At 40.2% G+C, this 72,089-nt stretch overlaps 1 protein-coding gene across 3 annotated transcripts; it reads right to left on the reverse strand.

Annotated features, from left to right (window-relative positions):
* Positions 1-18,546: 18,546 nt before the first annotated feature.
* Positions 18,547-26,863, reverse strand: LOC102928890 (uncharacterized). Of its 3 annotated transcripts, none has more exons than XM_076562893.1 (3): positions 26,446-26,863; positions 25,429-26,047; positions 18,547-20,210 (listed from the first exon to the last, which is right to left on the reverse strand). In XM_076562893.1, coding segments are annotated over exons 1-3 (1,023 nt in total). In that variant the 5' UTR covers positions 26,849-26,863; the 3' UTR covers positions 18,547-20,209. The 3 variants fall into 3 exon arrangements, with proteins under 3 accessions (XP_076419008.1, XP_076419007.1, XP_076419009.1); XM_076562892.1 differs by lacking the exon at positions 18,547-20,210 and adding an exon at positions 24,758-24,838; XM_076562894.1 differs by lacking the exon at positions 18,547-20,210 and having other exon boundaries at positions 25,428-26,047.
* Between the last annotated feature and the right edge of the window lie 45,226 nt (positions 26,864-72,089).

The raw sequence follows: 72,089 nt of genomic DNA on the forward strand, positions 1-72,089 counted from the left end.
GATGTTTTAATTGTGGTAAACAAGGTCATTTGTAAAGGGACTGTAAACAGGGTGTTCCTAGAAACAGTGCTTATTCAAGGAACAATGGCAACAGAATGCCCCTCCCTTCTGGATTATGCAGAAGGTGTGGTAAAGGTACACATTGAACTAACAATGTAGATCAACAAGGGACAGACAAGGCAATCCTTTGCCTCTGCCATCGGGAAAAACACTGAGGGGCCTCATGCAGGCCCCAGTGGCAAATTCAGTTCAGACTTTTCCTGCCATTGTAGAAGAAAGCCTTCTCAGAGCAACTAAATAACCAAATGCCTATTGGAATAAACCAGGCTGCTGGGGTGATAGAACAGCTGAGGCAGAGAGAACAGAAAATTCAGGAGAAACCATAAGGCAAATTTTTTTTGCAAACTTCTATAAATGAACAAAGATCAAAATTAAAAATATGAATAAATGATGCTATCTTGGAAGTTTTGGTAGACACAGGTGCGGACATTACAATAATTGCACCAGAATTTTAGCACCCAAACTGACCTCTTCAGGAGGTAAATGTTCAGCTATTAGGGATTGGAACATTATCTCAAGTGAAACAGAGTGCAAGATGGCTCTTATGTTTAGGTCCAGAAGGACAGAGAGGAAAATTAAAGCCATATGTGGCTAATATAGGTATGAACTTATGGGGCCGTGATCTGTTACAACAATGGAATACTCAGATAAACATTCTTTCAACCTCAGAAACAAACCATAAACTAACACATGTTTCTGAGAGAAATATTAGGAGGTATTATTAGAAAGAGCAGTCACCGGCCATCCAGATTGTACAAGAACAGGGCACAACAACTGCTGATCTTTCAAAGACACCAGCAGCTCTATCTTTAGAGTGGTTAACAGACAAGCCTGTATGGGTTCATCAGTGGCCTTTAACAACAGAGAAACTGCAGGCTTTAGAAGAGCTGGTACAAGAGCAGTTAAATGCTCAGCATATTGAAGAATCAACCAGCCCTTGGAATTCTCCTGTATTTGTTATTAAAAAGAAATCTGGTAAATGGAGAATGGTAACAGACCTAAGAGCAATTAACAAAATAATTCAGCCAATGGGCTCTCTACCATCTGGAATTCCTTTGCCTACTCTGTTACCTAAAGGATAGCCTCTTGTCGTTATCAATTTAAAAGACCATTTCTTCTCAATATCCTTACAAGAAAAAGACAGAGAAAGATTTGCTTTACGGTACCTACTTATAATAATTCTCAGTCAAGAGATATCAACGGAAGGTTCTCCCACAGGGAATGTAAAATACCCCAACCCTGTGCCGATATTTTTGTAAGACAGCCGTTGGAAGTAATATGTAAACAATTTCCTAAATCTATAATTTATCATTACACGGATGATATTTTACTAGCTGATTCAAATGCAGATACTTTAGAAAGAATATCTGAAGAAGTAAAGAAAATTTTGTCTTGTTGGGGATTACAAATTGCTCCCAAAAAGATACAAAGAGGAGATTCTATTAATCATTTAGGATATAAAGTAGGTCTACAAAAAAATTAGACCCCAAAAGGTGCAAATTAGGAGAGATCGATTACAGACTCTTAATGATTTTCAAAGATTATTCAGAGACATTTCCCATCTATGAACTGTTGTTGGGGTGAAAAATGATGAACTGAGTAATTTGTTCAAAACCTTATAAGGTGACAAGGACTTAAATAGTCCAAGAGAATTATCAGCTGAAGCTGAGAGAGAATTGGCCTTGGTGGAAACGAAAGTACAGGAAGGACATGTGGATCATGTGGATCCAAAGCTGGTTTGCATTTTGGTTATTTTACCCTCTAAGCATTCTCCTACAGGAATTTTAATGCAGAGGGAAGATATTATATTGGAATGGATATTTCTACCAAATAAATAGAGTAAAAAATTAAAAACTTATGTGGAAAAGATCTCTGTATATCCATGATGGCCATAACTTCTATTTCTGTAAATAATGTCATGGGAGCTTTTTATTGGTATTACACTGACTCTATAAAGAGTTTTAGTTGGATAGTCATTTTCACAATATTAATTCTGCCAATCCATGAGCATATGAGGTCTATCTTTTAGTGTCTTCTTCAATTTCTTTCTTCAGAGATTTATAGTTTTCATTGTAGACATCTTTCATCTTCTTGGTTAGCTTTATTTCTGGACATTTTATTTGAGGCTATTGTGAATAAGAGTGTTTCCATACTCTCTCTTTCACTTAGGTTGGTTTTGGTATATAAAATGACTACTGACAGTTTTGTCAGTTGATTTTATATCTTCATACTTTATAAAAAGAACTGGTTAATTCTAGAAGTTGTCTTGTGGAGTTGTTGGGCTATCCTGTAGTGCTGGCTAGTTTTATGTCAAATTGACACAAGTTAGAGTCACTGGAGAGGAAGGAGCCTTCATTGAGAAATGCCTCCATAAGATTGGGCTGTAGGCAAGCCTGTAGAACAGTTTCCTAAATATTAATTGATGGGAGAAGGCCCAGCCCACTGTGGGTGGTGCCATCCCTGGGCAGGTGGTCCTAGATTCTATATGAAAGCATGCAGAACAAGCCACGGGGAGTAAGCCAGTAAGCAGCACCCTTCCATGGCCTCTCTATCAGCTCCTGCCTTCAAGTACTTGTTTGAGTTCCCATCCTGACTTCTTTGATGAAGAACTGTGATGTGGAAGCATAAGCAGAATAAACTCTTTCCTCTCCAAGCTGCTTTGGTCATGGTGTTTCATCACAGAAGTAGTAACCCTAACTAAGACACCTATGTATAATATATCATCTGTATGTAGGTGTAAGTTAACTGTTTTCCTATTTGTATCACTTTCATTTCTTTCTTTTGTCTTATTAATCTATAGGACTTCCAGCACTATATTAAAAAGGATTGGGGGTTAGTAGGCAGTCCTTTCTCACTCTTGATTTTAATGGTATTTCTTCAAGTTTTTTCATTTAACATGTTGGCTATGTACTTTGGAAATCAATAAGATGGTTTCTCAGAAAACTGGGTGCCAAATGTAGCCAGAAGTTTTTCTGTGCCCCGCCCAGTCCCACAGCCACTCGGACCCAAGTAAACACATAGAGGCTTATATTACTTACAAACTATATGGCCCAATGGCTCAGGCTTCTTGCTAGCTAGCTCTTACAGCTTAACTCAGCCTGTTTCTATTAATATATGCATTGCCATGTGGCTTCATGGCTTATTGGTACTTTCACATCTTGCTTCTCCTGGCAGCAGCTCACAGTGTCTCACCATTCTCCTTTCTTCTCCTCTCTCTTCAGTTCGAATGTAGCATTTAACCTTATTCTGCCTCACCAGTGGCCAAAAAGATTTATGTATCAAACAATCAGAGCAACACACATTCACAGCATACAGAAAGACAACCCACAGCACTTCCCCTTTTCTAACTCATCAAAAAGGAAGGTTTTAACTTTAACATAGTAAAATTACATATAATAGAATGGTTATCAAGCAAGAATTAGTTCCAATCTTCTCATATCTTAAATAGAATATATTAGTACTAGAGTTAGAATTTTCAAAATAGGACAGCTGTTGGAGTAATCTTGGTAATTTGACATGATGTTATTCTTGTTGGTTGTACTTCCATTTCTGTTTATGTTATTACCTTTTGTTTTTCCTGGACAATACTTGATAATCATTCTTATTGTGTATTTTTGCATTGTTTAGAACCTTCTTATTTAGACAAAAAGGGTAAATATAGTGGTATTTGCTCTACCCATGACCTTGGGCTATAGGGCCTGAAGGAGGCAATGCTTCCTGCCATTGTACCTAACCTCTTGAAAGGAAAGGGAGAAGGGTTACATGTCCCTTTTCTCTGCTGCCTGCCTGTGAGGTGGATTTGCTCCATGTCAGATCAGAGGATGACTTCAGCTGTCTACTCTATTCTGTATTCATGAGTGTATTTCCTCAATTTTTCTTAATAAATTTCCCTAATACTTCTTAAATAGACTCCTATGGATTTACAATTTTAAGCAGGAGCAGGGGCTGACTCTGACTCTTTTGCCTGCTTTTGAGACCCTTTTCATCATACCAGGTTGCCTAATCCAGCCATAATATGAAGGGACGTGCCAATTTTATTATAACTTGACATGTCATGTTTGGCTGATATCCCTGAGAGACCTGTGGGGGATCCTACTCCTACCTTTCCCAGGGTACTCTTGAGAAGAAAGGGATGAGAAACTTGTAGATAGAATGATATAGGTCTAGGCAATGAGAGGAAAGATAAATACACAGGATAGCTTCCAGAGAACCTGGGTCAATACACAATGGCCCAGAACTTTATTCAAAAGGGCTTTGTATAGCAATTCCAAGGGGAGGGGCAAAAGACCTCCCCCTTGCTAGATACAGCCAAGTGTAGAACCTTCTAAACACCTGGTACCCAGGCCTGTGGTCCAGTCCTCCTCTGATGCAGCCCTGCTGGGTAAAGCAAGCTCAGATCTCACTAGGAAACCTCTGTGGGCTCCCACATGTCCCTCTTCTTAATATTTTAAAACTCAAGTAGGGGTATGGAGTTTAATTTTATGCAGCTCTGAATCCACTAAGAGCTTAAAAGTAGTTGGAACCACAGCAATGTCTATAGCTGCCGCACCTCCCAGTAAAGGAGTAAAGGATGATAAAGATGGAATGTACTTTTTGAATGAGTCTAAGATGTCTATAGAAGTCTCAGCTGCACCAATCCTTTTTTAAATCAACAAACTCCTGATGCAACTGCATCAAACTTAAGACTCCCTTAGCTTCACCAAACTAACAGGTTAACATAATTCTAACATAAATATTACTATGCATAATTACAGTTCTCAAACTTACATCCAAAAGCAAACTCTTAATAGAACCATTAACACTTTAAAAACTTTAGCAAAAATACACTTTAAAGCAATCTCTTAATAGAACCATTTGGCATTTTTTGCTAACAAAATATAGGATAAACTTATGATGCATCTGCATCAAACTTAAATACTCCCTTAGCTTCACCAAACCATGGTGCATCAATATCAACAGGTTAACATAATAACTCTAACATAAATATTATTGTACACAACTATAACTCCTACAAACTTACATACAAAAGCAATACTCTCAATATAACCATCAACACTTTAAAAACTTTAACAAACATCCAAAAGCAATTTCTTAATAGAGTTATATAAACATAGGGTACATTAATACAATTTAACATTAGTCTACTCAAATAACAAGAAAAAATTAAAGAGACTGAGGAATATTAACTCTCCCCTTTCTTTATAATTTAACTGCATCTTGAACCTGAGTAGAAAAAAAACCAAACTTCTCCATTTAAACAGTTCCGTTTTTAACACAAAACCAGTTTTATAAGCAGTTCCATTTTTACATAAACAGTTCCACAAAACAGTTCCATTTTTAACACAAAACAGTTTGTATATAGAGTCTATATGTATAAGTAAAGTCAAAATTGTTCCATTGCAATTGAATCACTCCTGTCCATCTCATTTCTGAAGTCCAAAGAATTCAAAAACAGTTCTGGTACCAGTTCTAAAGTTTTAGAAAGCTTTCTGATATCAATCTTAAAGTTTCAAATACGAAGAAACCCACAACCAAAAACATTTTGCAGTTAACAATTCTAGTTCAGACAAGCGTCTCTGAAACTTTCATTCTGAGCCACAGAGGCACTTTTTTAGCTTTCCCTATGCAAAAACTGCTCCAGGGCAAAAGCTATTAGCTCGCTGGGGCAGAGTCCTTTCAAAAGAAACTTTTTTTAATAGCCAGCAAACAGAAACTGCTTGGCTTTAGCTGCTACCTCTGTGCAGGTTTATAGAATCCCAGTCTTGAGACCTGAGGCTTTCAATTGCCTCACACCACACAGCTGTAAGAGGCCACCCCTGTTATGAGCCACTGCTCCCAGCATCCGGTCAGGGAGGAAATCTAGCAGCTATGAGCTGCAGCTTCCTTGAGTCCCATTACCTGCTTAACCTGTGGCCCTGTGCTCAGCACCCTGTGTCCCAGAAACCTCTGTGTGCCGCTCTGCTTGTATGACTGAATATAGTACTAGGGAAACTCCATGGTTCCGGCCACACCCTGCCGATGAGAGCTCTGACTGATCTAGGTTCCAGCGTCTCTGCAGGTCAGCCTGGAACATGGTTCTGTGTCACCTCAGCATTTCTCACTGCCATTCCATGTAGGGGGCACGTTTCAACTGCCTGTTCGGATGCTGCTCCTGCAGCATCTCTGCCAGGCTCTGGCCACTAGGGACTGTGGCTCCAGAAGACAGACCTGCTCTCCTGCTCTCCTGCACTCCCTGCTCCTCATCGTGGCTTTTTCACAGCAGAAAGCTCGCAGACCCTCACTGTTGATGCTGTCTCGGGTGTCTGCCACCTGTGCTGCACTGATGACCCATGGGTCTCAGCTGTTGATGCCTGCCTTCTCCTGCTTGCGCTGGCTCTGGCGCCTGCCATTGTTGGCAGCTTCTGGAGCTTCTGAAGCGGCTCAGACTGCCAAGCTCGCAGTGGCTGCTAGGTCCTGGACACTGCCCTGTGCACCCCAGGTTCCGTCCATGCTCAGGGGAAAAAACTACTCTATTCTAATTTTCTATTATACCTAAGTCTTCACAATATCCCTATACCTAAAGCTTATTCTACCCTAATATACCTAAGTCTACATTCTTCAAACTAAACTTATGACTTACTTTAGTAGAAAGAGTGAGACATAGAAACAGAGACCTAACTACTTACTTCCGCCTAACTTGAACTACTCTGCTTTATATTTAAAATTTTACTCCTGAAAAATAGAATACCACTGCCTCAACTTAATTCATTACTGGGTAGCCCCCCTGCTTCCATGGTGCCCTCTACTCTTCTTTCACCAAGCCCCTATGCTGTGGGGGTCCCTGAACCATATGGTGATGCCATCTGTGGGGGGTCCTACCCCCACCTTTCTCAAGGTACTCTTGAGGAGAGAGGGATGAGAAATTTGTAAATAGAATGATAGGCCTATCCAACGAGAGGAAAGACAGAAACACAGGATAGTTTCTGGAGGACCTGGGGCCCAGAACTTTATTCAAAAGGGCTTTTTTTTTTTCTTTTTTACAATGCCACAGGGCGAGGCAAAAGACTTCCCCCTTGCTGAATATAGCCAAGTGTAGACACTTCCAAACACCTGGTACCCAGGCCCTTGGTCCAGTCCTCCTCCTATGCAGCCCTGCTGTGTAAAGCAAGCTCAGATCTCACTAGGAAACCTCTGTGGGATCCCACAGAGGCCTGCCCTTTTCTGAAGAGAAAGGAGTGGATCTGGTGAATAGGGGATGATGTGAGGGGGCAGGGACTGTGGTCAGGATGTAATATATGACAGAAAAAAATGTTGGCTATGGATTTGTCATCAATAACCTTTAAAATGTTGAAATATGTTCCTTCCACACAAATTCTAAGGCTTTTATCATGAAGTTATGTTAGATTTTGTCAATGACCTTTTCTACATCTATTGAGATGATAATATGATTTTTCTTTAAGTCCATTTATGTGATTTATCACATTTATTGAATTATATGTGATGACTCTTCTCTCCATGGGTCATTCAGGATAAATCCAACCCAAGCATAGTTCTCTCCTTTTCTTTTGTATTTGCCTGGATTTAGTATTTAAGTGATGATGGTTTGCTAGAAGGAGTTAGGAAGTGCTCCTGTTTCTAATTTTTTAAATCATTTAAGAAGTAATTATTGTAGACCTTACTTAATGATCTAGTAGAATCCTGCTGTGTATCCATTTGGACCTGGGCTTATTGTAGTTGTAATGCTTTTCACTGTATCAATGTCCTTATTTGTTATAAATCTGTTTCAGCTGTTGATCTCTTCTTTTAACCATTATGGTATAGATAAATGAGGAAATTCATTCATTTTTAATGGCTTTCCAGCTTAACTGAGTACATGTTTTTAAAGTGTTCCCTTATCATTTTAAAAATTTTTTTTGGTGTGTGTCATAGTATTCCCCTTTGTCACATCTCTTTTTTTCTTTTGGTGAATTAAGTTAAGGGTCTGCCAATGTTGTGTATATTTACAAAGAAGGAGATCTTAGATTTATTGATTCTTTGTATTGTTTTGTGGTTATTGTTTCTACTTCATTAATTTGTACCCTGGATTTTTTTAATTTATTCCAGTCTATTGGATTTGGATTTGGCTTGCTCCTGTTTTTCCAGACATTTTGGGGTGAATCATTAAGTTGTTCATCTGTGTTCTTTCTTTTTTTAAAAATATAGGTATGCAGAGTTATAATTTCCTTCTTTGGACTGCTTTTAATGTGTCCCAAAAGTTTTGGTGTGTTGTGTTAATACTTTTTATTCATGTACAGGAATTTTGTATTTCTTCATTTCTCCTCTGACCCATCATCATTTAGTAGTGTGTTATTTAACATCCATGGGTTTCTGTAGTTGGTTGCTATTATTTGGCAACTGATTTCAAGCTCTATTGCATTAAGATCAGATAGGATACTTGGAATTATTTCAATTTTCTGAATTTGTTAAGATTTGGGGTTTTTTTTTGTACTATGATACACTGTATTTTAAAGAAGCTTCCATGAGCTGCTGAGTAAAATATATATTCTTTGGTACTTTGGTGGAATATTCTGTAGATATCAGTTAGATCCATTTGATGTATGATTTCGTTTAGTTCTGATATTTTTCTGTTTATTATTTTTTTTCCCTGTGATCTGTGCATTTGAGATAGTGGGATATTGAACTCACCTGTTATTACTGAGTTGGGGTTAATCTCTGCCCTGGAATCTAGTAGTATCCTTTTATATAAAATTGGTTGTATCAGTGTTTGGGGCACGTGTTTGGGATTGTAATGTTGTCTTCTTGGTTAATTGTTCCTTTGGTCCTTCTTTTGTTCTTCTTATTAACTTTGACTTGAAGTTTATTTTGTCAGAAATTAGCATAGTGACACCATCTTGCTTCCTGGTTCCATTTGGTCAAGATGTATTTTTCCATATTTTCACTCTAATATGGTGCCCATCTTTAAAGCTAAGATGAGTTTTCCATAAACAACACAAAGACGGACATTCATCTTTCCTGCATTTTTGGATCAAGAGTTGAGGCCGTTCTTATTTAAAGTTATTATTGAAATGTTTGTATTGATCACCGTCATTTTCCTGCTTTTTTCCTATTTGTGTTCATTGTCCTATTTTGTTTTCAGTAATTATAGCTTCATCCGTTTTCTTTCTGTAGCCTCTTGACCATGCTTACTCATCTTGTAAATCAAAAGTATTGTTTTCAATGTTCTCTGAAGGACTGGTTTAGCGGACAAGAATTCTTTTAGCTTGTTTATATAATGGAAAGGTCTTTTTTCTTTCTCCTTTCACTATGGCAAGTGTTCCTGGGTAAAGTAGTTTACATTGGCATCTTTGGTCTTTTAGAATTTGCCATTCATTATTCCAGTCTTCTGACTTTTCCAGATTCTACTGAAAAGTCAGCTGTTAATCTTGTGGGTTTGTCTTCACGTTACTGTGGCTTTTCTCTTCCAGCTCCTAATGACCTTTCCTTATTCTGTATATTTAGTGTTTTAACTATATTACTTGGAGGTTTCTTTTCTGGCACCATCTATTTGGTCTTTTGTGTGTTGGGAAAGTTTTCTTTTTATTTCTTATTAAACAATTATCTTGTTGATGATCTATGCCATTGATCTTTCCTCTGTGTCTATACTTCATAGATTTGGCCTTTTATAGTGTCCCAAAGTTCTTGAATATGTTTAGTTTTAAAAGATGTATCATAGTATGTGGTCAGTTCCTCTACTTTATTGTCCAGTCCTGATATTCCCTGTTCTAATTGATCAACTCTACTGGCAAGGCTTCCCTCTGAATTTACTAATTGAGATACTGAATTTTTTTCAATTCTGTATCCATTTCAGCCAGAGTTTTCTTCAGTAGTTCCCTTTATTTGGATTCACTTTTCAAATCCTGAACTGGACTTATCTGCTGTGTCCACACATGGCTCCAATAATGAACCTGACTCTAATGGTGAGAAAAATGAAGAAAAGATAGATAGATGGACACATGGACAGAAATGCTGGATTGGATGGTCTGGGCCCTCAGACAGAAAAACCACAGTACTCTGGGATTAGAAAGAATTGAACAAGAGACAGGATTGTTGCATATATCTGGAAAATGAATGGGAATTATTACATACAGATAAACAAGGAGGTGGGTTATTTCATACAGCTGGACTAAGGTGACATGTTCAGCTAATCAAAGTAGGAGCAGTATCTATAGGGAAGCTGTCTTCAGGATGTAAACATGTGGGGGCAGAAAAGAAAGCTGTGGTGGACATTTTCTGTACACTCTGTCAATTCCCATCCAGTCTCCCAAGGAGGGCTTTGCCATCCCTCTGAGCCTGAGGCTATTGGGGACCAGCACACATTCACTCAGTACTTATCTCAAAAATCTCTTTTAAAGTCCTAACACATAACTGTGTATCTCCAGAATCTGCTTGTTAACAGATAAATGCCTTTCTCTAGATTCTGCTTGTCTCAATGTGTTACACTCAGTGCTTAGAATTGTCCCCCTTTGTTCCTCTGTTTGTTCCTTTATCCTTTTTATCCACTTTTGTTTCTTCCTTTCTCTTTACATCTTTCCCCTTATTTCTTCATTTTACCTTTATAAATGTGCTTCTCTGGGCCTGGTTCCCTTGTCTGACCAATGAGAGTCCTCTGCCTGTAGCTAAAGTGCGTGTTCTAGTCCCTGTGCAGGCAGTATTTGCCACAGCCATTCAGGGCTCTAGGGCTCCAGGAACAGGCCTGACTGGGGCAGAGAGAGAAAAACCAGACAGATGAAAAGAAATGCTGGGATCAGGTGCTCTGGGCTCTCTGATGGAGAAAATGCAGCACCCCCAAAACATCATGTTTATTAATATAGAGTTGAACAGAGAGGTAGAGTTATTGCATACATCTGAACAAGGAAGTGGGGTTATTACATGCAAATAAAGGAAAGCTGTGCTATCTCTCTCAGCTTCAGAGGGGCGGGAGACTTTGTCAAAGACCCCATAGGTCTGAGGCCTTTCGGTCCTTGACATGACTATATCCATGTCAACAACACACATTCATTCATGGCTTTGCTGTTGTTTGTTTTTGCTCTTTTGGGGGCTGCCACCCAGATCCCAAATAAATCACTCACGGAGGCTTATTCTTAATTACAAATTAGCCTTAGCTTCTTTTGTTTCTAGTCAGCTTTTCTTAACTTATCACATCTACCTTTTGCCTCTGGGCTTTTCCCATTCTTTTACTTGTATAAATCTTACTCTTACTCCATGGCTTGCTGTGTAGCTGGGTGGATGGTTCCTGATGTCCTCCTCCTTCTCTGGCTACTTCTTTTTTCAATCTCTTCTCTCAGATTTCTCCTTCTATATATTCTCTCTGCCTGCCAGCCCCGCCTATCCTTTCTCCTGCCTTGCTATTGGCCATTCAGTTCTTTATTAGACCATCAGGTGTTTTAGACAGACACAGTAACACAGCTTCACAGAGTTAAACAAATGCAACATAAACAAAAGCAACACACCTTAAAATAACATTCTACTACATGGCTTTCTCTATTCTCCACATTCATCATTTTTATTCAGCAATATGTTTGTGCTGTCAGTAATTTCCATTACTTTATTCATATCCTCTTTAAGTTCATTCAGGTGTTTGTGTACTCTTTAAACTCCTTAAATTCTTTATGTTTATAATTTTTTAAATCATCTGTGCTGGAGAGATGGCCCAGTGGTTAAAATCAGTTGTTCTTGCAGAGGACACGGGTTCAATTCCCAGCACATATATGGCAGCTCCTAACCATCCATAATTCCAGTTCCAAGAGACACAACATCCTCTTCTTAACTCTGTAGGCCCCAGGTATGTATGTGATGCACAGGTACACATACAGACAAAACACTCATACACATAAAATAGAAATAAATAAATTGGAAAACTATTAAATCTGTGTCCTGGGGTTCATCTAGGTAATTCACATTGGAAAACATTTCTATTGAACTAGTGTAGTGGTCTTTGTGGTAGACATAATTTCCTGGCCTTTTATATTGTTTGTGTTTTTTCAATGGTCCTGGCCATGTAGGTTTATTTCATTGATTGTGTGCTGATATGAGATTTCAGCTTGCCTTTGAGAGTGAAAATCTGTTTCTGTTTCTGTTGTTGTCCAAACTTGGTTGATTTCAGATCAAGTAGGAAGAGTTTGTATGTCAGTCCTTCAGATATTATGTTGAATTTTGATCATAGAGAGGTTGTTTCCAACTCAGTAGTAAGGCAGGGAGGCACAACAATGCAGCTCCCAGCTGAGTGTGGGCATGGAGTGGCATGGAGCTGCATGGAAGGGGATACAGCTACCTAGCTGGGAGTAGAGTTGAAAGCTAACAAGGAGCAAGGGACCTGGTGTGGATTTATAGACAGAGTGTGCAAGTGGGACTCCTGGATGGGCTTGGGCACCAGGGGTGGTACCAGGCAATGGTATGTGGGTGCCACTTCCAGCTGGTCCTCTGCAGGGCAAAGACCTGAGTGAGAAGACGTGCTCTGGGTTTGGATGTGGGTGTCTCTTGCAGAGAGTGCAAGGGTGGGACCCCTTTCTGCTCTTAAATGTCAGTGTGACAGCATCTCTCACTGTAATGCAGGTTGGGTGCAAATTTAATCTCCTGCCTTGATTTCTGGAATACCTGAGTTACGGAAGTACATTGCCACACATGCTTTGATCCCTTCAGGTTTTGTTCCCATTGATTTTAGACACAATGAACCAATTTCTTTTTATAAAAAGACCTTACTCTGTCTGGCTTCTCAAACCTCAAATCTGTTCTTTCTTATCTCTGGAGCTCCATTTTGGTACTTCTGGTTCAGTCTTATTTCCTGTTTAGGTGCCAAATTACATGGCATTTCCTCTGAGAAGGATTAGTGCTATGAGATGAGCCTGCAGAGCTGAGTGAATCATCACAATCATAAAAAAAAATCCATTATGTTAGAATTTCTTCTTTTTTATACAAAAAGCTATACAAAAGGCTTAGTGAAGACAGAGGCCACATTTTATTTGCTCAACCCTTGTATATGTAGAGATAGTGTAATTCTTGACCCAGTGATTTGAGTGGTAAGGCTAGAGGCATTAGATAAAATCGAATGGCTTTCTACTTATGTGCCTAAAGCTTGCTAGAAAAACACAAAGAACTCACAATTTTCTATTTGAAACTCAATGGAGGCTCTTTCTTCACATATCAGTTGTGAGAATTAGATGAAGTTATTTGTAAAGAGAGTGTTCCTGAGAAAGGATTCCTCTAGGGTATATTAGATAATTTTTATTTTTTAAATATAAATTTCATTTATATATATATATATATATATATATATATATATATGATGTTATGGGATACATATAGATAACAAGATAGTTTATAGGAACAAGTTAAAATATCCACACACTCAGGTTTCCTCATTTAAAAAATGTGAGCAAAAGCAGCTGGCTTTCATTTTGTGGTAGAACAACAATAGTATTCTTCATATCTGGTACTCAGTTCTACCTCTCTTCCTTATTGAGAATGGTTCATTTTACTTAATCATGTTGAGCCTCTGTTTTCTCATCTGCATTTACCTAATGGGATCTTTTCTAGCAAACTACACCGACTTTGACGATAAAATAACTTATATGGAAGGAGAAATTCCAGTTGCTGTGATTTGATCAGTACGTGCTAGATTTGTGTATCAACATACTACACTATGTTCCATTAATGTGTAAAATTATTTCATGTTAAAAAAAATTACTTAGTGATTTCTAAAAACGTGCACCAGGTAATGGACCCACCTATTCAGAATGGCTTTTGAAGTCTTCCGTATTTTCTTTGTAGCACCCAAGAAGTAAAGCTTAAGTTTGAGCAGACAAAAGGGAACATTTTACTTTTAATCAATTCTGCCCTGAGCCCTCCTCTATCCCCTCAGCACTGATCTCAAATGAGTCCAAACTCCCAGAAATACTTGCATGCTTCTTTATATTGCTGTGTAGACCTGGTGAAGCAGTGTTTTAATAGTCTTCTTAGACAGAGGATGGAATTTTTGTTTACCATATTTACCATTTCAGAAATATGAGTAACACTGAATTCACCATACCATTTTGTCAGTCTTGCCCATGATCTTCATCCAAGAGCATGAGCTTTGAAGGTAAAACTAACTGGATTTCCATCCTCAACTCACAGTGTTAGCTTTTTGATTCATTTAATTGGTTTCAGGTGTACATTCTTTTCGGGGGCTATGAATCTGAGATAGCCTAGGTTCTAGAGAGATGAGTTTAGGGAGCAAGTTTCTCCACTTCATAGCCATGAGAACCACCATGCCTGTGATGTGAAACTTCGAACTCACCATTTTTGGTAGTGATGGATGTTAGAGGGATGTGGAAATTTTAAAATGTACTTTGCTTTTTTTTTTTTTTTTTGGTTTTTTGAGACATGGTTTCTCTGTGTAGTTTTGGTGCCTGTCCTGGATGTTGCTCCGTAGACCAGGCTGGCCTCAAACTCACAGAGATCAGTCTGGCTCTGCCTCCTGGGTGCTGGAATTAAAGGCATGTTCCACCACCACCCAGCTGTACTTTGCTTTTTAAAACAAGTTTTTTTTTTTTATTCACATAAAAATCATGAAGGCAGTACAGAGGTCCCTTGAACCTTATATCCAGTTTGCCCTATTAAAATCTTACATTGTAGTGATGTGTGGTGATATATTGTGTCTCTCAATATATTGTGTACCCTAATAAAACTTATCTGGGGTCAGAGAACAGAACAGCCACTAGATTAGACATAGAGGCCAGACAGTGGTGCCACACACTCTTAATCCTAGCTTTCTGGAGGCAGAGATCCATCTGGATCTCTGTGACTTCAAGGCCACACTGGAAACAGAGCCAGGCATGGTGGCACACACCTTTAATCCCAGCACTTGAGATCTCATGTCTTTGCTTGGGAAGGACACATGCCTTTAATCCCAGGAAGTGATGGCAGGAAGCAAAAAGGCATGTAAGGCATGAGGACCAGGAACTAGAGGCTTTTAAACTTTTAGGCATTTTAGCAGCAGTTCAGCTGAGATCCATTTGTGTGAGGACTCAGAGGCTTCCAGTCTGAGGAAACAGGATCAGCTGAGGAATTGGCGAGGTGAGGTTGGCTGTGGCTTGTTCTGTCTCTCTAGTCTTTCAGCCTTTCACCCCAATATCTGGCTCTAGGTTTTTTATTTAATAAGACTATTTAAGATTCATGTTTACAGACATGTTTATTATAATTAAAATTATATAATATATTGAAAAAAGTTTTTATTAATTAAAACATTTTTGAATTTAAATATATTTTAATCATATTCTTCCCCTCCCCCAAGTCCAGATCCTTTTTCCCTCCCTATCCATCCAACTTTTTAAGTGCTTTCTCAAAAAACAAACAAAAACCAAATACAATGAAACCCCCAGAATGAAGACAATAAAACCCTGCCCCAAAAGAAAAAAACAAACCAATAAACAAAACCCCATCAAACTATAACCAAATACAAGCACACAAGAACTGTGGAGTCCACTATATGTTGGTCCACTACCCCTGAGCATGAGGCCTGCCCTGGAGTGGCTGGTATACCTAGTTCACTCCATTGAAGAAAACTGATTTTCCCTCTCCCAGCAGGTAAAAGTGACAGTTCAGTTGTTAACCTTTACCCTAGTGGCTAGATTTTCATTCATTAATGCGTTCAGTTCATTCATTCATTTAAAAGATATAACAAAATAAAATATAATAAACTGAAACTGTCACAACAAAGCTGTACAGGACAAACCAACAGAAGGAATAGAGCCCAAGAAAAGGCATAAGAACCAGAGACTCACTCATTGCATCCTCAGGAGTCCCATGAAAACACTAAATTGGAAGCCATGATATATACACAGAAGACCTGGCCCAGACCTGTGCAGGCCTATGAAGGCCCTGTGTACTCTCCTTCAGTTGAAGAAATTTATTTTCAAGCCATTTGGACTCAGCTTGTATTACTAAACAAGTCCAGGGCTGGGTCTTGAAAGGGCCTGACTTATCCTTCTAGGATATTTTATATATGCTAAATGTAAATTATGTTATATGTTCTTTTTTTTTTAAAAAAAAAGTATTACATTCATTTACTCTCCCCCCTCGTGTGTGTGTGTGTGTGTGTGTGTGTGTGTGTGTGTGTGTGTGTGTCTGTCTGTCTGTCTGTCTGTCTGCATGCTTTTGCAAGTGCCATGGTTCATGTGTGGAGGTCAGAGGACAACTTGAAGTTCTCTACTTCCACTGTGTGGATTTGGGGCAATCAAAGTAAGGTTGCATGTTTGGTGGTAAATGTCTTCCTCTCTGAGCCATCTCACTAAGCTCCCTATGTTTTTTTATATTTCCTTCATATATTCTTGCCATCTTCAATAAAATCTTATTGAAAGTCCCAGAGTGGTTACTAATTACATAAGGGTTGAGGGCACATGATGGGTTAACAAGGCAAAAGGCAGAAAGCAGTGCTCCCTTCCCTTAGTCCAAAGTAGGAGGGATCCTTGTTTACCCTTTAGAAACAATGTCCAGAATCGCAACCACATTAGGGTGAGAGGCTACACAATGATGTCACAGATAGAGGAGGAGCTAGAGAAAACAGATAAGGCTATGTATGTGAGGCCTATTTGGGGACAACATGCTGCAATTACTTTACTTTGTCCTAGTTTCTTTTCCTGTCACCATGATAAAATAACCCAGCAAAAGCAATTCAAGGGAGAAAGGTTTTATTTCAGTTCTCAGTTCAAGGGTATAGTGTTGTAAAATATTATTGAACTGGGCAAAGATGTGTTACATTTGTTTATGCTGCAGAATAGTACTTTAACTGTGTGAAGGTGTGTGACTACTGTTTATCCTGCATTTGTTTAACGATGTAAGGATGTGTTGCATCTGTTTCACCTTGCCTGCTGAAGGCACCTGATTGGTCTAATAAAGAGCTGACCAGCCAATACCTAGATAGGAGAAAGGATAGGTGGAGCTGGCAGATAGAACACATAGGAGGAGAAGTCCAGGCTCAAAGAGAGAGAAGAATGAGAGAATGAGGGACACACCTCCAGCCAGCCAGAGAAGCAGTGAAAGTAAGTTATACAGAAGGAAGGTAATAAGCTCTGAGGCAAAAGGCAGATAAACAGGTTGATTTAAGTTAAAAGAGCTAGCCAGCAAAGAGCATAAGTTAGGCTGAGCATTCAAAATTTATAAGTCTCTGTGTCATGATTTGGGAGCTGGTCCTGCTGGCTCCAGTGAAAAAGCATGGAACAGTCTAGTCTCATCATAATGGGGAAGTCAAGGTAGCATGAGCTTGAAGCTGCTGGTTATGATGTGTGAAATCAAGAACCAGGCAGGAATGGATGTTTGCTGTTGCTCAGCTTTGGCCAATTGCATAGTCCAGAATTTCAATCAAGGAATGTTTCCACACACAGTGGGCAGGTCTTCCTACCTCAGTTGACCTAATCAATACAGATCCCCACAGACTTGACAAGAGGCCCAATTCCCATACAATTCTAAGCTGATGATTGACACTAGCTATCATGCCATCTCACTGACTACTTCAAGACCTGTGGCTTCAGAGCTTCGTGTGTGAAGATATTAAAACACTGACACACACACACACACACACACACACACACACACACACACACACACACAGCACAACTGACTTACTTTGTCTTGCACCAGGAATTTGTCAATAGTGTATCTAGAGTTCAGACCCAAGTTTTATGTTTTGTTTCCTGTATTTGTGCATGTCAGAAGCAACACAAATTTAATAGTGGCCCTTAGCAGCAGCCTAAAACTTTCTAAGGAAGAGCAATGTGTCAGTGTGGAATGTGATTAAAATAGAAACATCATGGACTTTTTGTAAATATTCTAGTGGAGATGTGTGTGTGTGTGTGTGTGTGTGTGTGTGTGTAATATATAATCATATAGTACATTAGATTATATGCAAAAATCAAGACTGAAACTTGCCTTTTTTAAAAGCTTGGTTATCTCTGGAAAGAGGGATTAGTGTGATTTTTTTAAACTCATTTTTCATTTTCAGAATTTTATGAAGATGAATTAAAATGTTATTTTCAAAGAGAATTATGGGACTGGAGAGATGGCTCAGCAGTTAAGAGCACTGGTGGTTCTTGCAAAGGACCTGATTTTGGTTCCCAGCGCCGAATTGGCAGCTCACAAAATATCCTTACCCCCAATTTGGGGGATCTGGTGAGCTCATGCAGTGCACATACATAGAAGCAAAACCCTCATATACATATACTTAAAAAAAAACAACGGAGACTGCACTTTAACTTACGTCCTGCTCACATACTGCATGCTGGGTGAACTAAGAGCCTTTTGCACATGTTAACTGGAGGTCTTCCAAGAACAAACTTCTTGGAAAGAAACTGGTAGTTAGCAACACATGTAGCTCAGGAAGAAGAGCCAGCTTTTTAGAATAAAGTTTTATCTTTCTGTGAATTATTATTCTGACCAGCCATCCATATTTAGACTCTGAAAGAGAGAGGTGGCCTACTAGCAAACTCTAAGGCATACATCTTTGCAATTTTTATTATGGAAAATTTCAAACATATACAAAAGTATAGAGAATAATGAATTCTCAAACATCTATCACACAGCTCCAACAATTATCAAATCAGAGCCAATCTTGTTTCATCTATATACAAACTTATACCACCCTGATTATATTGAAGCAAATAACAGTAGCATATCTTTCAATTTTCAGTACAGTTTTCTAAAAGATAAGCGCTTCTTTAGAAAGCAAAACCACAGTACATATCACGAATAGAAACTCCAGTAAATTATAAGATGTGGTTTTATTTCAAAGTCTGTAGGATATGGGGACACAATACATTTCACTGGTACCATGAGGAAGGGTGCTTACACTAAAGTGGAGTTCAAGCCTTTCCCAATATAATCGTTTATAGTGAAAAAGTAAAACACAACTGCCATATTCGTACCTCTTTGGAACCCTTGGAATGAGCTGAATAAGAGTATTGACATCACACACCTCGTGGCAAAACTCCGTAAAATTTCCTTGTCCTTATCATAAACTTATTCCTCTGGAAAGAGTTGACCCAAACTCCCTCATTTAAATTCTTCCCTTTGGGTTCCTCTTTTACAGTAGTCTTTCTCCCTGAAGCCTTTCTACGTCACACCAATTTAGCGCTCTCAGCCCTTTGCAATTTTACATGCAGAAAGCATGTGGTACTGAGAAGCTAGGCAAGGGAGGAGAACCACAGGCAACAGAAACAGCGAGAGAGGCAAAAGACACTTAGGCAACGAAATGGCACGATGAGCAGGTATTCTTCATGCTCACCATCAATATTACAGAATATTGAATCTTTAAAATAAAAAAAACAGCATTTTTCTGCAAGGAAATGTTGACATTTAAGAAATAGAGCATTGCAAAAAAATTAAATGTATTATTTGTATATTATTTTAAAATTTATTTTTATAAAAACTCACAATAATAGGTTTTCATTGTAGTGTCTTTACAATTACCTTTATAGCAAGTGATATTTTTGAATAAAATTTTAAGCAAATTAACAACAGTACAAAAACACTAAAGTTGTTACGTGAAGGACTAATTCTATAAAATGTTACCTTCAGTGATAGCATAATATTAAAACCGTACCAGCCATTGTATGATATGACATAAAATGAGTACTAATTCTTGTCCTGGAACATCTTCAACTGTCCTGAAATGTTTATGAAACACCTAATACACATGAGCCACACACATGGTGCTGAGACAGCAGATACTCTACTAGCACCAGATTGGGAGGGAAATGCTTTGCCACAAAGAGATTACAAAATATTAATTGAATCAAAGACCTCCAGTGATGCCAACCATATTTCAAGTAGTGTCTTGGATGCACAATATGCAGAGTAAGGAAAAATAGTCGTTGCTCTCAAAGGTAATAGTCTAATGAAGAAGGCAGACACATCAGAAAAGCACAACAAAAGGCTATAGGTGCTGAATTAAGTCCGCTCACATACAATAGTACAACAACCAGAGCAAACAATGTTGGTAAAATAGACAGAGGAGTGTTCCAAGATGTAGAAGGAAAACCAGATGGGCGGTCTTCCTGGGAACCTTAAAAGTGCTCCGGTGAACTTGACAATACCACTGAATACTGGATTCACATCAATGATTTTATTTCAGTGTAATCTGGAACATGGTTTCTGTTCATCTGGAAAAAGAAACAAACATACATTTTGCAGGTGTATATTTACAATTCTTCCAAGCAGCACAGTTATTAAGAACATATTAGGGGCACCAATCACTCGGCATTTAGAAAGCCCATGCAGGCTCTAAGGCAAATGCAATGTGAACCTAGATCAGCAGTTGAGGGAATTATAGGTACACGTGTACACACATGCACACACATTCCCATTCTATCTCTCAAAAAAAATTGTGAAACCAGTGATACCAAAGGGGAACTGGAAATTAAGATGCAAAAAAAAAATCATGAATTCTACCTTGTAAAACAGTCTAGACTTACAGGAGTAATTCAAATTGGTCAAGTCCAACAAACTGTTAACCACTACACAGAAGTGTGTCTCTTAATTCAGTTAAAAGACCATCTCATTGGAGATGTTTACAACAGTATCTATTTGTATCATCTACAATGACAGATTTAGGATGATTTGGTAATTTGGGTGAAAGTACAGTGTAAGAACTGCAATTAGGTCTAACTTCCAAGTCCTGGTGTAGTTTCTATCCCCTCCCGTTCTCTCCTAAAAACCTCTTGTGGCCATACTGACCTCTCATAGTTCTGTTTGCTCAGAACTGTTTAACTATGTTACATACAGTGTCATATCAAGAGAGGGCTACCAGGAAAATAGTAAGCCTGAAGGTAAAAGTTCTGCTCAGGGACAATTTTCATCTACATCCCGTAAGGCATTCTTAGAGAAATGAAACCATACTGTTCAATGAAAAACCTTATTAATCATCTCAAATGAATCTATACAGAATAATAAAGCAAATGGCTTATACAAGTCAATTTCCTGTCTTTAGTTTGTTTCTTTAAAGTATAGGCAAGATTATGTTTCCAGTATATAAACAAACCTATATTAACATGTTTCCTCTGTACATCAGGGCTGTGAGTGGAGCTAAGTAGTTCAGTACATGCTCAGCATGCATGAGGTGCTGGGAAAAAAATCCCTCGTTACCAACAAAATACTTGAAAAGTGGGAAATGAAAGCTATTTATAAAATGTATGGGAAATAGCAGTCTAGTAATCCTTTGTTTTACATCTAGTATCCTCCTATGAGTGAGTACATACTATGTTTGTCTTTCTGACTCTGAACCAATAGCTGAGGAGCCCCCAACTGGATCAGGCCCTCTGGTTAAGCGAGACAGTTGAGTAGCTTGAACTGTTTGGGAGGCACCCACCCAGGCAGTGGGACCGGGACCTGTCCTTAGTGCATGAGCTGGCTGTTTGGAACCTGGGGCCTGTGCAGGGACACTTTGCTCAGCCTGGATGAAGGAGGAAGGGGCTGGACCTGCCTGGACTGAATCTACCAGGTTGAGCTGAATCTCCAGGGGAGTCCTTGCCCTGGAGGAGATGGGAATGGGGGGTGGGCTGGGGGGAGGGCGGGAGGACGGGGGAATCTGTGGCTGATGTGTAAAATTAAATCAAATTATAAAATTTAAAAAAAGATAATACATGTTAGCAAAAAAATGTATGGGAAATAAACTTCTAATTCATATCTGCAAATCGCAGTTATCTGATGGAGTGATCTTCTCTTTTCAATTGAAAGATGGATGTAAAATTTGGTTGTGTATTAGTATAATCATAAATACTATATAAAATGACTTAGCATTCTTGGAAAAATACCCAGTTGTTAAACAGCTTTTGGAGGACTGACTGGTAGAATTAATATACTATCCCCAATTACCTGTTTAAATCTGGAACTACTGACAAACTCTTGAAGAGAAAAATAATTCACAATATATTTATAGGCAAACAATTCTTAATAATGGATTATGAATACACTTTTGATTATGCATAATTTAAAAATGCACTAAGAAGATCTACAGGATGGCTCAGTGTGTAAAGGCACTTGTGACCAACCCTGACTACGTGAATTCTGTTTCCTGACCCTGCATGGTGGAAGAATAGACCACTCCCATGCCTTGTCCTTTGACCTCTACAGCTACACAAACACACACATGCGTGCATGTATATGCACATACACACAAATAAATGTAATTTTAAAGGATGACATATTGCTGACTCCAGTAATATCAAGTAAAGCCTCCATTGCATTTCTGACAGGGTTTCTAAGATTTTTATAAAAAGAAATATCCATAAAGCCAAATTCATTATATCTGTAATGTCAATATTGAAGTTAAGGTTAATGGAAATAAAATTGCAGAATCTACTAGAAACTTTTTTTTTTTTTTTTTTGGTTTTTCGAGACAGGGTTTCTCTGTGTAGCTTTGCGCCTTTCCTGGAGCTCACTTGGTAGCCCAGGCTGGCCTCGAACTCACAGAGATCCGCCTGCCTCTGCCTCCCGAGTGCTGGGATTAAAGGCGTGTGCCACCAACGCCAGGCATACTAGAAACTTTTTAACTAGTAAAAGTAATTTTGAAGTAGGGCGGTGGTGGCACACGCCTTTATTCCCAGCACTTGGGAGGCAGAGGCAGATAGAGGGATCTCTGTGAGTTCGAGGCCAGCCTGGGCTACAGAGTGAGTTCCAGGAAAGGTGCCAAAACTACACAGAGAAACCCTGTCTCGAAAAAAAACAAAAATTTTTTTTTATTGGAATTAAGAATAAGTGCTTCAAATTAGTCATATACTCTTTCTTTGGTCCAAGTATATTTTGATAAAAGTATATTTTGGAAATTAGGGTTTATATTTTAAATCTGAAGTAAAATTTTCCATAAAGGGAAACCACAGTTCTTGAGAAAATGCAAGGACGCCACTTTTAGAAGCTTAAAACAATATTAATTGTGAAATAACAAAAAGCCAAATGGAGAAAAAAAAACATTTGAATGTTCTGAGTATAAATCACACAAAAAGGCAATAAGAACAAATATACATGGGGTTCAAAACCAAAGTTAGCCCAGTATGGTGATGAGGACAAATATAATGGCTTTGGGGTTAGAAACTATGAATTCCAGGAGCTGCATACTGATATTCTTTATGTGTTCACGAAGTCCAAATTGTTTACACATTGATTTGTACGTTAAATTTTCAAAAGATGGTGCTCCATTAAATTTTTAGCAGTAATTATGTTTTAAAAATGTAATTTGAGAGCAATAAACGCGCTCTTTATCAAACAGCCCTCCTCAAGGCTCGGGAATCTATGGGGAAGAGGAGGCAATGGAATGTTTGCAAGAGTTGTTAAGTGGTGTACGACACCAAAGCAACAGCATTCCCCCCCCCCCCCCCCAGGACTGAAGTACATAGGAGCTCACACACAGAGCCTGTGACAGCATGGGCAAGGCCTGCCTGAATTCAAGGCAGACACAATCCCAGCCTGGAGAAGGGGGAGTGGGTCCAAAGTCCCACTCCTAACCAAGAAGCTATTTGCAATTGATACCTGCTGGGAGAGGGACAATCCGTTTTCTCTAGGGGGGGGGTGACACTGCCTCTTTCAACCCAACTCCAGCTTAGGCCTCATGCTCAGGAATAGCTGAGCAACACAAAATGGACCCCATGTTATTTTGTGTGCTTTTATGATCTGGTGTTTGTGTTTGTTGTTTGTTGCCTTGGTTTCTGAGCAAGAAAGAAAGAGCACCGAGTTGAGTGTGGGTTGGGGGGTGAGGAGCACCTGGGAGGGCTGGGGCAGGGGAAAGAGCATGATCAAAATATAGTCTGAGATTTTTTTTTTCAAAATAAGCTAATATAAAGTAAACAGCTCTAACCCAAGTGATTTTAGTTCTTTAACATGGTCATTTTCCCCCAAGTCTATTCATTGTACTCATAGGAGACGTTTTTGAAAAATGCTCCTGTTAAATATGGAATGATCTTTCCAGTCTTTAATAATATCTTTTAAAAGTGCCTTCTAGAGACCTAAATAGATATGGCAGGGACCTGAGGAGAGTTCCAGAAGACAGAATGACATATTGAGAGGTGGCTCCTTATTTCAAACAGGTATCAAGAGCAACAAGAGTACAACCAAAAGGTTCATTGTAAGAAATGGAACCTTCACTCACTGGGTCGTGTGTCTTCACAGCTGAGCAACAAGAATATAAAGAATGGAAATGGTCTGAATGACTGCAAATATGCAATCACCATAAACGATTCCATTCCTGCGGTGACCAAGGGGCAGGGAATTTCAACTGGGTAGTCACTAAATTCAAGTATAGATTACTTTCTTTCACAATGAACACACACTGAGAAAAGCACAGTTTTTCAAAGAGGATCCAAAAAGGTGCTGGGGGTTGGAAGCTGTTGGATGAGTGGGCTAAAAGTATTGTATAAATAGAATTACCCTGATCAAAAGTATCTTATTAGCAAGTCTCTAGAAATATCCTGTCTATGCAGGCAACCCCTTGTAAATTATATAGGAAATGGACATAACTATTTTAATTTTCTACAGTTGGTGATTCCTCACTACTGATTCAAAATGTCCAGTAGTGAAAAGTCAACTGTAAAATTTTCTTGAAAATTAAAATGGTTTTCTGTCATAGGAAAATACAGGAAGCTTCTATCCTAGGCATGTTAGATGACGTTTTGAGGGCTAAAAGTACTGTATGCAGAAAAGAAAGATGTAAAGTCTCAAATTTTTCTTTTTCTTATTTTAATTTCAAACAAATCGCCTGAGTCAACGTTTACCAAGAATGGCTCACTGCCAAGAACCAACGCTGTGAATGAGAAAACAAGGGGAAAAACATAAAAAGATGCCCCCCCACCCCATCCCCCGCCACCCCCCGCCCCGCCAGCTGGTAGAACTCTAAAGGCCTCCACTAAGAAACAAACCACAAGCCTGACATCAAAAGCGCGCACGCACACTCACGCACAAACACATGTAAAGGGTGTTTAAAGGAAAAACACCACCCAAACAAAACATCACAGGGCAGACAGACACGCACGCATACACGCGCGCATACAAAAAGCACACCCTCTATGAAGAGCAGGGCAAGCAGTTAAGGCACCTTTCACGAAATCCCATGCAGCTCTGGCTGACCGCAAGATTTTTACAGTGTCACCAAGAAGCGATTAGAAAAGCATGTGAAAAAACGTGCAAATTGTCTGCAAACAGAGCCTGGCAACAGAGACAGTTTGCAAGCGTGATTCAGAGGTCTGCCTGCCAAGGAAACAAAAGAAGCCTCCCTCCTGCCCGTGCGGGCGCACAGGGCAGGAGAGGTGCTCTCCTGGCAGGCAGGCAGGCAGGCAGGAGGCAAGTGCGGGGAGGCGACAGGCGGGAGTCCGGGCGGGCGGGAGCGGTACATACTAGGGCTCGCTCTCCGGCAGGGACGGGGCGGCCGAGTTTCCATTAGTCGGGGAGCCGCCCAGCTTCAGTTTCTCCAGGTACTCGGCATGCACGGGCTTGTGGCACTGGAGGACCTTGATGGCATCTTCGATCTTGAACCACTCTCGCTTCCTGCCGATGCTGACCGAGTCTTCCCAATCCTCCAGCAGCTCGGTGACGGTGAGCACGAACACGTAGGTCCGGTGCTTGCGGTCCTGGTTCTGCTCGAAGACACCAAGCAGCCGGCCCAACTTCCCCTTGACTCCCGCCTCCTCGTACACCTCGCGCACCGCCGCGCCGTCCGGCTCCTCCTCGGGCTCCATGCCCCCGCCGGGCACGATCCAGCGGTCGGGGTAGCGGCTGCTGCTCACCAGGAGCACCTCGTCTTCGCGCTCGCTGCGGAAGCACAGGCACGCGGCGCGCTTCTTGAAGCCCTCGGGGTCGTAGGTCCGCGTCTGGTTCGGCTTGCACTTCATCCTCGCCCGCTGCTGCTGCTGCCGCCGCCGCCGCCGCCGCCGACTGTGTGTGGTCGCTTGCAGATGCCGAGCGGGCCGCCGCCGCGCAGCCGAGGAGGAGCTGCTGCGGGCAGGGAGAGCGAGGGCTGCAGAAGAGAAGAGCAGAGCGGAGTCTGAGCCGAGCCCGAGCCCGGGGAGACTAGGCGGGGGCGGGCGCGGGGGCGGGGGCGAGCCGGCGCGTCAGTGAGTCCGGGGCGGGCAGCGCCAGCCGGGGTGCGCCGAGGGTCGCGAGCCCGCTGCCTGATTGGAGGCGCCGCTTCCGCCGCCTGGAGCCGGGAGCCCGGAGCCCGCGCCTCCGCACAGCCCCCGACTGGACCGTGCGCGGTCCCCGCCCTCCTGCCCGCTTGCCCGCTCGCCCGCCCGCCCGCCCGCCCGCCCGCTTACCCGCCTGCTTGCCTGCTTGCCCACTTGCCCGCCCGCCCGCCCGCTTGCCTGCTTACCGGCCTGCTTGCCCGCTTGCCCGCCCGCCCGCTTGCCTGCTTACCCGCCTGCTTGCCCGCTTGCCCGCTTGCCCGCTTGCCAGTCCGCGATCGCGCGCTCGCTCTGCCGCCCGGCCGCCCAGGCAGGGGTTGAGCGAGGTGAGACGCGTGCGCGCGCGTGGCCGGGCCCGCGTGCGCGCGCGCGGCGGAGGGCGAGGGGCGGAGGCGGGGGTCTCTCGACTCCCGCAACGCGCGACGCCACTGGCTCACTGCGCAGGCGCCCCTCACCGCTGTGCCTGGGAAGCTTCTAGCTCCCTGTGCGCTGGGGAGGTGCACCCCATTGTGACATTGCGCAGGGTCCCACCACGTGTGAGTGTGGGCCAGACATGGCAGCGGCGGCGGGGGCCAGCTTCCCCCTCCCACCCCCGAGCAAGGCACAGGCTGCAGGGTCGAGGTCCGCGTCATCATCCTCTCCCATTATGAACAGCACTTGCCTTATTTCTAGGCAGCAGGCAGGGTGTCGCCAGAATGACCAATGGCAGTCTTGCCAGAATAATCTTTGCTGAGTCACATGCAGCTTGCTTTCTTCAACAGGTTCTCTTCTGCGGCTTGTCAACCATCTTGGCTCAGCCCTTGTCTTAAACACTGGCACACAACCCCTGTTCACAGTTGGCATAGCCTCTCTGTCCCCCAGTTTCCCAGTCATGGAACCCCGGGACTCCTTGTCACAACCCTGGTTTCAACCCCAGGGCAAGATGATTCTGGAGCAGCACCCCCACCAAGTCGTGGATTCCCTGTCAGCCTCCATCCTCACACACTGCACCCTTTCCTGGCCTGCTCACAGATGAGCATTCGGGGCTTTGGTGATCCTTGAAAACGTGTGTGTGTGTGTGTGTGTGTGTGTGTGTGTGTGTGTGTGTGTGTGTGTGTGTGTGTGTGTGTGTGTACTCTCTGAACAGGTGTAGGCCCAAGGTGGGCAAAGGTTTCTTCCTCTACTGCTTCCATTGCTCTCCCCCCATTATGACTTTGGGGACAGGTTTTCCACAATTAGGCTGCACTAGACTAGAAAGCCCCAGGGATTCAGAGTCTCAGTTTCTAGAGGCTCCCTGGCACTGGGATTGCAGCCTGGCTTGTATGTGGGTGGTGTGGATCGGAACTCAGGTCCTCGAGCACTTTGCCTAGTGAGCCATTTCCCTGGCCCAGTGGTTTTCATTTGGAGATTGCAAAGGTCAGTGTGCTTTGATCACACTGACCTCTTGCCAGAGAAGCAGCTTCCCAGAGCCCAAAATTAACACAAAACTTCAACCATACTTTTTAAAAATTTTCTCTAAGGTTTCTCTCATTCCTTCTCTCTTGTAGACTTCTAGATTTCTGAGGGCACCGAATGTCTCCCCATCATTTTAGGATTTTTTGTCTCTCTCTCACCAGCACTCAAGTGCTATCAAGCGGGTCCTGGGGTGGGTTAAAGGTTAATAGAACCCTGCTTTGGAAAGGAAAACAGTTCCATCAAAGGAAAGTAATCTGGGAAAACTTGGGCGGTGGCTGTGACACACAGTGCAGATTTCAAGTATCAACTGAATAACATTTTCCATCCCGGTTAAACCAGGAACAACAATGAAAGTGGTCCTGTTCTCAAGGATAACAAATGCCTGAGCTATCTTAGCCAGGTACGACTTCTGTAAATGACTACTGTGGTCTGTGCGGAGAGTATGGGCAGATGCAGGTGGAGACACTGGCTTGGAGAGAGATACTATTACTACTGAAGATACAGTACGTAGGAAAGAATGATCAAAGACCTTTGGAGAGGATCAACCTGGATTAAAGACAAAGTAGGAAAAGAGAGCTAGCGAGCACCTTCTGTGGTGTAGACTAAGGATTGCTGTGAACCAGATAAAAGCAGATAAATATGCCGGTTCCAACCAGTATTCTTAAATGTTTCTTAAGAAGCTCTGAACTGGTGAAACGAGATTGTGAGAGATCAAAGTCTACTATTCTGGTTAAAAGAGTCATGTGATTTGATTTGTGGGTGATATATTCTTAGGTAAAACTCAGGGAAATGTAGACCTATTTTTTTCCTCTTAACTAAAGAATGGAATGTTAGTATTTACAAGAACAGTGGCTTGCTTTCCTGTGTAGTGACTGCAATCACATGGAAAAGACTGTTGCAACACAGACATTCAAATGGGCAAAACGAACACAAAGCGCATGAAAAAGACAAGAAGTCATAAAAACTCAGTTTAGGCCTAATAATCGTGGAAAATGTCCCAAGTTCTTCTCAGACACTGAATAGAGCCTTGAGTAAAGCAGGGACACAGGCGTGAAGCTAGCAGATTGGGCTAGGATCTGGGGCAAGCTTAAAAGATCACAACTGTCAGATGAAACCAAAGCCAGGGAGCTCTTGCCTCCTTGCTGCTTGTGGGTCACCACCATCAAGAATGACAGTAACTATCCAGACCAGAATGTGCATTTTATGACCATCTGTGTACTGTAGAAGAAAGAAATGGCCTTTGATGGCCTTCACCCCAGAAAGGCAACACTAATGAAGGAAAAGAAATTCAGGGAAAACTAGACAAAATGTGAAGGACCACACCAAATGTTATCATCATAGCTGGAATCAGAACCCATTTTGTTGGTGTCAAGATAACTGGCTTCAGTATCGGTTATGACTTTTTGGATTGTGCAAAGACAGTTGAGCCTAAATATGAATGCTCAAGACTTGGCCTGCATGAGAAGAAAAAGATCTCAGGAAAACAGTGAAAGGAAGCACAAGAACAGTGAAGGAGGTCAGTAGCAAAGAGTGAGCTGAAGACTGTATAACAGCAAAAGGGGAAAAAATGATTCTGTGGTGAGCTGACCCAGTGTAAAGACACCAGAAATACGAAGGTCATTTTTAAGACAACAGCCTTGCAAGGTATGACTTGTTGAAATTTCAGTTTCTTCCTCATGAGAATCAGGGCAGGTCACAAATCTTTGAGGTAGTAGACGGCTAACAACTGGGAAGTGTGCCTGTCCCCTTGGCCTTGTCTCTGGCCTTTGCCACTTAAGTCACTTCATCCAGTTTGACAAGAGCAAACTTGAAGCAAGCCGACTTGAAAGTGCTTGTCCTGGGGGATCTGCCCGTGTTTTAGTGCTGGAAGCACTTTGAGAGTAATGTGCAGCAGCATAGGCTGCCTGGACCACGAGAGACCCAAGGGCCAGTTCATCCCACTCATCCCAGCAAGCATAAACCAAGTCACTCAGTAAATGTGGGAGATGATCATTGCAGACCATTCATTCACCGGCATAGCCAGGCAGACAATAGGGTTGTTGCCGGAGATGATTCCAGAGATGATTAAGGAAGCTGAGCCAAGGGTGGCAGGAAAAGCTCTCATTGGAGCCCCACCGAAATTGCCTGCAGAATTGTTGAACAAGATAAGGAATTGCTGTTTTACGGTGCTGCCTTCTTGGAGTGTTTTGTCACACACAAGGACTACCTGATAGAACATGTGACCATAAATGGTGCTCAAAATCCAATGAAAAACAGAGAGAATGGTTGTCCCAGTTTCCCCATAACTTCCGCTTCAAGGGGTTGGCATTTAACTAACCATGGAATGAGAAGGATGGGTGTGAGATTAAGCCATGTGATATTTGTTGATGACCCTGTTGTATCTGGCAAGCTCACCCACTTATCCTATATACCTGTCATCCCAGAAATTAAGGGAGGCAGTCAATTATTGTGTCCATTTCTTGTACTTGGGTGTAGTGTCTCCCATACCTGCATTCTCTTGAAATCACCTTGCCCTCACTAGAGACTTTTGTACAGAACTGTAGTCCGCTGTGGTTTAGCTTGATGTTCATAGCTGTCTTCTTGGGGAAAGAGTTCACTCTGGTAAGGATTGCTGACTTCATTGAAAGGTATTTTCCATTTTCGTGTACTCCGTGCCATCTGATTTTTTTTTAAAAGCCTCTGAATACCTCCAGGGTTCCCGGTAATAACACCTGTGGATCCTTGCTATGTTACTTCACACTTTGAAAGCCCAGTTACCCCTGCAAGATAAAAATGGAATGAAATGATAGCCAAAAGAAGATGTCGGATTCTATCATCAGTCTAGAAAAGGATTTTGCTTAGTGGCTAGTCTTCTTCCCCAGAGAAGCTATTGCCCTCAATAGCTCTCATCTATGAAATGGGGCAAGTCCCTCATGAAGCCCAACTCTTCCAAGAGACTTTTGGGACCTGGTGCTCACTCCCACTGTGTACGAGTTCCGCTCTCTGGCCTTGAATTTGAAAGTTCCCTTTGGCTTCTCTCCTATCATAGCTCCAATGAATGGTCCTATGGCTCTCTGTCTGCTTGATGGGGGAGTGTAAGGCTGGGTGCTACCCTGAAACATGCCCTTTCTTCCTGGTGAGCCAGCATAGTCCCTGAGCCCTAGTGTCTACCAAGGACTCAAACCACATCGACTGAGTAAATTTGTGAACAAAGTTCCATGGCTCCCAAAGGATCTTTCCTCGTGAGTCTGTGAGTTGCATGAAATAAGTTTCCTTAAGCCTGGGGCAGCTCTCCATATGTCTTTTCACACAAGAAGGAGGGGGGTTGCGCCTTTCACATCAACATCCACACCCGCCGCCCCAGTTCTCTGTTCTGTGTGTACCACACACACCTTTTTCTCCCTGGGGAATGGCAGTGGCTGTATAGTGGATCTCCAGCAGGTAATTCAGCAAATGTTCCCTCGGGGATACAATGGCTGGAACACAAAAGACCCCAGCATTCCTGATGTGATTGCAGGTTGAATCACTGTGTAATCAGAGAAGCTTCTTCTCTGCCTTTTGTGAGTAATGTAATGTTTTGTAGGAGAGAAAACAATTTCTAATATTAAATAAACAAAAGGAAAGGCCCTGTTATTACTAACAACATAAACATGAGACTAATATTTAGAGACAGTGCTCATCGTGTATACTGCAGTAGGTGTTGCATGCTTCTTCTTTTGTCCAATCTTAAAATCCCTTTGAAGAAGACAGCGTCATTGCATATGGGGAGGGATGACATTAAGATGTGATGCCTATGCGATGCTTCAGTTTCCAGCAGCTGCTAGGCAGGTACATGATGGCAAATTCCGGGGTCTGCAGAATGGACTGCCCAGGAAGCCTCCAGCTCAGGAAGTCCCCGCAGCTTCCCCTGTCTCAGTGCTGTCCCCATTCTGGCTGCTCTGGCTCCCCAGCCCATGCAGGGATTCCTCCTTGTCCTCAGCCTCTCAGAATCTCCTCCCGTTGAACACTCTCTCCAGCCCCATTGACCAAAGGCTGCCGAAGGAAGTCCACACTGATTCCCACTGTGTTACGGAAAGGGCGCAGCCCCTGGCACTGTTAGAGAGATGGAAGGCTTGCTCTGTACATGTCCTGCCTGCTTCAGAGGAGCACAGATCCTTGCAGCGTTGGTTTCTGTGTCGGATGGAATGTGCATACATAGTTTTCTGCACCGTGACAGCTGCATATAGCCTCCATGGTCACACCACAGCAGTTCAACCACAGGGCCTTCATTAGAGCCTATGACACAAGAGGAATTTCTATATTTAGCGTAATTCCAAATTTTCAGCAGCTTCTGCTGTTAGTGAATAGTTGACTTCCATAGTCAAGTCAGCCTTTCTAAGAACCTCTTGGTTTCTAAAACATTATGTTTAGCCATGGCGTAAGAGTAAGATTTACAGAAATAAGAGAATGGGGAAAGCCCAGAGGAAAAGGTAGACAGGCTAACTTAAGAAAAGCTGGCTAAAAACTAAGTCAAGCTAAGAACGGGCATTCATAAGTAATAATAAGCCTCCACCTGTGATTTATTTGGGGGCTGGATGGTGGGCCCCCAAAAGACTAAAAACACCCAACAACATTGTACTTTCAGTGATAAGTACACAAAGCAAGTACATGGAGATAAATAATGAATGATTATACAATTTAAACGTATGCTAGCACAACCTGAAACTGTGCAATCAAATTCTCTCAAAACTGCATTTTTCCTTTTGATTGCTGTGTTGAAACACAATGTCCCAAAGCAATCTGGGGAGGAAAGGGTTATCGCTTACATTTCTACATCACTCTCCATCATCAAAGGAAGACAGGACAGGAACTCAAACAGGTCAGGAAACTGAGGCAAGAGCTGATGCAGAAGCAATGGAGGGGTCCTGCTTCTGGGCTTGCTCAGTCTGTTTTCCCATAGAAACCAGGACCCCCAGCTCAGGAGTGGCCCCTCCTACAATGGCCTATGCATCCCCCATCAATCACTAATTAAGAAAATGACCTACAGGCTTGCATAGTGCCCAATCTTATGGAGACATTTTCCCAATTGAGGCTTCCTCCACTCTAGTGATTCATGTTTATGTCAAGTTGACATAAAAGTAGCCAGCACAGTGTCCTTATGTCCATTATGCCCCCAACTCTCTATATCTCCATGGTGGTATCTACCAGGTAGCTCAGTAACTGAAAGCTGTGCCTTTCTCCTTGGTGTACCTCCTTGCCCCCTCTGTACACAGTTTTATACAGTCATTCTTTGCCTTGCTCTCCCTAAATATTCCATGCTTGCAATATCTTGCAATAGTTAGTGATTTGATAATGGGTCCAGAAATCCTCAACATCATGTGTATTACTTGGGGCCTAATGTGTACTGTGAGCCCACAGCATATCACACATCCAGTTCTTGTTTGAATGTAATCTTTATCAATTTTGATGGTATCCATAGCATTTCTTCTCTTGTGGAAACAAAAACAAAAACTCTTTCCCAACATAACACATATCCTGGTTTCCATTCTGAGGTCAACACATCTTTAAAATATACAAGCTGACTAAATTCAATAGTTTTTTTTTCTATTATCCAATGTCTCTCTTCATCTGTCATTCCTTTCTCACTAGCGTTTAGAAAAATTAAAGTTAATAAAGCATTAAGTAATCTGTCTCTAGGGGTCTTTATTTGGTCTGGAGAGATGGCTCAGTGGTTAAGAGCACTGATCTTCCAGAGGTCCTGAGTTCAATTCCCGGCAACCACATGGTGGCTCACAACCATCTATAATGAGATGGTTCTGGTGTGCAGGCATACATGCAGGCTGAACACTTTACATATAATAAGAAATAAATAAATCTTTTTACAAAATCTTGGGGCAACAGCATCTTTAGGGGATCCTGAAAAAAAATTGGGATAATTGTCAAGTCCTGGAAGAGCTAGCTCTATCTATCATTCCTTGACCAGTCTGTGTAATGGAAGAATGTAGGGCTTACTGAGTAGTCTGTGAGGCTGGACCATCTCAGCTAGCCACCTTGAAATTGTCCTGAGCAGTTTGTAGTCCAGAGCTGATCTTTAGGTGGTGTTTTTTCAGCTTAGTGGCATTATCACAGTCCAGGTGGAATCCTCATTGTGGGCCCCATCATCCTTTTGGAGACTTCAGGGGTCACAGTTAGGCATGGTACATGGTTCATTACAGAAAACTTAAACATTTTAAATGTCATTTGCAGCAGATCTCAAAGAGGTTAAAGACTCCTAATTTTTTATATACATCCAGAGTATAAAAACGTAATTTCTAGTTACCTGATAAAGACTCAAACTGGAGATCATGTACAGGGAGCTAGATGAAGCCTTTTTCTAGAATTAGTACTCTTTATGACCATTAATATCATGAAAAAAGTTTAAATATATATTAATTCTATATTTTTATATATTGATTTTGAACATTTTGATATTCTATTCATACCTTAAGAAAAGTTTTAGAATCAAAATAAAATCAAAGGATCATGAGATTAGTAGCAATAGAATAGTCCCTAAATTGTTTTTTTTCTCCTGTCCCATATCAGGTGGCTCTTCTGACATAAGACAGAGATTTTTGGATTTTCCTTTTAACAAGCATGCCCAGGTTTAGAGAAGGAGAGAGCCATGCTCTAACTCCAAAGCCAGCTTTAATTTTTAATTGACCTGGGACCATTTGTATTATCTGTGTGTAGAGAACAGTAGAAACAAACACTTAACCAAGATAGGCTAGATAATGGAGTATTTTCTCTGATTTTGTCAAATACAAATGGACTAGACATCGTTAATGTGATTCTTGCCTGTATATATTTGTATACAGTTATTGTACTTACCGTATATAATTTTTCTATGTTAGTTAAAACCTTCACTTTTTATTTGTGTGATATTTTGTTTGTGTTCTGACAAATAAAGCTTGCCTGGAGATCAGAGGGCAGAGCTAGCCACTAGTGAACCATAGAAGCTGGGCAGTGGTGCTCACACCTTTAATCCCAGCACTCGGGAGGTGGAAACAGGGTCTCGGAGCATCCAGAGAGGTAAGAAGTCACTGGTGGCTGCTTCTACTTCTCTGACCTATCAGGTTATTACCCCAATATCTGACTCCTGGTTTCTATTGATAAGATTAATTAGATTTATGCTTCATATAAATTTATGCTTCATATAATATTTTACACTCAGTGCTTAGATGATCATTACCAATGATTTAAATGCAGCCAATTTCCCCAGCAATTTTCCTTTACAGAAAGTTTCTCAGTTTTTTTGGCCATTGAAACATTCTAGTATTTCATGTTTTATTTAATTGTGTCTTTGTGTTAATTGTCTTGGGACTGGAAAATTCTTCATATTTTATTTTCTTTGTATTTCATTGACATAATAGCTTTGTAAAGTAAGGCCAATTTAGTAGATGGTGCTTCCGTTTGAGTTTATCTCATTCTTTGGTACTTAATTTTATTTTGTAATGTAATTCTAATGACAACCAACGATCTCCATTCCCTGGGGGCAGCAGGAAATGTGAGAATCACAACATTAACCTCGTCAGACCAAGGCTCTGTCAGCAGTTTCCCAGCACTTGCAGAGGTAGACATTTGAAGGATAACTCCAGAATCAGTGTTCAAACCTTTAAGAGGAGCAACTCTTCTTACATCTTTTGCTACTAGCACCCCATCCTTTCCCTATAATGGCCTTTATAATGCAATAGAGAATTGCCATCAAGTACTAGTGGGCAAGCAAGAACAATAACAACAATGGCAATAGCTTGAATTACTTTGGGGTTTTTTAGGACACATGTAAGCAACAGCTCCATGGGGTAGAATCACATAACTTGGTTTTGTTTTTTGTTTTTTTTTTTTTTTTTTTTTTTGGTTTTTTGAGACAGGGTTTCTCTGTGTAGCTCTGCGCTTTTCCGGATCTCGCTCTGTAGACCAGGCTGGCCTCGAACTCACAAAGATTCGCCTGCCTCTGCCTCCCAAGTGCTGGGATTAAAGGATGTGTGCCACTACCACCCACATAACTTGGTTTGGGATTTTCATCTGGTTATCTGTGCCTTCTTGGATGACTGCCCTGTGTATGGCAACTTAAACTTTTATATGAATATCTAAATACATATATGCAATGCCCACCTCAGTGATTCCTTTCTAATTTCCTAGCTTCTATAGCACTCCAAATCAAAACCATAAAACTCAAGATTAGTGGCTAGCGTCCATATCAAAGGGTGAACATGTAGCATTTGTCTTTTTGGGCCTGGGTTACTTCACTCAGTATAATTTTTCCCAATTTCATCAATTTACCTGCAAATTTCATAATTTTTTTTACATATGAACAAACTTATATAGCTGTGTAGTATAATTTATGTCCAGATTTTGTGATGTATCAAGCATTCTTCTTTCTGCTTAGAATTACTTTGGCTATTTGGAGTTTTATATGCTTACATATGCATTTTAGAAATAATTTTTCTTATATGGAGATTCTCATTGGTATTTTGATGGTGATTGCATTAAGTTTGTAGGTTGCTTTCAGTAATATATTTTCACAATATTAATTCTGCCAATCCATGAGTTTGGAGGGCTTTCTGATTTCTAGTGCCTTCTTCAATCTTTTTTTTTATGTGTCATAAAGTTTTTGTTTTGGTGAGTTTTCATCTCTCTAGTAAGGTTTATTACTAGACATTTTGCTTTTGTTTTGGAGCTATTAAGAGTGAGAGAGGTTTTTGGGTGAGGGAGGTTTCCTTTTTGATTGCCTACTTTTGTAGTTTGATTTTGTATTTATACCTTGCAACATTGCTTTAAGTGTTTACCAGAATGAACAGTTTTCTGATGGAGTCTTTAGGAACTTTTAAGTATAGGACTGTGTTAACTGCAGGTAGAAATATTTTGATAGGTCCTTTCCCATTTGTATATTTTTAATTTCTTTCTCTTGTCATAATTGTTCTAGATGAGACTTTGAGTTCTGCATTGAATAACATTGGTGAGTGTGGGCATGCCTGTGTTATGCCTGATTCAAGATGAAGTATTTTCAGAATTTTATATTTTGTAGATTTGTCCCATACAACATTTATTACATAGAGTTATGCTCCTTCTGTTCCTAGTTTCTTTGTGGCATTTATCATGAAAGGATATGGACCTTTGTCAAAGGCTTCTTCTGCATCTATTAAGATAACTATAAAATTTCTCTCCTTAAATCTATTTATGTGCTGTATATATTACATTTGAGTTATCTTTTTCATTGCTGTGACAAATTTCATGACCAATGCAGCTGAAGCAAGAACCGGCTTATTATTTTCAGTATTTGAGGCTATAGCCCATCATGGAGAGGAAGGCGTGGCAGCAAGAGCATGAAGCAATTGGTAACACCGAGTCCATAGTCAAGAGATAGAGATGAATGCTGATATTCAGCTTGCTTTCTTCATTTGATTCAGATACTCCAGTTCATGAGATGGTGTGGTTCATATTCAGGGTGAGTCTTTGCTGCTCAGTTAATCCTTCTAGAGACACCCTGAAAGACATGCCCAGAAATGCTTACACGGTGATTATAAATCTATTCAAGTTGACAATGAAAATCAACCATCAAAACATATAGATTTGTGTATATCTAACTAGCTTTGCATCCCTGGAATTAAGACAAATTGCTCATGGTGTCTGACCTTAATATGCCCAAGCAGGGCAGGAACATGGAGGCAGGAACTAAAATAGAGACGACAGAGGAACACTTCTTTATTCATGGTGCAAGAATGTTCATCAAGGACGTTGCTCTATTGTTGGATATTTTGTGGTTTCCTTATTCATTTGTATGTTCAGAGTAATGCCAGCTTCATGTCCTAGTTTACCCTCTCACTGTGATAAACACCATGACAAAAAGCACCCTGAGGAGAAAAGGATTTATGTGCCTTATATTTCCATGTCCATCATTGAGGGAAGCCAAGGCAGGAACTCAGTCATGGCAGAAATCTGGGTGCAGGAACTACAGAGGAGCACTTCTTACTGGCTTCTTCCTCATTGATTACTCAGTTTGATTTTTTAAAATTATTTCTCTTATTTTTGGACTATAATTACATCATTATTACTCTCTTTTCTCCCTCCAAACCTCTTCAAACTCTTGGTTTCTTTTTTTTTCCCATTAGTTCTCATTACATGGGTATGTATGTATATATATATATATATATATATATATATATATATATATATCCCTAATATGATCTGCTCAGTTTGTATGATGTTACTTGTACACATATTTCAGGTCTGATCACCTGGTACTGGATAACCAATGGGTGTGCTCTTCCCTGGGAAAAACGATTTCTCCTGTTCTCTGCATTCCATAGTTGACAGTAGTTCTTTGTGTAGAGTTGAGGCCTCGAGGTATAAGCCAAAGACCACCTAATAAAACCCCCCAACACCAGGCATGAGACACTCTTTTGAGTTGTTGTCAGTTTGTCCAAGGGACCACAAAGCATTGCAGACTATTTATATGACCCTTTGTTACCCCCCCACACACACACACACCACCAAAGGTGGAAGCTAGGTCCCCATTGCTGAATATGCCATGCACTTCAGTCTCAGGGCCTAGAGGCTTCTGAGCTGGAACTGATCAAAATGCCTCAGTTTGCTTTTTTATACAACCCAGGGCTACTTGTCCAGGGATGGCACTACCACAATTATCTTGAACCTCCCACATCAATCATTAATCAAGAAAATGCCTCCAGATTTGCCTACAGGTCATTCATATGGAGGTGTTTTCTCAACTGAGGTTCTATCTTTCCAAAGAGCTAGCTTGTGAAAAGTTGACAGAAACTACCAGCACACATTGTACAATAGATTTGGTAGTATTCCTCCAATTTCTGTTTTATGAAGCAGTTTGAAGGACACTGATGTTGGTCCTTTGAAGGCTGGATAGAATATGACAATGAATCTGTATGGCTCTGGCCTTTTCTTTGTTAGGGAACTTTAGTTTCCTGCTTTAATATCACACTTGTTATGGATATGTTTATATTTTTAAATCTTCATGGATCAATTTTGATAGACTGTATTTGTCTAGGAAGTTATCAATTTGTATAAAATTTCCAGTTTTTTAATGTAAGTTTTCAAAGTATTCCCTAATGATACCCAAAATATCACTGGCGTCCATCCACTCTAACATCCCCCTTTTCACCACCAATTGTATTAACTTGTGTTTTCTCCCTATCTCTGTTTCTCTGTGTGTCTCTCTGATTTATATCGATGAGGGATCTATTAACTCTTTCTATGATCAATTCTGTCTATTATTTTACTTCCCGTTTCATTAATTTCTTCCATATTTACTATTTCCTGCTACTCAGAGCTTTGGGGTTCAGCTTGTTCATGGTTCCCTAACACAAGATGTATCATTATTTATGTGAGATTTTTTTTCTAATAGAAGCACTTAGGGATAAAAACTTCTATTAGAACTACTGTAGCTGAGTTTCAAAGGTTCTAATAGATTGTGCTTTCATTTTCCTTTGAGTTTAGTAATTTTTAAATTTACTCTGTGATTTCTTCAATGACAAATTTCTTTCATTTAAAAGTATATTTGAGGGGAGGGATGGTACTGGTCCTTCTCTCCTGGCTCCTCCCCTACTGTGCCCGCCCCCAGATCTGTGTTTCTGAAGGGCATATGGAAGCGTGATGTAGTCAGGACACATGGTATGTTCACATAGATCTGTAACTCATGACTGGCCCAAGGCCAATAAGTTCAATCTCCATATATGCTTTCTGGAGTTTTTCTTAATATTGATTTCTGGTTTTATTTCACTATTATTTAATCCTTTTGTATTTACTGAGACTTGCTTTATGGCTTATAGTATGGTCTGTTTTAGAGAAGGTTTCATGAGCTACTGAGAAGATATATAGGGTTCTGTATTCTCTTTCTGATGAGTAAATTATTATGTATATATAAATTTCTCTAAGATACATATTTGATCCAAGGTGTAGTTTATCTCTGAAGTTTCTTTGTTCATTTTTAGTTAGATGTCCTCTAAAGATGAGATTGGGATATTAAAGTCACCCACTATTATTGTATCAGAATCTATGCAACTTCTGTGCATTCATACTTCTTTTATAAAAATCAGAACCTCATTGTTTAGTGTGTGTACATTTACCATTGTTTTATCTTCTGTTTTTAATGACTTATTTATTTCATGTGTATAGGTGTTTTACTTGCATGTATGTCTGCCATGTGGGTGCCTGGAATTGAACCCAGGTCCTCTGCATGAGTAGCAGGTACTCTTACCGAGCAAGCCATCTCTCCAGCCCTTTTTTATCTTCTTGATGAATTGTTCCTTTCATTAACTTATAGTGATTTATTTATTTCAAGACCAATTTTGGTTTCTCATACTTTATCAGATATTCAAAAAGTTATACCACATGGTTTTCAACATTCATTCCATCAATAAAATAGACTACCATCCTTTTTCTCAGTCTGTGTGTGTCTTTCATATTGAGATGTATTGGAGACAATAGGATATATTTTCTAACTCAGTCAACTACTGTGTATCTCTTCATTTGCAAGTTGAGTCCATTTAAATTTGATGTAATAATTGAGAAATGTTTACTAATTCCTCAATTTTGTTTCTCCATTACAGTATATATATATATATATATATATATATATATATATATATATATATGCATCTTGAGTAAAATTTGTCTTAGAGAAGTTCATCTTTGTTGATATCTATTTGGGGTTCTAAAGACCTTCCAACTTTGCATATCAATTTATTTCTCTAAATTTGAGGAAATATATAATGTAATTTAATTGGGTAGATTAATGTCTTTACTTTCTATCTCTGATCCTTCTTCTCTTCCATGGATTTTTAGGTTTAGTCTCTTGATCATATCCTAGAATTTTTGAGCATTGTGGTCACACTTACTTATTTTTCTTCCCTTTATTGAAGTTTGACTATAGTATTGCATCAGGTTTTTCCTCTTTTCCTGATATTCTGCCTTCTGCCTAGATGAATCTATTGATCACATTTTACATGTTTCTTGTTTGATTTTCATTTTCAACATTTTTATTTTTCCAGCATTCCAGTTTCCTTTCTGATTTTTTTCTCCTACACGGCTATTTTCTATGCTGCTGGTTTTCATATCCATTTAGTAGAGCTTTTTTCTAAGATGCTGAGTTTCTTCCCCAAGTTCCAGATTGAATTCATCCTCTTTGATATCATGGATTATGTTTAATGGTAAACATTTGAAAATTTAATCTTTTATTTAACTACTCTAGTATCTTTACATTCAGTAGACAAGGAGGTACAATCTTTTAGAAGGGTCATATTTGCTTCGTGCTTTTTGTATCATTGTTTTCTGTTGGGATTTGTGCATTTGTTCATTTGGCTTTCTCTCTTGGTTTCATATCTCTGCAGGAGCCCTGTTCTTAATATTACTCATAAAGGAGAAGACAAACTAGTATAACAGAAGCAATATCAAACCATGCAAGATACAGATGGTGAAAGGATAGAACGTGGCAAAGTGGGAACCTGTGGCAGGGCCTGCCTAGGTATGCAGCTCAGAGAACATGTCACATGCAACAGACAGTGCAAGAGGTTTATTGGAGGAGGGGGAGAGAGAAAGAGAAAAGGCCTACTCGGAGTGGGGACATGAAAGAGGCAGGCAGGCAGGCAGACAGACAGACAGAGAAAACAGGCAAGAGAGGAGCGAGAGGCCAGTGAGAACGAAACAAGAGAGGAGACTTTTAAGGGGTGTGCCTGTTGCATAGCTGAGGGTGGAGAGGCACATGCGGCCAGAGCTAATAGCTGGATCTTTAAAATCAATCCAGGTCCACTAATACTTTAACAATAACCACTAAAGGAAAAATGAGAAAGCCAATATCTATTGTACAATGAAGTTAAAAACTATGTAGGAATCTGTACACCCACCAGCGTAGGTCCAGACATATAGTTTGTGAGCCCTGATCATGAGGCCACCTTTGCTAGGCCTAGATCCAGATTTGTGGCCTTTGAACCCTCTTGGTTTTTGAGCCACCTTTGACTAGTAAGAAGCTCCTTTCTTCTTCAATCCTTCCCTCCACCTGCTGCTGTCTCTATATCCACAGGTCAAGTTCCAGATCCATAGTTTGGGAGCCATCTTTGACTAGTTCAAGTAAACAGTTCCTCCACCTGATTTACTTTCCTTAACTCCAGTCATGTATCTCTTGCACTGGCCTCTTCTAAACTAGGCAAGATTCTCCCATCAGATACAAAACCAAATAAAAAAGTCCACATGCCAAGGTCAAATCACAAAACCCAAACCAACATGAATAGCTAAGCCAGCATGTCTCCTATCACCCACTAGCCCTGCCAGGTGGCGGTGGCACACGCCTTTAATCCCAGCACTCAGGAGGCAGGGCCACATGGATCTCTGTGAGTTCAAGGCCAGCCTGGGATACAGAGTGATTTCTAGGAGAAGCGCCAAGCTACACAGAGAAACCCTGTTTTGAAAAACCAAACCAGACCAAACCAAACAAAAACAGACAAACAAACAAACAAACAAAAACAGACTAGTCCTATAGAAGTTTTTCCTAATGAGAACTATCTAGATGAACCCTGGGACATAGGACTTAAAAGAGCAATCATGAATTTTGTCAAGGGATTTAAAGGAGATGCAAACAAACACTTCATTGAACTTCAAGAGGATAACAATAAATGCTTGAGTGATGTTCAAGAAATACAAGTACATGGCTGAATAAAATGATGGTGATGATTCAGGATTTGAAAACCAAATTCAATAAACAGAAATATTGAGGAGAATACAAGTTGAAATGAAAATGGAATTGAAAAACTCAATATTCCAATTAGGAAAACTTAGGGGAAATCCTTACAAGTAGAATGATAAAGTAGAAGATACAGACCAGATAAATAAAGACTATCAAAAATATAATTTAAAAGCACAGGAAAGGAATATGTAGGACATATTGTAGGACACCATCAAAAGACGAAATCTTCAAATCACAGGCATAGATGAGGGATAAGAATCTCAGGTCATTGGCATAGACCAGCTCTTTAACAGGATCATATAAGAAAAAGTCTTTCCCAAACCAAGAAAAATATATCCATACAGCACATGGAAGTGTGTAGTTGGAAGTTTTTCTTTGTCCCGCCTAGCCCGTGGTCTGGATAAATCTCTCACCCCCAATCCTGCAACCTTTTATAAAATAATTACACAGAGGCTTAATATTAATTATAACTGCTTGGCCATTTGCTCAGGCTCATTACTGACTAGCTCTTTTACTTAAATTAACCCATAATTCTTATTTATGTTTAGTCACATGGCTTGGTACCTTTTTTCAGTTCTGCCTTCACATCTTGCTTCCTCTGTGTCCAGCTGGCAACTCCTGACTCAGCCTTCCTCTTCCCAGAGTTCTCCTTATCTCTTCTCCCACCTATACTACCTGCCTGGTTATTTGCCAATCTGATTTTATTTATCAACCAGTCTGTGCAACACATTCACAGCATACAGAGCAACATTCCACAGCACTTCCCCTTTTCTGTCTAATTAAAAAGGAAGGCTTTAACTTTATCATAGTAAAATTACATATAATAGAACAGTTGTCAAGCAAGAATTACAGTTACAATATTTGGTCTATTTGTATTTGGCAAAATTAAAGAAAATATTCTATCTATCCTATATTTATGAGTCTAAAATTTCTTATCTAATTTATCTTTTATCATAACCAAGGAAAATTATAATTATAACTACCTAGTCTTCAACTACATCAAAGACTCCAGAAGGATATAATATTACCTGAGTAAACAGGAAGAGCACTGTAAGCAACTTCCAAAAATTCTGGAAATGACAGAGACACCTGCCTGCCTGGACAGTCATCCAAAGTTCCTCTACAATGTTGGGGCATCCATCTTCAGCCCATAGGTCTAGAGTCTCTTAGTCATTTTTCTCTGTGTTCTGTAGAATGTCTAGCAGTTTCTTCTGTGAAGCAGGAACCTGAAGGACCATCTCACCTTACTAAGTTTAGTGGTCACCTTCCTATGGGTCCTGCATGTCCAGTTTATACAACATTTTGTCAAGCAGTCCAGGCAAGAAACAGTTTCTTGCCCAAATGGCTACTTTTGCCATGACGAAGATAAACTCCATATGGAATGTCTTTGGTGCCCATCAGCTTCCTTGAAGTAATTGGTGCTGCCAGGAGCAGACATGTCAAAGTCTAAATTCTTAAAACATTTTAAATGCCATATTCTGTAGGTCTGTGTAGTGTTTGAAGATTGCCTACATAACTGAAATATAGCTATGTATATCTAGAAAACTTAACAAACACAGTGAGAAAAAGACCCTCACTAACATGGCTACAAGTGTGATTATCATAGATGACTAATTATTAACGTGTATTTCTCAACTATATACTAAAATTTCAAATGAGTTACACAAACAAAATATTTTAAACAAGAGTAGAAATACACATACAGTATAACAAAATTAACTTTAACTTTGTATCAATAAACTAAAATCCATAGCAATGTAAAACATTTTAAGTAAGTTGTTGCTCTTTAAAAGTAGATTCAATAATCTACCCTTTTATCCTATCATATCTATATCCAACATTTCTATATAAGAAGTGTCTCTAAAATATATCACACCTTGTGACACAGAACAAATCTTTACAAATTCAAAAAGATTGAAATCATACCTTGTCTCCTATCTGACCAAAATGTGATGAAATTTTAAATTAATAGTAAAGAAATTTCCAGTAAACACATAACTCAGGGAGATTAAACAACTCATTACTGTATGATGAATGGGTCAAAGAAGAAATTAAGAAAGAACTCAACATAAACTGGGAGCTAAATGAAAATGAAAACACAAAAGAACCACTAGGACATATTATAAGTAGTTCCAAGAGGGAAGTTTTTAGCCCTAAGTGATTACATTTAAAAAAAATTAGAAGGAACACAAAAAAATGACTTAATGATACAACTCAAAAACTTGGAAAAAGAAGAACAAACAAAACCTAAACCCAGCAGATGGAAAGAAATAATAAAAACCAAAATAGAAATCAATGAAATATAAACAAAAAAATATGAAGTATCAATAAATTTAAGAGCTGGTTCTTTGAGAAGATAAACAAGATTGGCAGACTCTTGGCCCAAACAACCAAAATTAACAGTGAAACATTACACCAAAAATTTCCAGATTTTAATGAGAATACTTTAAAAATCTATATTCCATTAAGCTAGAACAACTAAAAGAAGTGGATGAATTTCTAGATTCATCCAAAACACCAAAATTAAACAAAGAAGAGATCAACAACATACACATACCCCATAACAAAGGAGAATAAAACAGTAACAAAAAGACTTCCTGCTAAAAAAGAATTCCAGGGCCATATGGATTCACAAAAAAATTCTACCAGACTTTAAAAGAACTACAACCAATAATTCTTAAATTATATTTAAAAACAGAAATAGAAGGAATCACTCCCAAACTCATTCTGTGAAGCCAGAATTACTCTAATACCCAAGCCAAGAAAAGACAAGAGAAAAATAAAACTGCAGATTAATATCCATGATTAACATAGATGCAAAAATTCTCAACACAACACTAGAAACAAAATACTGGCTTGTATTATAAAGATCATCTACCATGATCAAGTTTAGTTCATACCAGAAATGCAGGGTTATCTTAAAATACATAAATCAATAGATTAAATTATAGAAATGGACTTAAAAACAAAATGGTATTATAGTAGGTGCAGAAAAAGCCTTTGGCAAAGCGCAATATGCTTTCATGAGGAACATCCTAGAGAGAGCAGGACTGGATGGAACATACCTTGACATAATAAAAGTTATAGATAAGAAACCCATAGCCAACATCATCCTATATGGAGAAAAATGTGAAGCAATCTCACGGAAGTCATGAAGGAGGCAGGGCTGTCCACTATCCCCACTCCTTTTAAACATGGTGCTCTTAACACTAGCTGAAGCAATAAGGCAAGAGAAGGAAATTAAAGGGACACAAGTAGGAAAAGAAGAAGTCAATTTATTCTTATTTGCAAATGATATGATATATGTAAGATTTCTCCAAAAGTTACCAGAAAACACCTAGAAACAACAGTTTCATCAAAGTGGGACGATAGAAAAATCAACTTTGAAATCCAGTATCCTTTCTATATATCAACAACAAACACAGTGAGAAAAAGACCATGAACATGCTTCTATTTACAATAGGAAGAAATAATCTGTCTTGGAAAAAAACCTAGTAGATGAAAGACTTCAAATCTATGAAGAAAGGGATTGACAAAGACACTAGAAAATTTAAAGACAGTCGATGTTGATTGATATATAGAATTAAGATTGTGAAAATGAACATCCCACCAAAAGAAATTTACAGATTCAATGTGACCCTTTCCTCCAAAAATACCCAAAACATTCTTCACAAAAATAGAAAAATAAATCCTAAAATTCATATGGAACCAGTAATGGTCTTGAATAGTCAAAGAAGACTTGAGTGAAAAAAAATAGTGATCTGGGCATGGTGGTACACAACTTTAATCCTTACATTTAGGAGGCAGAGGCAGGCAGACCTCTGAGTTCGAGGCCAACCTAGTCTACAGAGTTGCACGATAACCAGGCATATACAGAGAAACCATTCCTTGAGAAATCAACAAGTAAGAAAGAATAATACTTTAAAGATTGCCATTCTAGTTTAAATTATAGATATATAATAATAAAAACAATATGGTACTGGCACAAAACCAAAAGAATAAAACTGAAGAGTCAAACATGAGTACATGTAGCTTCAGCCATCTGATATTTGTCAGAGACCAAAAGCATACACTGGACCAAAGACAGCATCTTCAATAAATGGTGCTAGGAAAACTGAATGTTTATAGTACATAATAATAAAATTAGTCCCATATCTTTTACTGTGCACAAAAATTAGCTCCAAGTAGATCAGAAACCTCAATTTGAAACCTGAGATGCTAAAATAGGGAAGGACTTTCTGAATAGGGCTCCATTTGCCCGGGAAACAAGGTGAAGAACTGACAAGTAGGACCTCATAAAACTAAAAAGCTTGTGTACAGCCAAGGAAACAATTGAGTGAAGGCAAAACCCACAGAGTGAGACTCTTGTTAGCTATCCGTGTGACAGATCATTAATATCCAGAATGTACAAAGAACTCAGAAAACAAAAAGTCAAGGAAACAAATGGTCCAAGGAAAAAATGAGCTAGTGATTTAAACAGAGATCTAAATAGAAGAAATAAAAATATCTAAGAAATAATTAAGTGTTTATGATAGCTGCTAGTAAGGTTGTGGGGAAAGGCCCTGTAAATTGGTCCAGCTACTATGCATATCAGTGTGAAGAACTCTACAGAGCTAAAAAGATTTTATATTTACCTACAATTAATTATATACCCCCACAACTCTCTTAAACAAAGCTATGCCACCAGGGTTGACATATGTTCCCCACAAGAACCATACATTAACAAAAACCCTATTACTAGGCATGAGAAACCTCCTTTTGAGTGGTTGACCAGGGTAGTCTAAGTGACTCCCCAAACAAGATGTGCCTATGGCTGTTGCCCTTGGTTCCCTTTCACAGGGTGAAGGTAACTCCCTCTTGCTGAAGCCACTTAGGACACAGGACTTGTATGATTCGAGCTGGATTTAACCCGAAAGCCTCCTTCCTGTGTTGGAGCTTTCATAGTACCAGAAAGTACTATACAAAATCGCGATGAGGGAAGCTATTAATAATCCTACCCAGCTATGATACCTATGAACCACAACAATGACCAGCATGACTATATATCTGCAAACATGAAATAAGTGGCTAATTGGACTTCAGGCCCACTCAAGAGGAGGGAAATCATGCCTGGTACTATAAACCTATCCAACTACACAGGACTAATAACATCATGTATCTTAGAAGAGAATCTACTACTATCACCATACTAGATCAGTATAATTATATTCTAAATCTTATCTTCATACCCACAGGTAAGTGTAGCCACCCCACCTCATCAAAAAAGCCTCTCTTTACATACAGGAAATGAGACCATAATGGAAAAATCAAAACTAGACACAATACAGAGATCAACAGATTGTGCGGACCCCAGCCCCAATAGATACATTTACAGTATAGCTCTTGATTCTGTGGCTCAGGGAACATTGTTGAAGAGGGTGTAGAAAAGCTGTAAGACGTCTGCTGTGAGGCTCTGTCTCCTAGAAATGGCTGCATATAGACATACCAGTGCAGAAAGGGAAAAGTCTCAAGGGGTCCAGCCATTAGACAAAGAGCTACAGCCAACTAATTGCTTCTCAGAGAGGGAGAATTAATTTCTCGCAAGGATGAGTACTCTAATTGGTTTTTCAATACAAAGTAGTCAGCCCTGAAACGATATACATACAGACAACAAATTAATTTAGAAAGCTGTATTTACATATTTGTGTGTGTGTGTGTGTGTGTGTGTGTGTGTGTGTGTGTGTGCAAGACTAATAATCAGAGGAAATTTGAGAGTAGGGAGTCAAAGAAAGGGCTGGAGGAAGGGGACATGGGAAGGGCTAGAGGGAAGGAAGGGAAGGGGGACGTTACTAAATTAAATTTTGTATTATTATTAATAGTAATACATTATTTACACTGAATATAGAGATAGTAAATAAATGAAATGAGGGAAGGGGGCAGGGAAATTTGTAAAATAAAGGAAAAGGAATGTTGGAAATGATTTTTAAAAATGAGACATGGAGCAGAATGTTATGGAGAGAATGGAAAAAGAGCCAGCTAAGACTTAAAACCCAGGGCCGGTGAGATGGCTCGGAAGACACAGGCAGCTGCTGCAAAGTGGGGAGACCTGAGTTCAATCCCTGGAAACGGCACGGCGGGAGCGAACCGACGTCTGCAAGTTTTCCTCTAGACATGAACATGGACACTAGGAACTTTATGTGTGCAAATGTGCTAAAAGAAATGTAGTAAAAACGTAATAAAATAATTAAAACACTAGAAAAGGACGAGTAAATATAATAGAGATTTCCAATAATGAGAAAGTTAGAAGCAAAGTTAAATAGCTATAAAGGAAAATTAAAAATAAAACCGTAATACCATTTTTTTCTATTTAAAAAAAAATAAGATCACATCAAAATACTTATGAAAGTACGATAAAACTCTTTAAAAGGGAAACAGGAGTAAAGAAGAAAACTGCATAAAGAAAGGAAACATGTGTAAACAAATTGGATGAATGTGTCAGGGGGAATAAAAAATTAAAACATAAAAATTATATCTATAAAATAAAGTGAAACTGCTGCTAAGTGGAAGGAGTGTGGTGGTAGAGAGCTTCAGGCATTGGTCTTGCCAATTCTACTGTACCATAGTAAATAGAAAATAAGGGGGGAACATAGGGCCAACCAAAAGACCTACAGCCAGTTCCCTGTTCGGTAATTGTCGGTTGAACTCGTGGACTCTCATCTTCCCTATGGTTTATGCTGCGGTTGAGCCTGGACGGGAAAAACATTCAGTTTCCGGGACAACTGTCTTCGCTTTAGTAGCTTCTTTTCTTTGCAAACCAGGAGCCTCTCCTGGCCACTCTTGGCTTTGTATTCTGTGAGCCTGGTTCCTTCTCCTACCTTCCCGAGCGCCTCCAAATCGAAACTCCTAGGATGCCTAGTGTTCTGGCTAGGGCTCTCTCCCGAATGCATTGAGAGCTGGGAAAGCAACGACAGCACAGATGTTTGCACAGGATGACTTCCAAGAATTCATCACTCTGCTGGAGGGATTCAGTTGGGGGTGTTGAGCATTCCACTGGGGGTTAGAGTTCTAGGGCTCTACAATAGTGAGTGGCTCCTAAGCGGCTCAAGCGGTTGATCTGTGCTTTGACTACAGGCTCAAGGCTATCAAGCCCCAGGTTATTCTCAGGTGAGGTTTTTTCCAGTTCACGGATGCTGGGGCTATCTTTTTCTGTGCACTTTATTGCCTGAGCCCAACCTCTGTGGCCTGCCCTTTTACAGTTTGGCAACATCTTTTCTTCTTGCTCTCCATAACTGGTTGACCCTTATGGCCCTAGCAGGTTAAATTCAGGTTATTTGACTTGTGGTTGCCCTCTGTTCTCAGGCTCCCCCCCAAACAGTCCAAAACAATAGGTTGCTTCTCAACCTGGCACCCAGCCTCTGACCAATGACAAAATGGAATCCATCTGCAATACCGCTTTGTCCTGTGGAGCAATCACTCTCTTACTAAACCCTGCAACTGGAAGGGAGGCTTTGATTTCTGTGGGCATGTCATGAAGGAAGACTGCCAGCCCCTTTGCACCAGGCCTGCCTGCCTGCCTGCCTGCCCTTTGGTGGAGGTTTCTGCTTTCCCCTGTTTTCTGCCTCCAGTGAGCTGTGCAGCTGGAGCTGAGTTCAGCTGGCATTCCTTCTCTGCAGAGCATCACTCATATTTCTCGCCTCCATTTGCTTGCTTGCTTTGTTTTGTTTTTATTGAAAATAGAGTCTTCTCTCATACAATATATCCCAACCACAGTTTCCTCCATTCCTCCCATCCTCCATCCTCTCTCCCCAGATCCAAACCCCCTCTATTTCCTCTTCAGAAAAGAGCAGGCCTCCAAGAGACAACAGACAGCTAAACAGGACAAAACAAGATACAATAAGAGAAGGCAAATGCTATCATAGGCTGGATGAGGCAAACCAATATAAGGAAAAGAGTCAGAGGCACCCCCCCCATTCCTACTGTTAAGAGTCCCACAAAACCCCCAGCTAACAGCCACAACATACAGGCAGAAGAACTGGTGTAGTCCCATGCAGGCCCTGTGATTGCCATGTCAGTCTCTGTGAGCCACTATGAGTCCCGCTGTGTTGATTCTGTGGACCATGTTCTCATGGTGTCCTCAACCCCTCTGGCTCCTACAATCCTTCCTCCTCCCTTCTGAGGGGTTCCCTGATCTCTGAGGGGAGGGACCCAATGTAGACCTCTAATGTAGACTCTCTCTCCACATAATGTCTGGGTGTGGATCTCTGCACCTGCTCCCAACTGCTGGAGGAAGCCTCTCTGATTATGACTGGACAAGGCACCATTCTATGAGGATAGCAGAATATTATTAGGAATCATTTCACTGATTTTCCCCCAGTCTTGTTCAGTTCTACCTTAGGTCTCTGGGCTCTCCAGTCTCCAGTTCCTGGCCATCCAGGCAGTGTAGGGCATGGGCTCCCTCCCATGGCATAGGCCTCAAGTTAAACCAAACATTGTTTGGCCACTCCCACAAATTCTGTGCCACAGTTGCCCCTGAATATCTTGCAGGCAGGACAGATGGCAGTTTGATGGTTTTGTGGCTAGGTTGGTCCAGATTTCTCTTTCCCTAGCCTGAAGAGTACCTTCTTGTTCCAAAGAGACTAGCACATAGGGATGAAGGCTTTATGCAGGAACCAGTTTGACCTCTCTCTGTTCAATAAGCTGTGTGGATGTTGTCCTCAGCAATGGGGCCCTGCTGTCAGTTTTCAGAGAGCAACCCTCTGTCTTAGTATTAGCCTGAATTGTTTAGGGATCTCCATGGGACCCCGTTGGCCAACAACTCAACCAAATGTAAGGGGGTCCCACCACTGGAAGCCTTGCCTGGCTAGAAAAGATGGCCAGTTCAGGCTCCATAACCTCCATTCCTAGGAGTCCTCACTAGGGTCATCCTCATAGATTCCAGGAAGTTTCCACTACACTGGGTTTCTAACCCCCAAAGCTCCCCAATTCTAGCTGTCTCTCTCCATATTCTCTCCCTCCATCCTGTTGTGGAATATCGGTTTAAGATGTGTTACATTCACTTATGCTGTAGGACATTTGTTTAATGATGCAAAGATGTGTTGCATTCTTTTATGTTGCATTTGTTTTACTCTGTGGAGCTGTGTTACTTTGCCTGTCTAAAACACTTGATTGGTCTAATAAAGAGCTGAGCATCCAATAACTACGCAGGAGAAAGGATAGGCGGGGTTGGCAGGTAGAGAGAATAAATAGGAGAACTCTAGGCTTAAGAGAAGAGTGAGGAGCAAGAAAAGGAGGAAAGGAGAATGCCAGGGGCAAGCCACAGAGCCACACAGCCAGCCAAAGAGTAAGAAGGAATGAAAGATACATAAAATAAAGAATGATAAAAAGCCCAGAGGCAAAACGTAGTTAAAAAGAAATGGAGTAATTTAAGTTAGAAAAGCTGGCCAGAAACAAGCCAAGCTAAGGCTGGGCATTCATAAGTAAGAATAAAATCTCCATATATTTATTTGGGAGCTGGGTGGCAGGCCCCCAAAGAATAAAAAATACTCACAACTACACATCTCCCCCACACCTGATCCTTGCCACTCCCATCCCCATCTACCCCCAGTCAACACACTAAATTTATTCTATTTTCCTTTTCCAGGGGGATCCATTTGTCCCCCTTGAGCCCTCCTTTTTACCTAATCTCTCTGGGTCTGTGGATTGTAGCTTGATTATCATTTACTTAATGGCTAATATCCACTTATAAGTGAGTACATACCATATTTGTCTTTCTGGGTCTGGGTCAGGATGATTTTTTCTAGTTGCATCCATTTGCCTACAAATTTCATGATTCTATTTTTTAAACAGCTGAGTAAATGTACATTTTCCTTATCCATTCTTCATTTGGGGGACTCAGGGTTGTTTCCAGTTTCTGGCTATTATAAATGAAGCCACAATGAACACAGTTGAGCAAGTGGTAGGATGGAGCATTCTTTAGGTATATGCCCAAGAGAGATATAGTTGGAGCTTGAGGTAGATTGATTCCCAGCTTTCTGAGGAAATTCCATATTGATTTTCAAAGTGGTTGTACAAGTTTTCACTCCCACCAACAATGGAGGAGTATTCCCCTTGCTCCATATCCTGGCCAGTATGACCTGTCACTTGTTTTTATCTTAGTCATTCTGACAGGTATAAGATGGAATCTCAAAGTAGTTTTAATTTGCATTTCCCTGATGGCTAATGATGTTGAACATTTCTTTAAGTGTTTCTTAGCCATTTGAGATTCCTCTATTGAGAATTCTCTGTTTAGATCTGTACCCCATATTTAATTGATTGTTTGTTTTTTATATCTAATTTCTTGAGTTCTTTATATATTTTGGGTATTAATCCTCTATCAGATGTGCAGTTGGTAAAAATCTTTTTCCATTCTGTAGGCTGCCATTTTGTCCTATTGATGGTGTCCTTTGCCTTACAGAAGCTTTTTGGTTTCATGAGGTCCCATTTATTAATTATTGATCTTAGTGCCTGTGCTATTGGTGTTTTGTTCAGGAAATTGTCTCCTGTGCCAGTGAATTCAAGGCTATTCACTACTTTCTCTTCTATCAGGTCCAATGTATCTGACTTTATATTGAAGTCTTTGAACCACTTGGACTTGAGTATTGTGCAGAGTGATAAATATGCATTCTCTTACATGTAGACATCCAGTTAGACCAGCACCATTTGTTGATGCTTCCTTTTTTCATTGTGTTTTTCTGGCTTCTTTAACAAAAATCAGGTGTCTATAGGTATGTAGATTTATGTCTGGGTCTTTGATTCAATTCCATTGATTAATGTGTCTGTTTTTATGCCAATACCATACTGTTTTTATTACTGTAGCTCTGTAGTAGAGCTTGGAGTCAGGGATGGTGATACCTCTGGAAGTTCTTTTATTGTTCAGGATTGTTTTAGTTACCCTGAGTTTTTTATTTTTCCCTATTACATTAAGTATTGTCCTTTCAAGGTCTATAAAGAATTGTGTTGGGATTTTGATGGGGAATTACGTTGAATCTGTAGATTGCTTTTGGTAGGATGGCCATTTTTACTATGTTAATCCTATCTTCCATGAGCATGGGAGATCTTTGCATCTTCTGATATTTCTTCTATTTTCTTTCAATTTGATATTTCTTCATCTTCTTCAAATATTGTTCAATTTCTTTCTTTAAAAACAAAGTTTTTAATCATACAAATCTTTTGCTTGCTTGGTTAGAGTTACTCCAAGATATTTTATATTATTTTCGGCTATTATGAAGGGTGTTGTTTCCTAAATTTCTTTCTCAGAACTAGGGAGACTGAGGCAGGAGGATCAGTGTGAGTTCAAAGCCATCTAGGGCTACAGAATGAGACAGTCTCAAAAACAAAATCACACTGGAAATGGGTGTGAATATAAAAACAAAGTATAGACTTCTAGTTTTAAAATTGATCACAGCATCTGCTTGCCTTCATTCCTAGTGGAGCTCAATCCATTGCTGTGCTCACTCCTTGTCTGCTCACTTCACTGTCCTTCGTCTTCCTGGTTACACTATCAATCTCCAGTATGAAATGGGACAGCCCGGCCAAACAAAGATTTTTTTTTAACACGAGGATGATACGTTTATTTTTATTTCAAGAAAATCACAACAATTTTCAAGCTGCTGCAAGTGCCATCTACAGTTTTCCATTACAGATCTACTATAAAAAGGGTTTCCAAGGACAGTAAAACAAGCCTCTTTTTCAGAGAAATAGTCCCCAATTCTCCTTCCAAAATAAGAACTCCATTCTAGTAAATAGCAAATGCATCAAATTACAATAAACTACAACTCTTAAATGACAGACCAGAAAACTTTCAACAGTCTATTGGAAAGAATGTAGACATTTTAAAAATCTCCCCACTGTCATGGACATAAATTGAAGTTTTTCAGCCAGGGTATAAGCTGAAATCAAAACAAGATATAAAAATTCCAAAAGTGTGTTAGCACTTTCTTTCTCTTCTTTTCTTCCTTCTTCCTTCCTTCCTTCCTTCCTTCCTTCCTTCCTTCCTTCCTTCCTTCCTTCCTTCCTTCCTTCCTTCCTTCCTTCCTTTTTTTAACTTTTATTGGTTCCTTGTGGATTTCACATTATGCATTCTGATCCCACTTATCTCCCTGTCTCCTCCCATCTGCCCTTTGTCCTTGCAGCCTCCCCCAAACCAAATTTAAAAAAAGTAAAACCCCAAACCAAATGAGATAAACAAACAAAACCAAAACAACAAAAAGAAGACTCTTATCATAGAAGCTGTAGTGTGGCCCGTTGAGACACACAGTTTACCCTTCAGTCCATTCATCTTTACTTGCAAGTGTTCATTTCCATGAGACATTGGTCTAGCTCAAGCCTCTGGTCTCTGCTATACCACTGATAATGGGCTCTCCCTGGGGCTCCTCTTGGACATCCTGTTGTCCTGTGTTGTAGGGGGCATATGAGGGGGGTGGGACAGCACTCCTGCCCTTTGGGCTGGCTCACATGCATGCCCTCATAACAGAGTCCACTCTAGTGGACTGCCCAGGCAGAGCTAAGGGCCTGCTCTCCTGTGGGCCACAGGTAGCAAGAGGTGAAAGGAGGATGGCATCTTGCCCTCACCCATGCTAGCATGGGTCAGCTCTGTTGCTCTCATACCCTCAGGGCTGGCTCATTTGCGTTCCTGGCAACGGGGTCAGCTCTAGTGTGCTTCCCAGGTGAGGTGAACATCTGTGATGAGGGGCTGGGCCATCCTTCCCAAGTGCAGAGGACAGCCTGAGGGGTAGGGCCAGGTCTCCTGCTGCAGTATACAGTGACGGGCAGGACCAGCCATCCTAGGGCCAGTGAAGGGCGGGGCGGGCTCAGCACAGCATGGTTCCAATGACCCTCATGCTAACACCAGCCACGGACATCACCACAGACCCCAGCTGCAGCAGGACCATGGGCCCAGGCATGGGCCTCCAGCAGCTCAGACCTGGATGCTACCACGGCCCCAGCAGAAGTACAGGCCACTCAGTTCAGCATAGCCCTAGTGGCAGCATGGACCCTGGGCACTAACATGGTCCCAGGTGGCTGGCCAGACTCCAGTCATCCGCATGGCCCTTGTTGACAACAGTGGCCCTAGACATCAACTCAGACCCTGGCTACTGTAGGGCCATGGACCCAGGCATAGTTCTCTGCAGCAGCCCTGGCCCAGATAACACCATGGCCCTGGGTAGACAGCTCAGGCCACTCAGATCAGGATGTCCCTGGTGGCAGCATGACCCTTGGACACCCTCATGGCTGCAGGTTTCAGCGCAGACCGCGGGCATCTATGTGGCTTTTGGTGGCAACATGGGCCATGGACATCAATACAGAGCCTGGTCCTAGGCAGCAGCCCAGGTCTAGCTGTCACCATGGTCCCAGGTGGCAGCGCAGGCCACCCTGACCAGCATGGCCCCCATAGCAGCATGACTCTTGGACACCAACATGGCCCCAGGTGGCAGTCCAGACCTCTGGCATCTTCATGGTCTTAGATGGTCTCAGGAGCCACAGACATTAACACAGACCCTGGCTGCAGCAGGGGCCCAGACCCAGACATGGCTCTCGCCGGTAGCCCCAGTCTGGACAATACCATGGCCCCAGTTGACAGCCCTGGACGCCCAGATAGGCCTGGCCCCAGCAGCAGCACAGTCCTCGGACACCAACATGGTCACATGTCTCAGCCCAGACCCTGGGCATCCACACGGGCCCTGGGAACAACACAGGCCAGGGATATCAACACAGACCCCAGCTGCAGCAGGACCACAGACCCAGACATGGTTCTCGGCAGCGGCCCCAGGTGGCTGTTTAGCCCGTACAGATTGGCATGGCTGCCATGGCAGAGCAGACCTCAGACACCAACATGGCTCAGGTGGCAGCCCAGACCACAGCTCCCCGCAGAGACAGGAGCCACGGACATCAACACAGGCCCCCTTGGCTGCTCCAGGGCCCAGGACCAAGACCTGGCCCTTGGTCACAGCCCAGGCCCAGACATCTCCCTGGACTCGGGTGGCCAGCTGGCCCTTCCCGTCAGCCTGTTCCTCACCACTCTCACCTCTCCAGATCTGCCTCTCTCCCCAGCCCACGAACCATTCTGCCTCTCCCTCCCTTTTACCTCCCCTCCCCTCCCTGTACTCTCTCACCACAATGGTGCCCAACTGCCCAGGGCCAGCACTCTTCGTTGGTCATAGGTGGTGCTTGGTTGAGTCCTGCCTGCCCCAGCCACAAGGGATGGTGCAGAGCTGTTGTTTTCCTCTCTCTCGTGCCCGGGTCTAGAGACCCTGGGCAGTACTTGGTATGATGGTACCTGATCATCAGTGTCAAAGGTGCCGGGCAGACTCCTGGTTGATTGTGACCCCAGCAGACCCAGACGCAAAAGTCTGGGGCAGAGACACCATCTGTGTCCATTACCGACACAGGTTTTTCCTGGTTGATTTATAAGAGAGGTAAAAGCTTAAGGGCCAAACATCATCAAATATATAGGCTTCAAAAACCATTTAAGTTAGGACATTCACCATTTTAGCTAAGTTATGCATGGAACACTGTAGGTTTTTTTTTCCTCTTTGGGGGCCTGCCACCCAACTCTCAAATAAATTCTTACTTATGAATGCCCACACTTAGCTTGGCTTGTTTCTAGCCAGCTTTTCTAACTTAATTTATTCTGTTTGCCTCTTGGCTTTTACCTTTCTTTATTCTATATATCTTTCTTTTCTTCTTACTCTGTAGCTGTGAGGCTGTGTGGCTGTGTGGCTGGCCCCTGGTGTCCTCCTCTCCTCCTTTCCTTCTCTCCTCATTCTTCTCTCTTGCCTAGATGTTCTCTTCTCTTTATTCTCTTTGTCTGTCCCTCTCTCCTACCTAGCTATTGGCTGTTCAAGTCTTTATTAGACCATCAGGTGTTTTAGACAGACAAAGTAACACAGCTTCACAGAGTTAAACAAATGCAACATAAAAGAATGCAACACATCTTTGCATAATTAGACAAATATTCCACCTCATCAACGAATGAAATGCATCTTTAACTAATATTCCATAATAGGACACTGACAAGTGATCACTTGTGTACAATAATGTGAAGTAGAGTTTTTGAAAAATAAAGTTTTGTGGAAAAGTCCTGGAGAGATACACTGGAGGAATGAATGGCAGCGTATCTCTTTCATTTCTTTCATTTCTTTTAAAGTCCACGCCATAGAATCTAAAACCTAGTTTCCTTCCCTAGGCTGAGAGCTTGCTACCATGCCGGTAATTTTCATGAAGGAAAAAAGACTTAGATGGGATATGTTTATTCATCACAGCTGCTGTGCCGGTTGCCTAGGAGCTGAACAGCGTCATGGATTTCTGGGAAATGTTCATGCATAAGAATATTGCCTTAGATGATTTAAAACTGTCCCCATGTAATGGTACATTACCAACCCTTGGTGAAGCCTTTAAAAAGAAACATCTAGGTTGAAAAGTAGGTTAAAGGAAGTAAATATAGCATCTGCTGTGAAAGCTATCAAGTCAGGAACTCTCTCAATTATGAAATCTCATAGAGAAGTTCTTTTCCTTTGTCCAAGTCCAGGTGATGACAGTATTTTACTTTAGCCTGGCACTGTTTTTTCAACATCTCTGTCTCGTGAATCACCATCTGCCCCATTCTGGTAAATCTACATCCTCATCACAACCCAGGTGGTTCATCATCTCAAAAACAGTCCAAGTAAGACATGTCTTCATCTGAGCCATCTTCCCAGTCTTTTTAGTCACTAAAATCCACACGAACCCAATTAAATCTGCACTTTCTTCTGATAACTTTGATCATTATTGCCCAGATTCTCCTTTATCCAACATGATAAATGTGATCTAGCTGTTCTTTTATGCTTACAATCATTTTGATTCATATGGTTTTGAAAAAGATATATTTCATTTAAATGTTTAAAATTGCTATTCCTCTATGACAAATGAAATTAAGTTTGGATTTTTCAGATTTTGCATTAACCTGTTTACTCCCTTCAATGTTAGCACTTTGTAAAAAAAAAAAAATGGTGAACCTGGCACAGTATGAGTGAACAGGTGGGCAGGCCTTCCGGCCCTGGAAAACTTGATTGAGACTCTATCCAGCCTTTTCTGCCTCTTCTAAATCCTTTGAAGAAGGAAGGCACAGTGAGCTTAGCCTTGATCCCCAGAATGCAGTGCAGGGTGGAAGATCCTCAGTCCTGGAGGAGAAGAAAGTGTGGGGAAAAGGGATTATGAGAACTGAGAGAATAATGTATGTCCTGCAGGGAGCAGATGCTTGCTTTTTAAAATCAGGCATTTTGATGGGCAGTTATCATAATGCATCGGTTTGACTTTTATTTATTTAAATTTCCACCCCCTTGTTTATTTGTAAAAATGAAAATGGTTTTCTTGCCAACTACAGTTACTTTGTGTTATTCAATATCTTCCTTTTATTAAAGTGATAAAGGATCATGTTGATAAGTGTATTTTCTTATTAGGTCCTGATTACATCTCTGCCACAATGACTATTTTCATTTCCATTTTATGAAGAAAATGTAGGTCAGCAAGACAGTAATACAAGATTAAGAAATGGATAAGCACACATCTCAGCCTACGTTTTCTTCATCACATATTTCAGGTTATCTTATTGATGATGCAGAGAAAAATTGTCGCAGCTGAAGTCCTAATGGGGGGGTAGGGGTAACATAGGTGACACCATCATGTTTCTGCCCCTAATATGCAGGTTTCTTTGTTGTTCATCACAAACGATTTTATCTGACTAAAAAGGTAAATAAAAATGTGGGATTCCACTGAACAGAGAAGTGGTTCTCAACCTTCCTAATGCTGTGACCCTTTAATACAGTTCCTCATGTGGTGACCCCCACCATAAAATTATTTTCATTGCTACTTCATAACTGTAATCTTGCTACTGTTATGAATCATAATGTAAATAGCTGACATGCAGGATAACCTTAGATAACCCTTAGGAAAGGGTTGTTCTCCCAAAGTGATCACCACCCACAGGTTGAGAACTACTGATCTAGAATGTTTGGATCAACTAATAGTTCACACAAGGTCACTAAAAATTATATCTGATATCATCATTGATATATATAGTACAAAGGGTTCCATACTAACATATTTCTTTAAGAAATAGAGTTGCAAAATACGTCATTTATTTCATGGATTTTTTTCATATTGGTGAGTACTTTGTAGTTGCAAAGCTGAAGAGTTATAAATGTGCTAAAGAAACAGGGCTGGGCATGTGACTTAGTAGCAGAATACTTGTCTAGTATGAGCCAATCCCTGGCCTTGGTCCCCAGCAACATGTACACACACACACACACACACACACACACACACACACACATACACACCATGCAAATTGGTGAACCGAACTGAACTCAGTGTGCCTTGAGAGGAAAGTGGAATATAACTAGTTGCTGACAGTGCACAAGACACGAACAGATGTCTCCCACCTGCCCCTTCCTTCACCCTGTCTGTACATGGAGGAACAGGGGATCTGAACCATCTTACCTGAAGCCAACAATCAGGGACATGTGGATAGCATAGCAAGATGTGGGCCCAGTAGGAGACGAGGGCGTGAGGACTCTGAAGATGAGAAATTCACAGTGCTTACCATCCCTCTCACACTTACTGCTGTCTAATAAAGTAAGAGATAGGGACCTGGGGAAACATGGTGGAACGTGGAATGTGGTACAGTACGCTAATGGGAACAGCGGACCCCGAGCAGCACTGGCTGAGACTAGTAGAAGTGTGGTGAAGGAATCTGTACCTGAGTGAGCGCTTATCACCCCCCACACACACACACATACACACACCCTGGCTATAATAGGGAGATCACAGGAAGTGCGTAATGAAATTTGCTTTAATGTCCTAATAGACAGAACTAAGGTAAACACATTATCTGGAAACAAAATGCCTTATGTTTTATTTTGATATATATATATATATATATATATATATATATATATATATATATATACTTTCAATTTTAAAATATTTACACTTATGTACTTTTGATGTTTAGTTGTTTTGTTATACTTATATCTCATTGGAAAAGGCATTTATGTCTAGCCCTCTTTTTTATAACTAATATATAGTATTTTTTACTGCTTTTCATATCTCTAATCCATGTACTTTGTTCTTATCTTTACCATTTTTTTTGTATTTATTGTTTGTTTGTTTGTTTTTACATCCTCTCCTCCAAGTCCCTCCTGCACCTCCCTTCTGCATCCCTCCCCCAAAACCGTTCCTCCTCCATTTCTATTCAGAAAAGGGAAAGCCATGGATATCAGCCAGCCATGTTATATCAAGTTTCAGTGAGCCTAGGCACCTCTTCTGCTATTAAGACTTGAGGAGGCAACGCAGTAGGAGGAAAGGGACCAAAAAGCAGGGCCACAGGTAACAGGGTGACCCACTGCTGGGGTTCTACAAGAAGACCAAGCTACACAACTGTAACGTATGCATAGCGCCTAGGTCAGTCCCGTCCCTGGTTGTCGGTTCAGTCTCTGTGAGCCTGAGTCAGCGACTGTGTGATACTTTACCCTGTTTTTAACCTTTCCCCATTTATTCCTCACCATGTCACTGCTTAGCCCTAAGGAAAGCTAGGCCTGCTGTCTCCCAATGACAAAGAGGACATAATTAGAATGCAAATAGTTTCTCCTGAAGTCAACACTGGAACGGTTGTAGAAACATCATTGTTGCTTCAGTTGGCTTTCCTCCAAAGAGAAATACACATTAAGATAACCCACTAAGAGGATTCAAGTAAAATAACTAAAGAACAACAGTGGAGAGAAATGAGAAAAATGAAAAACTATGAGATGCATACATAGAGAAAAGGAACACAATATAACAAGACATCATTTCACTATAAGCTGGCAAATTCTTGATACCAGAAAATAAAGATAATGAGATAGTTGAAATGTTGAGAAAATATTTCAGAGTCCTACTTTTAAAAAGAATTAATGACGATATAGAGGATTCAAACAAGTAACAAAATTAATTCAAGACACAGACAAGAATATTACCAAAGTAGATGAAATAATCCTGAACCTCGAGCAAAAGTTTTTTAAATGGTGAAAAAAATCAGCAAATAAAATGGAGATGCTAAAAAAGGACCACACAGAAAAGGACACACTGATTCTGAAAAAGAATCAGTCAGCCATATAACAAGCACAGAATAAAACATCATTAGTGGAAAGAACAAACAGAAGAATGGATTTTAAAAACAGAGAACAAGCTTGGGACAATAATTATACAGACATATATAAAGGTTAAAAAATTCACTTCCAAAAATTCTGGGTACATTCAAGAGATCAAACCTGAGAATATGTGGGGTAGAAAAAGGGACAAAGACAAAGCTTAAATGGTGTCTTTGATAAAATTATGGTTGTTAAATTCCTAAACTTAAGGAAATAGCCTCTGAAACACACACACACACACACACACACACACACACACACACACACACACACACACACAGAGAGAGAGAGAGAGAGAGAGAGAGAGAGAGAGAGAGAGAGAGAGAGAGACTACATTTAGAACTCCAAATAGAAATGACAGACAAGAACCTCTTCAAGACATAGCCTAGTCAAGGTGTCAGAATGCAAAGCAAAGGCAACTACTAAAAGGAGGAAAAACACATATACATAGGTAAAATAACCCCATAATAATAATATCTTTCATCAGTAACAAAAAAGCCAGAATGTCATGGCAGGATATATTTTGAGATCTAAAATAAAATAATTGTTAATCATTATTGCTATACTCAGGAAAGTTACTTCTTTAAATTGATGAAATAAATGTTCACAAGCTAAACCTATTCGTGATAGTCAAGTCAGCACTCCAGAAAGTTTTTTTTCTCTTTTCTTTTTTGTTTGTTTCTTTTTTGTTTTTGTTTGTTTGTTTTGCTTTTGATTTAGGGACTCTCTAAGTAATCTTGGCTGTTCTGGAACTCATTACAACCTCAAACTCACAGAGATCCACTTGTCTCTACCTCCCGAGTGCTGGGATTAAAGGAAAATTATACACAGAAGTAGAAAGATGTTGTTATCCATGAAAATACTAGTAAAAATAACATTCACGACAGGAAAAATGAACAGAAAAGAAAGAACAGAAGAGAACCAGGAAGGAATCAATTATGTCCAACATAGCAAAACTGCAAACTTGTATGCTACCAGAGAGGAAGAGAGCAAATATCAATAAACCAATCAACCAGAACAACAGCCTACAAATTCGTCATGAATAGGAAATCCCCATCAATAAAAAGTTTGAATGCAAATGAACTTAATTCGCCAATAAAAGATGCTGACTAATTGACTAGAATTAGGAAAAGCAAGATCCCAACTATCTCTTGTTTTCAAATACTTAACTAGTAAAAACTTCCTAAATCTGAGTCAAAGGTCAGAAAGTAACCTACCAAGTAAATGGAAATCATAAACAAGCTTGTGTAAAGATAATCATATCTGATAAAATAGTCTTCAAACTAAAACTATCCAGTGGAGACAATGGACATACTACATATTAATAAGGCAAAAAATTCATTAAGAAGATACAGCTGGCCGGGCGGTGGTGGCACACACCTTTAATCCCAGCACTTAGGAGGCAGAGGCAGGCAGATCTCTGTGAGTTCGAGGCCAGCCTGGTCTACAGAGTGAGTTCCAGGAAAGGCGCCAAAACTACACAGAGAAACTCTGTATCAAAAAAAAAATAGAAGATACAACTGGGGTTGGAGAGATTTATCAGTAAAGAGCACTTACTGCTTATCCAGAGGACCTGGGTTCAATTCCAAACACCCACATGGTGGTCCATAACTGTCTGTATCTCCAGTTTCAAGGGATTCATAGGCTGCAAGCATGCATGTGGCACACAAACATACATGAAAGCAGAACATCACTTAAAATATAATTTTTTAAAATTAAAAGAAATAAAAAGATACTATTTTAAAAATATATACCCTCAATACTGAGACTTAAATTTCATAAAAGCAAATGCTAAAAGGTATAAAAATTTTATAGCTCGCAAGATAATGTTAGTAGAGACTCGTCTGTCATATCTAAATATAGCCGCCAAACAAATTTCAGACCTAAATCATATCTTAGGTAAACTGGATTAACAAATATGTACAGAATATTCCAGCCAACAGAGAATACATCTGTTTGTTTTCCTCAATGGTTCATGGAACTAACTCTAAAATTGATCACATTAGAGGTCACAAAAAAGCCATAGCACATAGAAAATTGAAATATTTCTCTGGGTCTTACAAGATCATAGTGGAATAAAAATAGAAATCAATAGCAACACGGTCCTCTGAAAATACATGTATACGTGAGGAATAAATAATATACTTTTATTTAAAAGTAGGCCACTGAAAAGTGAGAGGAAATTTAAAAATTCCTAGAATCAATTGAAAATTATGACACAAAATACCACAACGTTGATCTATTGCCAAGGAAGTCCTAAGAGGATAATTTACAGCTGTAAGTGCTTACATGAAAAGGAGAGAGAAATATCTAAAATAAATAACCTAATTATGTAAATAAAATTGTAGAGAAATTCAAATGCAATAAGTGGTGAGAAATAATACACTAGGGTGGAAATTACCGAACTAGAAACTAAACTAACAATACTTAGCATTAGCATTGCTTTGAATGTCAACTGGCCACAAATTTGAATCACTCGCTTGAAGAACTGTTCTGATGCCTTAATTGACGTGAAAAGACTCAGCTTGATAGTGGACGTCCCTTCTGGGGGCTGACCAGGTTTTTAAAAAGGTATGCTGAAGGAAGATTAATCTTGCCTTTGCTTGCTTGACCTTCTCTCCTGCCACCAAGTTGACTTTCCTGTTGTTGTTGCTGCTGCTGCTGCTGCTGCTGCTGCTGCTGCTGCTGCTGCTGCTGCTGCTGTTGCTGATTCCTTCACTGACAGTAGAACCAGAGTTTCCAAGTTTTCATGGTGGATGAGGGACCGGCAGTTCTCTGGGAACATTCTGGGCTTCCTGAGCCAGATCGGGACTACTGAGGCATTGGGCCTTGTGAACTAAGTAACTGTTGTCTGAAAGGACTGCTACAACCATTGAGGCATTCACCCTCGAGGACAGAGTAACCACTGGGTTCTCCACTTTGTGGTGTCATTTTAAAGCTGACTTAATAAATTCATATATATATATATATATATGATATACACAAATATATATGATACTTTAATCCCCTTGGTTCTGTTCCTCCCAGGAATCCTGACCAAAAAACCCTAGGATTAGTCAAATACAGAGTTGGTTTCCTTAAAAGATTAACATGCTTACCCCTAGCCAAACCAACCAAGAAAAGGGAACAAAGACTCAAGTTAATAAAACTGGAGATGAAAGGGGAGTTGTTACAACAGAATCCAGTGATATTGCAGTGGCTTGAATGTAAGTTTTCCCCCATAGCCTTATGTATTTGAATATCTTGTCTCCAGCTGGTTGCACTGCTTGGTAATGTTGTGGTCCTTTTAGGAACTGAAGCCTTCTTGGAGGAAGTGCATTACTAGGAGATGAGCCTTGAGATTTTGTAGCCCATCCCCACTTCCTGTTTTCTCTCCATCTCTCTGCTTCATGAGTATGGGTGCAGTATAATAAGCTTACTTCATTCTCCTGCCACTGTGTCTACCTGTTCTGTTGTTATGTTGTCCTGGATTTGGAGGTATGAAAGATGGAAGATTGAGGGACCATGTAGTCTTATTCCACAGAGGTAAAGAACTGCTGTGGCAAGGCAGTGTGTGGCAGGGTCAGAGTCCCTGAAAGGAGGACCTCAGAGGCCATTATGTGAAGCTGTGATAGTGAAGCCTGGGTCGTAGTTGGAACTTGCAGATATTGGAGATGTTAGAGTCATGGGATATCTGCCAAGGAAGGCTGACTATAGGAAGTAGACCCAGCCCAAGAGAGAGAGACTGTGTGTGTGTGTGTGTGTGTGTGTGTGTGTGTGTGTGTGTGTGTGTGTGTGTGTGTGTGTGTGTTTCAGGCAGCAAAGCTGGATGAACAGTTACCTAAGCCCTTTCAACTGAGTTGATTGCATCAGGTACCCCAGATGCAAGACATGGAGCTACAAGATTTGGTATTTGCCATGCTTTTGGTCTTGTTTTTGTTCAGTCCGAACTTACTATGTTCCCATTCTTTCATTTTTGCAATGCAAATGGTTACTCTGTCCCAGGTACTTTGGAAGCATGAATTAATTCACTGCTGAATTCTACCAAGCTTTTATAGATATAATACCAAAACTTCTCAAACTATTCCACAGAACAGAAAGAAACAGGACCAAATTCATTTTATGAAGCCGGTGTTAACCTTGTACCAAAACTGGATAAATATGCTACTTTTTATTTTGTTTTTAGACAGGGTCTTTCTGTGTAGCATTGGCTGTCTTGTGACTTACTCTACAGACCAGGCTGGCCTCAGGCTCACAGAGATCCTCCTGCCTCTGCTTCCCAAGTTCTGGGATTAAAGACATGTGCCACCTCTCCCAGGTAAAACACAATTTTAAAAAATCCTCTGTAGACAAATTTCCCCAAGCAGAGATGGAGAATTCCTTAACAAAACTCTTTCTAACCAAATTTAAGAATTCATTAAGATCATACTTTACAATCAAATTGATTTCGTCCCATAGATACAAGGTTGGGTCAACATATATAAACCATTGAGTATAACAGTATGTTATATAAATTGACTCAGCGACAGAAATCACATAATCTTCTCAAGAGATTCAGATAAGGCATTTGTTAAAGTTAATATGCCTTCATGATAAATGTGTTGGTGAAGCAATAAATAGAAAGAACATGCCTCAATATAATAAACGCAATAGAATATAGCTGAAAGTTTTCCTGTGTTCCACATGGTCCTGTAACTGCTCCAACCCAAGTAAACACACAGGCTTATATCAATTATGAATTGTATGGCCATGGCCTATGGCTCAGTTTTCTTGCTAGCTAGCTCTTATAACTAAACTCAGCCCATTTCTATTAATCTATATGTCACCACGTGTTCCGTGGCTTTACCTGTGTGCCATTACATGCTGTTCCCTGGATGGCAGGATGTCGTCTCCTCCACCTCTTCCTCTCTTCTTCCCATTTTTCTCCTGGATTTCCCACCTGCCTCTAAGCTGCCTTACCATAGGCCAAACAGCGTTCTTTATCATCCAGTCAGAGCAACACATTTCACAGCATACAGAAAGACATCCCATAGCCAGCATATATCAATGAGGGAAATGAAAGCATCTCCTCTCCATTCTAATGCATTGTAATGCTTCTTAACTAGGATGATAAACCAAGGGAAGATATAAAAGGAATAGTACAGAAAAGGAACCTCTCAGGTGCTAGGATTACAGGTGTATGTCACCATGCCTAGCTAAAACATGTAGTCAAAGTAGATTGTTGGGGTGATGGCTCAGTGGATAAAATGCTTGCCATACAAGTGTGAGGACCAGAGTTCAGATTCCCAGAACCCATGTAATTTCTGGGTAGACATGGTAAAATGCCTGTAATCTAGCATTATGAAGGCAAAGACAGGAGATTCCCAGAGCATTCTGGGTAGCTAGATGAGTCATATCGGTGAGTTCTGGGTTAAGTTGAGAGACCCTCCCTCAGTGAATAAGGTGAAAATATATCAATAAAGACTTCTGATTTTAACTTTGGGTTTTCACATACACTCACATATGCATGCCCATACACATGTGAACATGGATACACACATACAAGCACACCACACACATACACATGCAAAAAAAGGTAAATTGTAGTATGCTTTACTGAAGTGGTTTTTCCTTTATAAAGAGACACAAAATGACTTTATGCTACCAGAGGCAATTCCATTAAAACCAGGACCATGAAAATATGATGACTACTGCTGAGAAATCCTCACCACTGTAAATAAATATAAAAAGAGACAAATTTATTACAGTTTTCTGGTACATGTGTATAATCCCGGCATTTGGGGAGCAAGACCCTGTAGAGTATGGAGAGTTTAAGGAAGGAGGGAGGATGGAAGGAAAGAAGGGTGAAATATGGTATGTTTTTGAAAGAAGTAAAAATAATTACTGCTTGAAGAAGATAAAGGTTAACATTAGAAAACAGAGAAACAGCATAAAGTATGTTTATGCAAATGAGTTTTACAGAAATATAGAGTGAAGTGGTAACTATCTAGAATATCAGTAAGTTGATGTGCTTCAGCAAGACCCAGTATAATAATGAGAGAAGTAATAATAGTAACAAAGAACCTTCTATAAAAATAATAAAACTTAAAAATTTTGAAAGATTTGCATAATAAATGGAGAGACAGTTTTGTGAGTTGGGGATGATAGAAGTCCTGGCTGGGAGGATATGGAAGTCTTCACAATGTCTCAAATGATCAATTATCAATCCTTCAGGTTCTAGCTATGTAACAAGGGTCCCTCACAGTCTTTCAATGGGATTCCCATGCCTCACCCGTATGCTGGACTTTTGTTTGTTTTGTTTTGTACTTTTATTTTGTGGAATAACTCAACACTTTTACAACTAGGTATATCCCTTCAATTTCAGTGTTTTTGCAAGATAGTCTACTAAAGAGATGGGAGAAAAGCACACTAATGTCCAGGAGTAAATTGGCCAGCCCCCTATTGATAGTGCTGGGCAAACATTTACTCTAGATATAACTGATAAATTTAATATAGTCCCACTCAAAATGTCAGTGGAATCTTGTTTGCAGAATTTGACATAGTAATACTGGTATTTACCTATTGGAATAACGAGGGAAGAATGCCTAGTCTTTAAAAAGAATAATTTTCACAAGCACTGTGTTCTACTCTGTAGATTTTCAATAATTATTAGGCAGCTCGGTGATGTTTTAAAACTACTTTTTTTTCTAGCTGCTTTCAACTTTAATGTTGCCCCTGCCCCCACCCCCCAAATTTAACTTCTTCTAAATGGAGACAGGCAAAAAATGCCTTGGTTTTGTAATAGAAATCACTACTTAGTGATACCTAGAATTAGAAGAGAAGAGAAGCATTTAAGTCATTCAACATAGGCTGGAAAGAATCTAGTCTATGTTAAATATTAAATCTCCTTTAATTCTCATAAGCTCTTAGTATTAATGCCAATTATAGAGAAGTAAAGCAAAGATCAGAGTGGAATTTAGATTTGCATTTAGATTTTTCAGGCTCCCTGGCCTATGTGCTCATACTTTTACCACATCTTGTCTAAAGAATCATTTCTTTGAGTACTGTTGCTTGTTAAGGAATTTTTCAGTGATGTACAGTTTATAACTTGGATAAGGTCTTCCCATGTTTTAAAACACCATACTCAATGGAAAATGTGTCACTTTTTTCTCTTCTGCATGATATAATGAATAATCTTGAAGTTTACCCTCACACATGCCTATATTCCAATCACATTTCCACCAAGTAATACATAATATTGAATAAAATATTTAGACTTTTGGAGTTTCAATTCCATAACCATGTATTAAAAGTTTGTGGAGAACAGTGGAGTCTCTTTATCATGTTTTTATCTAATCATCTTGTTAAAATCTATACCATGCATGATTGTTTTAATGATGCTTCTATTAGCTTTATTGTATGTTAGATGTTGAGTGTTTGTAGCACCCAGAATAGTGTAATGTGGAAAGACACAAATCTGGCTCATACTTAATTATATTTACGTGGCTAACTTCATGTATGGCAAGTCATTAAGTTTATTTTTTTTATAGAACTGTTGAATACAGCTTTAAGAACCTGTTACATAGGATCATATCATTCTTCAGAGAAGATACTGGGAATGAATGTAATCAATGAGAATACTCTGACACCATGTGTATGTTAGGTGCTGTGGTACCTATACAAGGCACCAAGAAGAAGGCACAGTTTTTACCCTCAGTCTAGGTAGAGAACTGCAATTAGGCAAATCATCACGTCTCTTGATGATCTCTTCTATACCATAAAAATCATATAGATAGATATGCAATTCCATGTTATGTATAAATGTATTATATAACTTATAATCTAGGTTTTTTCCTTAGTGGAGTTTCCATTAAGTGTCAGTAATGCTGGCAGGTTAATTGATTAAGATACATGAGTGGTGGAGTTTGGACTTAAATACTCAAGTATTCTGATACTAGAGCTGATTCGTCTTTCATTCCCTATGGCAATGCTTTATATATGTTATATGTATCAGCATGTATAATTCCCAAGGAAACAGTCATCTTGTTTCCCAGTGATTCACACCTGGAAAATCCAGGCACACGGCGTGGCTAGGCATGCCCATAAAGACCAAATCATTCTCACTGAACTCTTAAATAAGGTATGTCAAAATGAGCAGGCCAGGCTGCCCATAGTCCTGATTTGTTTTTGTGTCAAGGAACTTAGAAAGCAAAGAGCCACAATATTGGGGTCACTTATGAAAGGGAAATATTTTGCCCTGTAGGGCTACAATCATCCTGTTTTTAGGCTGTCTCTTAGTGGGGCCCAAACCTAAGAGCGCAGGTCTCTGAAATAGCTGTTCTGTGAGAAAGGAAGGTACTTTTAATCTGAGTCTTGAGCATGAACAAATAGGCATAGCTTTTACTTCCTCCAAGTTTCCCTGTGCAAAAGCAATAGAAAAAAAAAGTCTCTAGAAACTTCAGTACAGATGAAAGAGCCATGAGAAGTATTTTGCTGGCTGTGAATGAAAGCATGCTTTCAGGCTGGAGCCAATGAACTCAGAATTGTAAACCGACTTTCATACTAGCTAGCCGTGTGATTTTGAGTTTAGAACAAGTCTTGACACATGGTATTCATAATAAATGTTTTCTGATTGAATACATTTAGTTCCCTCATATTAATTGTTAAATCCTTGAGGGCAAGGACCTTGGTTTTTGAATCATTCATCCAATTTGCTGTCTGATTTTAAATTAAATATTGTTATACATGAATTGCAAATAAGAAAACATTCATCCAGTGTGGACATAGTACACAAATACTATTTTAGGCAATTGTGTTTTATTTTGGTGTGTGTGTGTGCCTGCACGTGCGCGTGTATGTGCGTGAATGTATGTATCAGGTACTAAGCAAACTTCTAATCAGCTATGATTTTTTGGAGGGCAAGGATGTCTGACTCATTCTTTTTGGCAATTAACAGTAACTAGCATATTGCAGTTTCTGTCATGATTTACAGCAATGTTCCCTTGACCTCAATCATTTGAGTGTCTCTCTTTGGAATTGTGTTTTAACTGTGTATCACCTATGTTTGTTCTTTGCATAGAATATTTTGTTTTCTGAAAAAAGACATCATTTAAGATGAAATATAACCTATCTTTGACAACTGAAGGTGCAAGACGTTTTGAATTAGTTAAAACTAATTAAGATTCAACACATATAATAGAAAACTAGTAATATGCAGCACACACACATCTTTTCTCTTTGAACCCTTAATATTTTTTTCTTAAATTGTTTTTTTCTACTCAAGGAAGAGATTAAGATCAAAGGAAGTTAGTCATAGAGGTAGAAAATCAAGACCTTAAAACGAAGATTTTCCCATGTATATTAAAGGCCACATGAAATATTATTAGAGAAAGTCCACAGCTTTACTAATCTCAGGTGACTACCCCTGGTTCAATCTTTATTTTTCTACACTGATTTAGCTCTCCTTGACCCTCGGTCCTCCCCTCTACATTTTCAGTAGATTTTTGTCCTATAAGCTATTACCCAGTGATCCTGTGGATCACAGTGCCTACACATCTAACACCAAGGTCTGCTGGGATGGGTAAAAACATGAATACTTTACACAGAAAACACATGACATGAAAACCATCACACTATTGGATGATATATAATAGGTCAGTAAAGAATTAAAAAAGGAAAAGTTTATATTCCTAGAATTGAATGTAAATGAAAACACCACAGATTAGAACCTATGGGATGCAATGAAGGAACCCTTAAGACAGAAGTTTACAACTCTAAGTGTCCACATTCCAAGAAAAAAAATCAGAGGGAACAAAGGCACTGGGAAGAACAAACCAAACTCAGAAGTAGTAGACGTAGAGAAATAGTTAAAAATCAGCATCCCAGGTGGCTTCTGTTGCTATGATAAACACTATGACCAAAGTAACATGAGTGTTGGAAAGGGTTTATTTGACTTACATGTCCTGGTCACAGTTGATCGTTGAGGGAATTCAGGACAGGAACCAGGATGTAGGGACTGATGCAGAAACCAAATTGAGAAGTGTGGCTTACTGGCTTGCTCTCCATAGCTCATTGGGCTTTTTTATTTACAACTCAGAGCCACCTACCTGAGGGTAGCAGCACCCACAATGGACAGTATCCTCCCTATCAATCATCTGCCTATTGGAAGGTCTGATGGAGGGATTTTCTGAACTGAGGTTCCCTCTTCCTAGATGAGCCTGGCTTGTGTCCAGTTGACAAAAACTAGCACAATCAGGATAAAAATCAAAGAAAAAATACAAAAAATAATTAAAGGATGAATTGGCTCTTTGAAAAGACAAACAAGATTGATAAACTCCTAACCAAACTAATCAAAAGAAAAAAGAGTTGGGCCAATGTTGTTGTGGTCATTACTAGGGCATTCCCCAACAAGACTGCAATGCCTGTGAGTCGGTAAAGGGCACCAAGATGAAGCATTCTGGAGACAGTGTGAGGGACCAGTGTCTGCTTTGGTGTATGTGAGCAACTACATATGTAGTGGAAGCCTATCCACTGTGATTGGTTAGTACATTACCTCGGACTGGACAGTGAGTGCTCATACCACCAGCGTCTGTATAC

Source organism: Peromyscus maniculatus, chromosome X (genome assembly GCF_049852395.1).
Source record: "Peromyscus maniculatus bairdii isolate BWxNUB_F1_BW_parent chromosome X, HU_Pman_BW_mat_3.1, whole genome shotgun sequence".
NCBI lineage: Eukaryota > Metazoa > Chordata > Mammalia > Rodentia > Cricetidae > Peromyscus > Peromyscus maniculatus.

Bases quoted from the DNA above. Each gene is read 5' to 3' on its own strand.
- LOC102928890 (XM_076562892.1), bottom strand. From the start codon at position 26,848: ATGATGACGCGGACCTCGACCCTGCAGCCTGTGCCTTGCTCGGGGGTG. The intron at 26,048-26,445 runs GTAAGCAGGCAA...TCTCTTCTGCAG, and splicing joins GCAAGCGGGCAAGCAGGCGG to CCCTCGCTCTCCCTGCCCGC.